The sequence below is a fragment of the Solanum dulcamara genome, chromosome 6 (genome assembly GCF_947179165.1).
Source record: "Solanum dulcamara chromosome 6, daSolDulc1.2, whole genome shotgun sequence".
Lineage (NCBI taxonomy): Eukaryota > Viridiplantae > Streptophyta > Magnoliopsida > Solanales > Solanaceae > Solanum > Solanum dulcamara.
In genome coordinates, this window is record NC_077242.1 from 59,982,641 (window position 1) to 60,054,729 (window position 72,089).

Here is a 72,089-nt window from a genome sequence, read left to right on the forward strand (position 1 = left end):
AGTTACTAAAATTCGAACTCTAGGCTAGTATACTTAAGTTAAAATTCAATAATTCAAAATTTATATCAATATCATAAAATTGAGTTTCAGTATTTCAAATTTTAGGCTACTAGTCTGAAATTGGAACTGTCATAACGAAACTCAAGCTATTGATCTGAAATTGAACTACAACAATTCAAATTTTATGACAGTACTCTTAAGTTTAAACTAGGTGGAGAGAGAGAGGGGAAATTTTTGGCAGCACAACCTTGTCATTGTTGATCTAAGTAAAGTGCATTTTTGAACACCTTATTTTTAAAAGTAGTCAAATTTCTTTGAGATAATTTAATAGAAGCAACTTCAAAATATTTTTGATATTCTACTATGTGTTGAAATTATTCTCTATGTAAACATCATCCTCAAATCGAAATGGAGCATGTTGTAGCTTTAAACATAATCTTTCTAAAAAAAGTCTAAATGGTCTTTGGTTCCACTATTGTTAACAACTATTCAACAATTCTCATTGTCATCCTCGAGTTAAAATTTAAATACCTTTAAAATACTTTTTTTTAATCACCAACTCTAAGAGTGGTTAATTGTGCCATTCCTAAAAGCACAATTTTTATATAACATATTGTAGTTAGAATATTGGGAAAAAATTATGAGTATTTTTTTATTTATTAGTTTTACTATTTGAAAAATTGATTTGAAAAAAAATAAATTCTTTCATAAGCATTCTAGAAATTACAAAGAATAAGCCTATTCTTCTTCTCAAGTTTTAAATAGATATTATAAGGTAATTTTTCAAGTTAAAATGAAATATAAAAATGTATTTTGTTACGACAATCTAAAATCTTTGAATCAGCAATGAGTAACATTTGTTACTTATGATTAATTTTTATTCTTACGATAAATTATAAATTAACAATCTACTGTGTATTACATTCATATTTGTATGTATTTTATCACATAATATATTTGTTTAACAGTATACATATAACTAAAATTTATTAGATATTTTCTTATTTGCGTCAAATTGAAAACTCCAAATACAATAATTATTATGTTTTACGCATTTAATTTACATATTTTACATTTTAACAATGGTTTAATATCAATCCAAATACATGTATTTAGTTAATTATTTTGATAATAACATCATAGATTGATTATCATAATGAAACAAAAATAGCGTTGAAACTTTTTATAAATTTCTTTTACAGAAGATGTCATGCCCTTTGAGCAAGCTTGCCTTGTATGTTGTTGTCGACTTAATATAATAGTAAGTATCTTTAATCAACCGAAAAAAATCATATGTTAAGATTAAGTCGAAAGCAACATTATGTTCAAAAACTTATTATTATCTAATACTCTAGAGGGAGTTAAGCAGGGAACAAGTCAATATGTTTACTTGGTCGTAAGGATACTTATTATTATTATCTAATACTCTAGAGGGAGTTAAGCAGGCAACAAGTCAATATGTTTACTTGGTCGTAAGGATACTTATTATTATCTAATACTCTAAAGGGAGTTAAGCAGGCAACAAGTCAATATGTCTGTTTGGTCCCGAGGATAATTTGATCATTTGAGATGATTTCATTTTCTTATTGGTCCTATAATATGCTATTGTTACAATTTCGTTTTTCTTTAATTGTAAAGACAATTTAACCCTTTCAAGCCCATATTACATACCCACAGTGAAATTCAATTATTTTTTATATGACATCACATGCCAGTCTTTCTTGCTATCAGAGAATACAACAATAACAACCCAGTGTAATCCCACATCGTGGGGTCTGGGGAGGGTAAAGTGTACGCAGACCTGACTCCTACCAATGTAGGACGGCTGTTTCCGAAAGACCCTCGGCTCAATAAAAACATAAGAAAAAAGGTCAGACAAGAATATTAAAAGTAGGAAAGTAGATAACGGAAGCGTTCCAAACAATAGTATAATCAAAGCACCAAAAAACAGTATATATCGTCAAATAATAGTATAAATACCATAAATAACATAAGATAACACAGCATACATAAATAAATAACATAAATCAGAGTACAAGAAATCACAGTGCGTTAATACGCCTATGTACTAGCCTTCTACCCTAATATGTGTCCTCCACACCCTCCTATCTAAGGTCATGTCCTCGGTAAGTCGTAAATGCGCCATGTCCTGTCTGATCACCTCTCCCCAATATTTCTTCGGTCTACCCCTACCTCTTCTGAAACCATCCATGGCCAACCTCTCACATCTTCGCACTGGTGCCTCTGGGACTCTCCTTTTCACATGCCCAAACCATCTCAGTCGCGTTTCACGCATCTTGTCTTCCACCGGGGCCACTCCTACCTTGTCTCGAATAGCCTCATTTGTAATTCTGTCGCTCCTGGTATGCCCACACATCCATCTCAACATTCTCATCTCGGCAACTTTCATCTTTTGCACGTGTGAGACCTTAACTGGCCAACACTCTGCCCCATATAACATAGCTGGTCTAACCACCACTTTGTAGAACTTGCCCTTAAGTCATGGTGGCACCTTCTTGTCACATAACACACCGGAGGCGAGCCTCCATTTCATCCATCCTGCCCCAATACGATGTGTGACATCCTCGTCGATCTCCCCGCTACCTTGCATGATAGAACCAAGGTACTTAAAACTACTTCTCTTTTGGATGGCTTGGTCCCCGAGCCTAACTTCCGCGCCAACCTCTTGAGGAGTCTCACTGAACTGGCACTTTAGGTACTCTGTCTTGGTCCTACTCAACTTAAACCCTTTAGATTCCAAGGTGAGTCTCCAATCTTCCAGCCTAGCATTAACTCCGCTATGAGTCTCATCGATGAGGACTATGTCGTCCGCAAAAAGCATACACCATGGCACCTCACCTTGAATTTGTCGCGTCAATACATCCATCACCAAGGCAAATAGAAACGGACTAAGAGATGATCCTTGATGCAACCCCATCACAACTGGAAAGTGTTCTGAATCCCCTCCTACTGTCCTTACCCTGGTTTTGGCACCCTCGTACATGTCCTTGATCACCCTTATGTACGCTACAGGTACACCTTTAGCCTCCAAACATCTCCAAAGTATCTCTCGTGGGACTTTATCGTAGGCCTTTTCTAAGTCGATGAATACCATATGTAAGTCTCTCTTTCTCTCCCTATATTGCTCCATTAGTCTCCTCATAAGATGGATGGCTTCCGTAGTTGAGCGTCCCGGCATAAATCCAAACTGATTCTCTGAAATAGACACGCCTCTCCTCACCCTCATCTCCACCACTCTTTCCCACACTTTCATAGTATGGCTTAGAAGCTTGATACCTCTATAGTTGTCGCAACTCTGGCTATCCCCCTTGTTTTTGTATAGAGGGATCATGATGCTCGACCTCCATTCTATGGGCATCGTTGCCGTCGTAAAGATGACATTAAATAACCTAGTCAGCCATTCCAAACCTACCGAGCCCGTACTCTTCCAAAATTCTCCAGGGATCTCGTCAGGTCCGGTCGCTCTTCCCCAGCGCATCCTACGAACGGCCTCTTTAACCTCATCGCCCGTAATACTCCTACAACCTCCAATATCGTGACTACTTCCTGTATGTTCTAGATCTCCCAACATAATTTCTCTGTCCCCTTTGTCATTCAAAAGTTTATGGAAGTATGACTGCCATCTTTGTCTGATAAGGGTCTCCTCTACCAACACTTTTCCGTGTTCGTCTTTAATGCACTTCACTTGATCCACATCTCGTTCCCTTCTCTCCCGGGCCCTGGCTAACTTGAATAATTTCCTATCCCCGCCTTTCTCTTCCAGTTCAGCATAAAGGCGTTCAAAAGCTGCCGTTTTTGCCGTTGCAACTGCCGACTTCGCCTCCTTCCTCGCTATCTTATACAGTTCCCCATTCGTCCACTTCTCCACCTCATTCTTGCTCTCCATCAACTTAGCATACACTACCTTCTTTGCTTCCACTTTCCCTTGTACTTCTCCATTCCACCACCAATCCCCGCGATGTCGACTACGACTACCTGTCGAGACTCCTAACACTTCCCTTGCTACAGCCCTAATACAACTAGCTGTCTTATCCCACATACCGTTCGCATCCCTACTACTATCCCAGGCCCCCATATCCTTCAATTTCTCTCCCATCTCTAGGGCACTAACCGTTGTCAAACTCCCCCATCTGATCCTAGATCGTTCTTCCTCGACCCTCCTCGTCCTCGTCATCTTGATCCCTAAATCCATCACTAAGAGCTTATGTCGGGTTGTAAGGTTGTCGATCGGGATGACCTTACAGTCTTTGCACAAACTTTTATCATCCTTCCTAAGGAGTAAAAAGTCTATCTGAGTTTTAGCCACTGAACTACGGAAGGTTATCAAGTGGTCCTCCTTCTTTGGGAAACTCGAGTTAGCTATCACCAACCCGAAAGCTCTTGCGAAATCCAAAAGTGAGATTCCTCCTCCATTTCTGTCCCCGAAGCCAAAGCCCCCATACACATCATCATACCCTCCTGGAATAGATCCGATGTGCCCATTGAAATCCCCTCCCACGAAAAGCTTCTCAGTAGGTGGTATGCCTCCCACTAACTCGTCCAAATCCTCCCAAAAGCGCCTCTTATCCTCCTCGCGTAAGCCCACTTGCGGCGCATAAGCACTAATAATGTTCAACGTGATCCCTTGAACGACCGTTTTAATCGACATCATCCTATCATTGACTCTTCTAACCTCTACCACCTGATCCCTTAAATCACTGTCTATTAAAATGCCTACCCCATTCCTATACTTCGATTTACCAGAGAACCAAAGTTTATACCCGTCTACCTCCTTAGTTTTAGAGCCTACCCATTTTGTCTCCTGGACACAGGCTATATTAATCTTCCTCTTCTTTAGAATCTTAACCAGTTCTATGGATTTACCCGTTAACGTTCCAATGTTCCAAGAACCTATTCTCAGTCTAGACGCTCCTTTAACCCACTTACCCCTCCTTACCCTCGTCTCCGTCCAAGAGCGAGAACATGACCTTAGTCTACCATTACTATCCAAAGCCACGGAAACGCGTATGAACTAATAGATTATTCGGAGGTCTAAAGTCGACAAAATATAACTACAAGTGTATGAACAAAGGATAGATATATAAAGATATAGAAACCGGAGGTACCAACTCCGGTAAAAATGAACCTGATTGCCGCCGGAAAATACTGCTGCCGAAATACTGTTCACGTCGGTGTTAGGAGTTGCGTTGCAGCGGGTGTTCGTCACAGGGAATACAAATTTGTACACCTGAAAAGAAAAAAAGAAAAAAACTTTGCCGAAAAAGTTGGAGTTTCGCCGGAATTTTATATTTAGATCTAGATCTATACAGATCTTGAGGATCTTAAGTGCAATCTCCTGCGAACTCTTCTTCCTTTAGACCAATTGAGCTTCCAGATTTCTCCAATTCTCGCTTCAGTTCATCAACTCGTCTCTTTCTTAGCTCTTCAAACCAAGCAGGTCGGTCACGGAGACTGGAAATGAACAGAAGCTGGTGCAAGCTCTAATTGTCTAGAGGCTTCGAAAATCTCCGTTTTCGAATTTCAAAGAATGCCAGAAATCCTCAAAACCGATAAGTCGCCGGAAAAATAAAGAACTTCAGCAGAAAAACCCCAAATAGTAGTAACAGTAGATATCAATCTCCACATATATAAAAAAAAAAAATTGTACAAAAAACGCAACAGAAAGAGATAGAAGAAAGTTGTTATACTGGAGGGAGAAAGCAATGAAAGATAATTATTCAAAAATTCAAGTCATGAAAATCATCAATCAACTAATAATATATAAAAATATGTTTTATATATTTTGTCACACCAAACGTACATCGTTTCTTAACGGCATCATTTTAGTACCACCCAAATTTAGTTCCTTTTAAGGTGAAAAAGACATGTAATTAAATTTGAGACAGTAAATTAGACTTGTAATGATTGGATTATTTTGGTATGGGCTGCATAAGAGAATATATAGTATAAATAATTGGTTAGTTTTTAGAAAATTGTATCTTTATGTTTGTTTTGTACATTTGGAAGAGTAAATTTAAAAATGTATCTAGTATTTATTCCCATGCTAAATAATACTTTTGAGGTAGTGCTCAAGAGTGACTAATACTTTGTTAGAATTTTAGGAGAGGATAAATAATTATTTTCATTATCAGGATGGGAATTAGTGTTTTCCTTATTATACTTCTATTTGCGTATCATTGATTTCAAATGAGTTTTGGGGGCGAGTCTCGAGACAAGTATCAGGGCAGGCATATAAAATACGTTTCAGGTCACAAACGAAAAGTGTAAATCTATAAGGCGTATGCCCTAGAATTTGGGGAGTAATCTGTGGGCAAAGTAAGTCCCAAGCGTAAAAGTGTATGCACGGAGCGTTAAATTTTATTTTCATTATTTTTAAAAATATTTTACTATAAATCATGATTTTTTTTATTATATTGGTGTAATAATATTTATACATTATGTTGTCATATTTTCATGTTGTAGTGATTCTTCCTACAATATATAGATAGAGAAAACAACTCTTATAGAAATTGACACTTTCATAAATAGTTTTTTTTGTTTAGATAATCATGCTTGAAATTGGTAGGATTGAGATTTCATAGCACTATGTTCTTGATATAATTTTATTTATTTATTGTCATTGCTCTTGCACTTTTTATCTTTCTCTTTCTTTGAAATATATAAACAGGAATTAGTGCAAATATAAGTTGAGGGTGAAAAAAACTAGTAGATGTAGAGATCGACAAAAAAAATGACTGATGATTTCATTTAAAAGATTGTCTTAACTATCATCATTTTATGTTTTTATCTTTCTCAAATAATAATTATGATGTTATTCTATATTAATAGTGATATTCGAATTTATTCCTTTGTTACATCTATTCAAGGATGGGCTTAATAACCATCCTTGAAGGAGTATGAGAATCTATTGTCATCACAAAAAAATACTAGTCAAACAAATAGTTGATGCATCAATGAACAAAGCGAAAGCAAATGCTCTTATAACCGATAAGAAAAACCTTAAAGGAAAAATAAAAAATAGGTGGCACTATCGATTCTCGATTGGTTCAAGCTAGGCAAGAAAAAAGAAAGAAACTTCTAACAATTATAATAAGAAGCCTCTTAGATGTTATTGATGTGGCAATATAGAATACATAAAAAGATATTGCGATACAAAAGAGAGTAATGTGGCTCAAACTAAGAAAGATGATGAAGAAGACGAGGAAGACTGGAGAAGTTACTCAGTAGCTGAGACTCGAGCAATAGATGCCATGATTCTATCAATTTGAAAAAGACTGGTGTCACAATTCGAATACGGGTGTGATGACACTTGTTTATTCCCACCGGACAAATCAGCCAAAAATCCAATAATTACATAAAATAATGCGAAAGCAATTTAACAGGATATTATATATCTATATAAGCGGAAGTCTTAGGCAACTACAATACCCCAAAGAATGATTGTCACATCTACAAGCCTCTAATACAACGAAAATAAAAATAAGTACAAGTCTCAATATCTTTGTCACTCGAATAGAATAAAGCATAATAAAAAGGGACAAGGGAGATCGTCGGCATCGAAAAACTACCTCTCAAGTCTCCTCTATAAAGCCTCGAAAGAAGAAATAAAAACTAAATCACTGTCTGAACTCAGAACCTACACAAGTGTAGATAGCAAGGAGTGAGTACCAAACAACACGGTGCACAGCAAGCTAACAAATAAGACTAAGCAAAGCTAAATAGAATACAAGTACTCTTGTCATTCCAACTGAACCCCTCAACTTGCATAAAAATGTCACAACCCAAAAACTGAGGTCATGATGCATATCCCAACACCTAACCTGATGTGTGATCCTAAGAATAAAACTCATATGAGACTCCCAAACGAAAAGTCATGCCACAAAATAAACAAAAATTGGACTCAAATAAAATATTCTAATCTGGTGTCATAAGTATAAGACATCTGATACAAGGTCTGAATCTGGAGTACATCACAAGTCTTTGAATAAAAATAAAGACTACAAAATAAAAGATAGAACTAGTAGTGATCCAGATCCCGGGATCTCACCACTAATCTGGAGATATGAAGCCCGCTAGAAACATCAACTGCCACGTTGAACACCCTAAGATCTGCATCAAAGAGGGACACAGAAGTAGGGATGAGACAGAAGTAGGGATGAGTACAATACATATGTACTCAGTAGGTTTAACCGACTGAGTATAAGAAATTAATCAAACCTACGAAATAGACTAAAGAACGCTTTCACCTACACACAGAAAAGTCTCATTCCTGCTACGTTGCTGCCAATTTATATAAAATGACACGATTAAAGTAAACACATAGGTATAGTTCAATATCACAGTAAATCAGATAAGGAAAATAATCAAAAATGTAATGGGATGCTATAATTATGTGGTGGTACGGTGGAATCAAGACTATCGCACATCATGTCGTATACACCTGCCGAGCTGTTCTACCAAGGAGGATCCATGAGGGTCTAGCAAACCATATACCTCATCACATTCTTAATGTATCAACTACCTCACCACCATGCTTGTGGCTAATGACTCATGATACTAATATCTCATCCGCTTGACACTTAACTCGTGGTTAAGGATATAAAAAGTTGTCACATTTTCTTTCTCAAAAAGAATTTCCACAGTTCTCAAACTTCCCAATGATCAATGATATGATGAATGAGGATGAATGTATTCACAACACATAAGGCATGGAGGCAATATTCAACTTGACATATAATACAAGACTCAAAGTTCTCAAAACTAAACCTAAACACAATATTCACCCTCAATAGACAGTAATGGAAAGGAAATAACTCAAATTAAGTGCTCACTCTTTTTCAAAAATGTCTTAGTACTCAGGTATGCTCAACCCCCCCTAACTCAACCCCTCAGACGGGCATTACAAGTCAAATAGTCTTTTCACACCTCTCTTACTGGCAAATCAGGAATCACATACTCTCAAAGCAGATAATATAGTACATAAGGCCCCACACGGGCTAACACAACACAAATAAGCCCCAACATGGACATCACAATATAAATAACCACAACACGGGCATGTCAAAATAATTAACAGACCCAAATTATACTATAACCCTCATCCCAAAGTCTACAACATAGAATCGACTAATTACCCCAACTCAGCCCCAAGAAGGATAGCCAAATCTACCTCGATTGCCAAAACTTCACATGAACGCTCCTACTGAACAAGCAATCCTCGAATTCAATGCCTAAAATGATAACCCGCTATCAAAAATGAAACATACACGTCACCAGGAGTCCAATGACACCCATATTGCAAGTATTCGGAATCGGAGGTAAAATGGTCTAAAAATTGCTTAAAATTTGTATAGGGCAAATCTGGAATTTTATTTGAAAATCATGTTCTACAAATCGAGGGGAGTTCATGGTAGAAAACCCATTAAAATCGAGCAAGAATTAAGTTTCAAATCATAAAAATACAATTTTTCCAACTTGGAGGAAAACCCCCAAAACCCACCATTGAGATCTGATTTAAAGATGTTTTGGAAGATAATAATTAAAAAAATTAATAAAGAATTGATAAAAGAACTTACCCACATGAGTTTTCTCAAGAAATTGCTATCAAATTCTCCCTCCCAAGCTCCAAATATGATAAAAATGGTGAAAGGTATTGGAATAGGAAGAAAGGGGCTTTTCCAGCCAAAAAAGTTGCATGTTGACCGCGGTCAACTTGCACTTTCACCCTTCAAAACATGTTTTTGACCCTTAAAACTTATTCGGAATCCTATAAACATTAACCAATAGTTCAAACTGACAAAAACGTTCTGGAGCCAATGGAATTGTGAGATTTTCAAAAAAAGTTGGTATGACCAAAATACCCTCCCGGACCCCTTATTGGCCTAAAACTCAACTTTTGGCCTAAAAATTCAAATCGACGATTAAGGTCCTGGGTCTCTAAATAAATGTTCAACTAGACCAAACTCGACGTTCTGGACGCAACAAAACCGACAAAATTCGACGCTAGGATCTCAAAATGTTGACCAAAGTCAAACCAACTCATTTTAAACCACACTTTTCAACTTAAGACCTCAAATTCACGTATTTACCCTAAATCTGATTCCGACGACTTCCCTAGACTAATTTCCATATTTCAAAGCTGATGGAATTATGTTCCAAGACTCGTAGCTCCGATTGATATCGAAAACCATTTTTTAACCTCTTAACTCTATAAAACTCAATAATTTACCCAATTCACAAACTATTAAGACTTTAACATATTCAACCACAAAAACTGATCAAATAACACTCGGAAGCACTAACGGGAGGGGTAAAATGATAATTTTACAAAAAAATTCAAAAATAACTCTCAAGATCATTACAAGAAATCAGCCCAGTCTAATAGTTCTAATAGCATAAGTATATATATCACCAACAATACAACTCACAAGGCTCAATCAAGTCATATCAATCAGTAGCATAAACCACAAGAATAACAAGGGATAAACGCAGTCCACAAATGGCAAAAAATGTGCAATGCAATAAAATGTCACGTATAGTGATGCATGTCAGTCCTAATGATACACATCCGCTGACTAACAGGACGGAACCCATAAGGGACTCACATGATTCATATATCTACTGGAACTATTTTTCTTCAACATAAATATCAATAGCCAGAATCATTTCCCTTCATCATCACCAGAACCATTTCTCTTTGGCATAAGCATCAATCACCGAAACCATTTTCATTTGAAATCGCCAAAACCATTTTCCTTCGGCATAATCATCATATCAATTAAGTCATAGCATATCATAACCAACACAAATAAGCAATATTCATATAAGTCACAATTATGGAATGATATCAACAATAATTCACAACTTATTTCAATATAATCGATTCATACGTTCACAATATATAAAATTATCTTCATATCAAGCACACCATTATAGTTCATCAAATTACCATTTTATTACCCCGATTCTTCGTTATCAAGTTCAATCACACAAGTCAAATAACCCGAGCCACTCTCCATTACTGTCCAACATATATAACAATAAATACGAGATCCTACAAGCTTAAACAGAGGTTTAGAAGTTCACTTGTCTCGAATTTAACCCTAACTACTCTGAAACTTGAGCCTTTCCCTTACATCAATGCTCCAAATCAATATAATCTAATCAAATATGAATTTCCAATAAGAATACGAGTTCAACAACACCCAAATCATAATTTTTTTGAAAATTGGGCCAAGATCAACTCAAAAATCCGATTACAAAAATAAAGGGTAAATTTGAAAATGTTTACACGTAAACATTCTTCAAAGCATTAGGAAACCATTGGTGAAAAGCATTTCAAAAAAAGGAGCTCAAATTAGTTCGTAATCACCATTTAATCAAAATTTCAATGTTGTTGAAAAACCTCAAATTCTTCAATTCAAAATCCCTAATGTCAAGTTAAAATCAATGAATAATCAATGGGTTATAAAGATTATGGGTTAAAATCACTTATCCAATAGTTTCCAGGAAAAATCCTCTTTGAAATCACCCTCTCCCAAGCTCCCAAGGTTAGTAATGGTGGAAATGGATGTTTTCCCATTTTTTGGGAATTAACCATTTAACTAAAAAGTGTTCTCCGTGATTGTGTCCCACTTGCTCCGTGAACGAAGAGGTCAAGTCTACTACTCTTCGTGATCGCATCCTGACCATGCGAATGCGAGGGTCTGTTCACTCGACCCTCCGTAAACGCAGTCAAGGACCCGCGAATGCGAAGGCACAACAAATGTGACCTTCACAAATGCGGCTAAGCCCACTTGAACGCCAAGAAGATCTCTTCATACAGATGACAACAACTTCACAAACATACTAAGTCTTTGAATAGGCTCTCGAGATTTATTTGGAATTTCGTGCGCATAAATCAACTATGCTACCCCGCACAAATCAACTATGCTACCCCATTAAATTCGATGTTTCAGACTCAATAAATACAAGTACTAAAAATAGACCACAGAAACAAAGACTTGTCTCAAAAAGCAAAAGCCTAATCACTATAGACAGAAGGACACATGTGAAGTCTAAAACACCTTGTGCTCACCCTTGTCTCCAAATCAGACTATTGCAGCTCAATCTCAATGTTGGTAGCTCGTGCTCGGATCTACATTATGAAAACAAATACAGAGTGTAGTATGAGTATAAAAATAACAAGCACTCAGTAGGCATCATAGGCCGACTGACCAAGAATAATAAAAGTAATATGAAATGCTAAATTAAACACGACTGAAATAAAAGATTCTTACCAAGGTTGAAGATATGCCAAGGAATCCAACCAAGTCTGAAGATATGCCAAGGACTCTAACTATGGTTGAAGATATGCTAAGAACTCCAACTGAGGCAAAATATATGCTAAGGACTTTAATCTAGGCAAATGATACACTAGAGACTCTAATCAAGGAAAAAGATATGCCTAGGAATCTAACCAAGGCAAAAAGTTGAGGCAGAGACTTTAATTGTAATCTGATTAAGTGAATTAGGGACTTTAACCGAGAATAGAGATGACTCAATGAGATTTAGTATCAACGGCCAGACGAGCGTCAAGGGGAGAATCCCAGATTGAGTGTCATCAATAAATTATTCCAAGCCCAAACCAAATCCAACCAAATCGAAGAATACACAAGAGCCAATGAAAGGAGGGAATTATGGATATAAAGTTTCAAGTGTTGGGTTACTGCCTAGCTAAGGCTAAAATTATCATACTCAAGTCTGTTATATCAGTCTACAGGGAGCTAAATCGTCTGAAGCGATGTTGGAGAGATTCTAAGGCCTAAGTGCTCCAGATCATGTAAGTCTATGACAAACACTAGTCTAAGCCTAGACTAAGGCCGAACATGCTCCAACATAAACAACAGTTAGCAACAAGTCACACCATAAGATATGGATGATCTAACAATAAGGAAGACAACATACCAACGATCCTGAAATAGGCCTAAAACATGGATTCTAGGAAGCTAACCATGCTCAACTAGATACCTACCTCAAACTGACACAAATCAGCATACATTTACATATTTAAGCTCAATCTAAAGTTAGGAAGTCGTAGCCTACCTTTAGGCTGAGGCAAAAATTGAAGTAGATTCGTTAAGGTAATTTTCCAATAGATTTAATGTGTGAATAAAGAAGATTAATATTTATGAAGTTATCTCAACATGATCACATTTAGATATTATTATATGCCTTAATACTATATATCTTGCAAACATAAGGAGAATGAGTGTTTTGGCCTTCTTTGAAACTCATCATTTTAAATATTTTTCTCATTCGATCAGTACGTGTATACTACAATCGATTACACATGGTATTTCACGTTATTTTTAATGACACATAAAATTTTAAAAAATAAATTAAATTAAATAAGTCTGTTATGCAATTTTTTAAAAAATCAATAATAATTATCCCTGTTTGGTCACAAAATGAGCACCATGTTCATTTATAATAACTGAAATTCTTGCCCACTTGACTTGAATTTTCAACTCTAAGTTCACAAATACAAACTCAACTGTAAGACTCTGAAAGTTGAATAGTCAAAACAGAAGGGAAAAAGTGTAGAAATAGTGTCTAGTGCTAGTTCTCGCAAGCCGACCTATGGGCCATAGGAAGTTTTACGGACCGTAGGAAGATCTCGTAGGAAAGGTACTGGAGTTTTGTCTAAGTATAAAATCACTTGACGAGAGGGACATATGGATAGTAGAAAGCTTGATGGGTCGTGGGATGAATCGTAGAGTAGAAATCAAATACTATATTTTTGGAGTTGTACAGGATGAGGGGGTCGATGACCTGTAGACTTAGGTCGTAGGATTTAAGACTATTTTCAGTAGCTACTATTTTGGTACACAATTTCTATGGATGTAGTTTTATGACTTTTAGGAAAGTCTTCGACCCGTAGACATGAATCGTAGGAATGATGGTGAAATCCAGTAGCCTCTGATTTTGGACATGGTTTCTATGGACGTTTTTGACGACTCGTGGAAGACCTTACGACCCATAGGACAAGGGTCGTAGGAGTGAATTGCAATTCCAGTAGCTCTAGAATTTTGACACAAGTTCTACGAGTGCTTTTGTTGGATCGTGGAGGGTTCTACGAACTGTAGGATCACTCTGACAGATTTTATTCGGGTTATTTTTTCAACTCCCAACCTACGTTGTTTTGGACTATTTTACGCATCTTATAACTACCCAAATCCTTCAAACTAACCCCATTCCCTCTCATTCTCCTAAAATCACCTAAGGCACCATGGTTTTTTCTCCAAAGGGTCTTCTTCTCCAATCAAGCTAGGGTTTCAAGCTCTAAGTCTCTTGTTCAGGTTTCAAGGGTAGAATTCGTTGAGGTATGTGGGAATTTCATCAATGGATCCCCAAGGATTTCTATCTCTTCCTATGAAATTTCAATCCAATTGTTCTAGGGTTTTGATGATTTGATAATGGGTTCATTCAATTATGTTTTTACCCATCTTCAATGATTTTATTATGCATGAATTGTGTTGATTACATGTTTTCAAGAAGTTTTACATGAACTCATACATCATGCCTGTTTTATGACTATGACCTATGAACTATGATTTGAGAATTGACATGCATCATGAATTTGTGAATTACACTAAAATCTCACTAAATTAATATAGGTGGACCATGAAATATTATTATTTTGTAGATGTATTATTTAATTGATAAATTAATATTTATTAATTTAAAGAGTGCTGAAATTCAATGAAGGTTAATTTTGATTACATCAAAATCATTGTATCTTACTAATTTATATATCATATTAATTGAATTCGCATAAAAAATAAAATCATTATACATAAAGTATAATGAATACATCAAAATTATTGTATCTTACTAAATTTGTATCATATTTATTAAATTCATATAAAAAATAAATTCATTATATATAAAGTACAATGTATGTGTACGATTCATTATATTATGTTTTTTTGTTAAATGATTCATTGTAAAATAAATTCAATAATTCAATGATTCGTTATAAAAATAAATTCATTTACATAATGTTCATTATTTTTTAATAATCAAATATTATTCATTGTATCTATACTAAAAATATTCATGTATGATGGTGCGAGAATAAACTATATAAGCAACATAAGAATTTTTTTGAAACCATATCCAAAAATGGCTTCTCATTTAAAAGGTGTCACAAACAACAATGACAGATCAAATACGTAAAACAATATGTGAGTACAAAAAAGATCATTCATATGCACTCAAAAGGATTTGCAGGCGTGGAAACACTAGAACTTTTGGATGTAATAAGAAAAGTTAGAGATGAGCTTCAACTAGATTTAAATTTTAACAAAAAACAAAACATAATAGAATCATATTTCACTAAATTGTCTTAGATATATTTGTACTTTTAAAGAATTATTAATTTATAATATTAATTGGACCATATATTTATATAAGGGTCTTCTGAAAATATATTATCTTATTATCTTATCAAAATGAGTGATTTTTTTCATGGCCCAAGTCGGGACCGAAGGAAAATATTATCTTAGAAAGATTATTAATTACCAAGTATTAGTTTAGTGAAGTTTTACTGTATGACCTCAAGGATGAATTTATATAAAGTACCAATATGATTTTATGAAACTAAGATTTACTTCAAAAGGGAAGTAATCTCATCATGAAGATTTTTCATGATTTAGTCACTTTAAGTTAAGTGTGATTTTATATGAAAAAGTTATCATGATCTAGATGCTTTTAACTAAGTATCTCTTATGGCTTGATTGGGTCGAAGTTCATGATATGGTTTAATGAGCCATTCTTACGATTTTCAAAGTATCTATGATGATTTTAGTCTTATAAGCTTATTACCATTTTCTATGACTATGTTATGATTTTGATTGATATTTTTGTTGAGAGTTTACTTCGCATCGAGTGGACAAGAGCAATCACCTAGATTCCATAACTATGTGCCATCATAGGATGTCCTAAATGGATAAATTTAAGCTTAAGTTAGTGGACCCATATATAGTTCATGTAAATGGTCCTTACCTTGGTGAGTGGGATAACCTCTTTTCGGTGTGGGAAAGACACTGTACTCCATGATATAGCTCTCATGGTTTATGTTGGTTAATGGTATCTCTCACAAAGCTTTATGACTGTTTTATGCTATGTTTACTTAATGATTTATTTCGAGTTTTGCATTAAACATGTTTTATGATTCGAATGATGCTTTTAAAGGTTTTAACTATGTTTATCTTGGTTATTGTATTATCATAATTTATGGAACACATTGAATACTCTCCATATTTAGTACATTCTATGTACTAACGACGCTCCTGTCCATCCTCGTGGCTAGTACGGATTCTTGTTGGAGTTGCTTACTTTGGTGAGTCCTCATGATTTGAGGGCGAAACCACCTATGTCGTTTTTTACTTTAGACTTTTTTGCACTATCTTATGTTTTGGGTGAGCTGGGACTTGTCCTACGCCCCCGTCTATGTTAATACAAGCATTGTCAAACTAGACTAGTATGCTCTTTGTTTCATTCCATATGTTATGTTTTGGAATTCTCTTTTATAGAGATTTTATGTTTTGAGACTTATTTTCCGTAGTTGAATTTTTCTATGATTATCATGATTATTCTATGCTAAGAGGCTTGGCTAGGGTCTCTTGAGATCCTATTCGTTGTGTCACGTCTAGGGTCTAATTTGGATCATGACACCAACAAATCTCAATCACAATTTTGAATTAATTTCACAAATTCATAAGATTGATTTATTGTTCTTCAAACTTACTTAAACTTATCAATGGAGTTTTTTAAATCTTTCAATACCCAATTTTATATTAAAAATATATTAATTTTTGGTTCAAATCTAAATTTAAAGAATTGGTAGGATATGTGGGGGTGGGGGTAGAGGAGTTTCGAAGAAAAAGAGAGTAGAATAGGGTGGGGGCTAAAGAAAAAGAGAGAGTGATGGGTGGATGGGTGAAGGGTTTCAAAGAAGAAGGGAGTGGCAATAAGGGAGGGCAGAGGGGAGGGGTGTTGAAGGAAAAGAGAGAATGGGTGGGGTGGGGGTGGGGGTGGGGCTCAAGAAGATGAAGAAGAGAGGATATGAGATTATTTTTTTTCAAATTTTTGTTTCTTTTTTTATAAAAAATTTATTACTCCCTTTGTTTCAATTTGTTTGATCTACTTTCCTTTTAGCCGGTTTAAAAGGAATGACCTTGAAGTTTTTCTTTTTAGCAACATTTTTGTTTCACTTTTCGCATGATATGTTTATCACTATAAGATTAAATGATATTTTGGTAGATCTTTAATTTTAGACCAGAAATTTAAAAGTCTTTTTTACTTTCTTAAACTTCATATTAAGTCAAAACAGGTCACTCAATTAAAAATATAATAATATTCTTTTCTCTTATAATTTTAATTTTCTTTTCAATATAGATATTATATTCACTCATTTCTAAACGCATGTAGTCACACACTTTGTTTAACTCAGTCATTTTAATATCAATAAGTTTGGTCAATGGTCAGGAGTGTTTAATAAGTTGAGTTTTATCGAGTTTAAATGTTTAATCGATAAGAGTCAAGTGTAAAGGTATGCGAGGTCATTATGCCAAAAAATATGGATGATTTAGAGCTATTTTTATTTTTCTGTCAAATTCTTCTTTTGACAAACAAAGTTTATGAAGTAAATTGTCTCCCTTGTACTCTATGACTCAAAGATCCTATTGAATATATAGTGTACTCCTTTCCCAACACTTCCTCCATCATTCCCTCTACCATCTCCAGGCAACTTCACTGTACCAAACAATCAGGTAGCTCTTCTCTCTCAGACCCACTTTTTCACCCTCCCTTGTTTTTTTTGGTGCGATATTCAAGCAAAAATTTGACCCATTTTCACTTGTTAGCCTTGCATTGTTTCAATTACTTTGCTAGCCGTTACGTTATTGATGATGAATTATAATGCACGTGCCTTTTTTGGGGAGGGTGAAACATCTTTGTAGTTACTGACACTACACTCTAGAAATAGTGTCCACCATATGTTCAATTAATTGTCATTGTGTTATTTAGACCGATTTGATGAAGTTTGAGTAAAGCAAAGGCTTATTTTCTTATTGATAGTTACTTAGGCGAAAGCATGGGTTACTTTTGCCATAAATATGTTCTTGTAATATGTCTAGGTATTTGTCACCGTAATACGCATTGCTTTTTTTGTGCATCATGATATATGGATGTAACTGATTGAGTTCAATAGTCGATCCGGGCGGATATACTTGTACTAGGAGTCTAGGACATCTTAGCAAAGTGGTTAAGTGCTTCATATCCCTTTTTCAGGTCGCAGGATCAAACCCACCGTCCACTATTTTTTGAAACTTTTAATCTCAGCTCAAAAATATTAAGGTAGAAGGTATCGAACTCATGACCTTTTCACAAAAATTACCAGTGAAACCTTTAAACCTAAACTTCTATAGGTGTCTTACGCCAAAAACAAGATCCTTAATGAGGTTAGTATGAAAACTCTTCAAAATATGAGGAGTTTTTGGGTAAGTTGTAGGAATGTATTTGAATTATGTTTTATTAATATAGTCTAAAGTTTGTTTTCTAATACGATATTATTTTTATTTGTCTGGTGTTAACCTTTAAATTTTTGACACCGCTTACAAAAAATCCTACATATATCCCTGTTAACAATAACACCAAGGGCCGCTCTATAGAATGGATAACCTAAAGCTAAAATTTAGAAAAAAGAGTTACTCTTATTTATTTTATAAAAAATATTTTTCTTTTTCAATTGACAGTATAACAGTTCTTTGTAAAATTTTGTAACACAAGAATAATTATATATAAATTATTGTACATTACATAACAACACAAATACTGAAATCTCTCTTATTGATTATAGTTTTGAAAACTTTTTAATATAATCATTTACGTGAACTATCAAAAGTATTCTAAAAGTGTTTAAAAATAAAATTAAGACTTCACTTCATTGAATATGTCAATTAGAGTATTTTTTTTCTTATATAATATTTCGTAACATTTTAAATTACAAAAATTAATATTATAGTGATTGTTACCTTTAGAAGACATTCAAAGTTAAGATATTTAAATTTAGTTTTTTGATAATCTATTTAGTTTGAGCTTGAAATATTTAATTAAACATCTCAAAGAATTGAAGACAATCTTACAAAGTAAATATTAAAACATGGTTGATTTAAATTGAAGCGAATTAGATAAATTAAGAGATAAAAAATAACTGTAACAATAAATAGATAATTTTTACGAAAAAAAAGTCATATTTGTCCCTGTACTCTCGGGTAATATTTACCCTTTGTCATACTTTTTTGATATATTTGCCCTTAACATCTAACTTTGGGTACATATTTATCCTTGGACAATTAACTCTCATGTCCTCCACACTTATTATCTTACGTGGCGCCTTAGTTGATATATTTTTATCCAACTAAAATTTTCTTTCAATATAATTCTTTTACACCAATAAGTATATACATATCCAACCCAATAAATATATTTTTAATATAACCTTTTCCTTGTCACTCTTTCATTCCTTTCTCGATCAACCTGTGACAGTATCAATAAAAATAGATGAAAGTCGTAGTTACAGGTGATATGCACAACTTTTGAGGTTTTTATTCCCAGTGAATAATGTTTTTCTTTTTTTTTTTAATATTTTGATTTTGCTTGTTCATTAATATACACACATGACACATGTACAAATTTGAAGGTTACGTCGATATATGTACTTAATTTAGTATTGGTGGGTCTTGAAACCTTGGTATTTGTATAGAGGATTGAAGGAATTTCCAATAAATAAACAGATTGGAAATAAATGGACACAAATGGCTTCCCTAGAGAAAAGATGTTGGGTTGATCTAAATAAAAAATTTGCAAACCACCTCTAACTTTAATTTTCATCAATTTGTATTGATACTATCACAAGTGATCTAGAGAGAATTGGAAGAGTGACGAGAAAAGGTTATTAAGAAATGATTTTATTGGGTTAATTGGTTGAATATATATATATATATATATATATATATATATATATATATATATATATATATATATATAATTGAGTGGGGTAAAAGAATTATATTGAAAGAAAATTTTAGTTGGGATGAAAATATATCCACTAAGGCACCACATAAGATAACAAGTGTGGAGGACATGGGAGTTAACTGTCCAAGGACAAATATGTGCTCAAAATTGAATGTTAAAGGCAAATATATCAAAAAAAAAGTATGACAAAGAGTAAATATAACACTTTTCTTGAGAGTAAGGGCAAATATGCCCCTTTTCCGATTTTTTATATTCTAAGTGAGCGTTTGACCCAGGTAGTTTTTGAAAAAAAATTAAAAAATATTTGAAAACTTGTGTCTGTCCATACAATTTGTCATTACTTGACAAATATATTTAGCAAAATCTCCAAGTTCCCAAGTTCTAAAAAAAACTAGAACCCGGAACTTGAGAAGTTTGAAAAATTTAAAAATAACCCAAATTTTATATTTTATAAAAACACCTATCATTTATTAATTTCAACTAAATATTTATCTACCAACTATGATCAGTCAATACCATTAATCCCTCTTAAATAAAATTTATCTATAAAAATGTCCACCAATTCTCTTTAATGAAACTTCTCTCAATGAACCAACAACCATATTTCTATTAAAGGAATGCTATATCATTTGCAAGACTATAATGAAAGTGAAAGAGAGCCTAAAAGTGGTAAAGAGCTATTTAACTATAGACATGCCTCTTGGTGTAATGTAATTGAAAGAACATTTGGTGCGTGAAAAAGTAAATTCAGAATACTACGACAAGTCATGAACAACTATGACTTACACATGCAGGTGAAAATAGTAGTTGTTTGTACCGTATTACATAATTTCTTTTTGTGTGAAAATCAAAAGAGTGATGGAATATTCATTGAATATGAAAGTGTTGATATGATCGTTGATAAAAATGATGAACAATAGACTCAGAGTAAGAATATTATTTCGTCTTCTCGATCATCTGATCTAGAAAGGAAAGCTTGTCAGGACAACATTATTCGTATAATGTGGGAAGATTTTATAAAAGAATTGTTTATTATTATCTCTTCCTGAAAAGAATAGTTTGAGTGACAATATTGGAAAAAAATAATTTTATTTTTAATTCGATTAATGTATTACTCCTACTTATATTGATATTTTTATTTTGTTAATTGTTATCAGTTATGTTATAAGATTTATTTAGGGAAAAGACATAAATTTCCCCCTGAAGTTGTACCGAAAAATCAGTTACAAATTTAAACTATCATGGTGGCCTATTACACACCTACACTACCTAAAAATAAATTTATTATCCCCTGAAATGTATAACACTACTCTCATAGTATGTAGTGTATTACACTCGCTACCACGTAGCGCCACGTCAGCGCCATGTCAGAAATTATAATATTTTATATTTTTTTTCTTTATTAATTAACTTTTCTTTTATTAACTATATTTTATACTAATTAACTTCTAATTAATTATTAACCACCCATCCGATTTTTTATATTTTTTTCTTTTCTTTTCTTTATTAATTAACTTTTTTTATTAACTATATTTTATACTAATTAACTTCTAATTAATTATTAACTACCCATTTGATTTTTTATATTTTTTTCTATTCTTTTCTTTATTAATCAACTTATCTTTTATTAACTATATTTTATACTAATTAACTCCTAATTAATTATTAACCACCCATCCGCCCTCTCCCCCTCCACCCCAATCGTCTTCTCCACCAAAATGGAGAGAAACATTCTTCTTCTTCTTAATGGGTTTTGAAAGAAAAAAAATTAAGATTCAAAATGAGTAAATAGAGGTGGATGTGAAGAAGAGAAGGGTAGGTGAGTGTGAAGAAAAAAGACGCGGGTTGGGGTGATTTTTTTTTTTTACTTTAATGGGTTTTGAAAGAGAAAAAATCAAGATTCAAAATGGGAAATAAATGGAGGTGGGTGTGAAGAAGAAGAATGTATGTGGGTGTGAAGAAGAAATGGTGTGAGGGTGGAGTGATTTTGTTTTTTAATTTTCTGACGCACTCTATTTTTTATTTTATTTTATTTTTTGCCACGTCAATTGTAGGGGGTAATAAATTTACTTTTAGATGTGTAATAGAATCGTCATAATAATTTAAGCGTGTAACTGATTTTTCGATACAACTTTAGAGGAAATTTATGCCTTTTTCCCTTTTTAATAAAATATATTTATTATAAAATGATAACACAAATTTATGAAAATTTTAAATAATTTTTCAAACTTGTAAATACAAAATAATATTTTTTAAAATTTAACTAAAATTTGAAAAAAATTATGGTCAACCGAAATTTGCCGAGAATAACTTGGCAAATATTTGCTGGAGGAGACCTAATTTCTACCAGGGTTTCTTCCAAGTGTGCTATTGCGTGCTTCTCTCAATTAATATCAACATTTTACATCGCCTTTCATCAGATTGTCTCTTTTATGTGTGTAGGTATGCATCTCCATCTATTGCGTGCTCAGTTCTTTTGGTTCTTCGTTTAATCGGTCGAATTTATTTCCTTCTTGTGCATCTTCTGTATGTTTTCGTATTTGAGCGAACTGAATTTGGGGGATTTTTGGTTCTTTGGAGGCCCTTATTTTTTGGAGCCTAAAGCCACTGCTTTAGTAGCTTTAGGGTTGAGCCGCCCTTGAGTAACACATGCAGGTTCACCTCACTGAACTGTATAGTATCAAATTCATAACCTTACTTTTACATTGTTGTCCTGAAGTCCCCATCAGATTTGACTTAGTTCCAAGTGTGGGATGGGCTAGGTCATACTTGCTAGCCTCAAAACTTGGTTGTGCTGAGTTACATGCATATGCACCGTCTTACAATCTGTGACTGTGAGTGCTCCTATTATGATTGTTCCAATTCTCTGTGATTAGCCATTTAATTTGAAGGTCATAGCACATGAACAATCTTGGATTATGAATCACATTTGGCCATTGCTAGAATGATAAGTACCTACTTTGTATTGCTAAATGGATAAAGGTTCACATAAGTTGTTCTGGAGAACTGAATGTTTAAGTGTAACTATTTGGAGTTTTGGGTAGACACCAAATGTGAGGTACTGCTATGTCTATACTGGAAAAGAATTTTGCTCGGAGTTGGGACAAGTATCTTTCCATGGCTTAAATTAGATTGTCTTAGATAATCTACTTATCCCGCCACACCCTTTGATGATTATCTCTTTTAATTTTTATTTCAAGAACTCAATTACTAAAACAATATCAACATTCCTATATTCGTGCTTGAAAAACGACCCCATCGGTCCGCTCGTTTTAATGGACATTCTTAGCCATCCTTTGAGGGTTAACACTTCATAGATCAGATGGTGAACTCTTTCAGAACCTTAGTTTCACTTGGTTGGGGTAGAGTTTCAGCCTGCCTTCTACCAAATATAAAAAACCTAGCGTTTCCTAACCTGCTGACATCCCCGTCGAAGAAATCACCACAATTGAAATAGGTAGTCCGTATTGTTATTAGATCTATTTCCATGTTTCGATCTTTCCATTTTTTTGACCATCTTCTCCTCCTTTATTTTGAAGTTCAATGTCGGAAATCATATTCTCAGCCTAACTAATCCTAGTAACACAGTAAACGTTGGAAGAACATAGGAATATGGATCCATATGCACCTGAAAGGGATGAAGTGACTCGTCTGAAAGGAGAGGGATGAAGAACTTGATCCGCCAAATCGCAGGTCTTAACTTTAAATGACTAACAATAACCTTTTATATATTTGTATATAATAGAATAAAGAAAAAGAGCAAGTGAAATTTATTGAAATAAAGCACCAAAAGGTGTGATTTAGTGATCAATGAAGTGGGTTGAAAACCACAAGGTCTCAGGTTCAAAACCCAGCAAAGACAAAAATACTAGGTGATTTTTTTCCATCTGTGCTAGCCTTGATGGACAGAGTTACCTCCTACCTGTTGTTGGTGGGCAGGTATCCCGTGGAATTAGTTGAGGTGCTTTCAAGCTAGCCCGGACACCATGGTTTTAAAGAAAAAGATAATTGAAATAAAGATGATGACAATAGCAAAAAGAAGTTCTAATACCAATATATTTGGTTCTTAAACTCTTAAACCAAACACCAAAATATATAGTTTTGAAATTAATATTTGTTCGGAACTTGGATCTAAAAGAAAAGGACTAACACGATAAGATTCTATCAGATGGAAACACTCTAGAGATGGAAGCCTTTCAGTTAACAAGCTATATATTAAGGAGGTGAAGGAGCATCCAGGCTGTAAGCTTGGCTCCTGGAAGCAGATTCAGGAGAACAAGGTGCCAGCCAAGATAAACTGTTTCTCTTGGTTGGTTGCCAAAAGAGCATGCTCCACATATGAGAGATTGAAAAGGAGAGGTTTCCATATTGCCTATTGGTGCTATCTCTGTAATGAGGCTGAGGAAACCAACAACCACCTGCCCTCCATTGCAGTGTGACAACACAATTGTTGAACCGTTTTCTAGGACTAACACATACAAAATGGATTATGCCTGAGCATACAACAAATCTACTTAGTTGCTAGATCAGTATAGGGAGGAGAAAATCTAAGAAAAAGTGGTGGAGTATGATACCATCATGTATTTGGTGGTCTATCTGGAAAGAAAGAAATAGCAGATGCTTTGGAAACAAGGCTAATTCAATTGAGAAAGTCAAATGGAACTGCTTGACTACTTATTTTTGGTGTAAAGAAGGAGGGACAGAAGAAGTTGCACAAATTTTAGATTTTCTAGGCACTTTGTAGTCTATTAGCCTTTTTGTTTTTTCTCTTGTTGGAACCAATTTTTGGAGGTCTCCAACATATCCTTAATGCTGAGGAATACAACATTACCTTTTCGAAAAAAAAAGGGACTAACACATATAAAGACTAAAAGCATGTTTGGATTGGCTTATTTCAAATGCTTTTAAGCCAAAATACTTTTAAGTACTTTGTAGTAATTGGGTAAGATAAAAAAGGTGTTTTTAAACACTTGTTTTTAAGCTAGAATGACAAAAATAAGTCAAAAGCCACAAGTTAGGATTTCTAACTTATGGCCTTTGGCTTATAAGCCTTAAGCCCATCCAAACGGGCTCTAGGATATCTAGTTATCCTAGATAAGGATGGACAGATTTTGAATATTTGTATGAAGTTATTGTAGATATAGTTTAGTACTCTTCACTTCCCTTAGGACTCTAAGTCCTCTCCTAGCTGCATATTTAAATATCGGATGTATCATTGATAGGGGAGGATTTAGAGTCCTAAGGGAAGTGAAGAGTACTAAACTATATCTACAATAACTGCATACAAATATTCAAAATCTGTCCATCCTTATCTAGGATTACTAGATATCCTAACAGGTTAGTTAAAAAAACTAGAGGGCCACAACATTCCCAGACGACCAAATGCCCAAATCAAATTTAAATATTATGTTATTCTAATATTATTGTTAAATAATACTTATTTAAATAAGAACAGACATCTAATTTGAGGTTCCTGCTTTTATAGAATATAGAATAGATAGATGTAGATTATTAAACAATACTTATTTAAAAGAAGGGTTACTCAGGTTATTTAGAATGATATTTAGGTCTTTCAACTTTTTAGATTTGAAGTTCCAACTTTTATAATAATAATATAGATAGATAGATATGGGTCTAGATTAAATTCTGAAAGTGTTAATTTGCATGAGCAGTTTGTTTAGTTTATTTCTTTGGTTGGCTGAGTAAAATCAGTAATGATGAGATAACCCTTACTTTTTCTTGTTTAGAATATCTATATATGGTTTTCAGTTGCTCTAATGGATTTTTTGGTTACTTAAATGCAGATGAGGATTGCAGTAGAAGGGTGTATGCATGGGGACTTGGATAATGTCTATGCCACCTTGTTGCATTTGCAAGAAGTTCAGAATATAAAGATTGATCTCCTTTTATGCTGCGGTGACTTTCAGGTAGATACACTTGTTCCTTGTTAGCTTTTGATGCATTTCTTATTTTTTGATTTTCCCGAACGAGTTAATAATAGATCAGGCTTTGGCTCATTTTTGTGTACATATACCACACAAGAATGATTACACTTGGATTTTGTTGTTCTGAATATCTATTTATAATTATTTTCGAAATTATGATCCATCCATTGGAAAATTAGGCTTTGGCTCATTCCTTTTAACAGATATTATTCTGATTAAGTGTGCTCTTCATTATTTTGAATTATTTTTCTTTGATACAACTCTTTAGTTTTTTTTTCTTTTCTGAAAATAGTAACAATACAACTCTTTAGTTTTGATCTTCTATGCTTCATGATGTTGGTAGTGAAATGCTTAATTTCACGGTTATATTGAAGACGAACATAACAAGAATAAAATTTGGGATAGCAGGGAGATTTCTCATATTAACTGATGAAACAAGTAACTAGACAAATTGTGTTTGGTCTTTGAATGTGTTGAGTTGGTCTGAAATATTGCAACAATTGAATTGCAAACACTTAAATCCTTGACTTGACTAGTACGAATTGAGATATTTTATTTGTGCAAACAGGCTGTTAGGAACAAGAAGGATCTGGAAAGCTTAAATGTGCCACCTAAATACCGGAGCATGAACTCTTTCTGGAAGTATTACTCAGGAGAGAAAGTAGCACCATTTCCAACTATATTTATTGGAGGAAACCACGAAGCATCCAATTACCTTTGGGAACTGTGAGTTGATGCCCATATATGATAACTGCAGTCAGTATTGCATGAGATTGTTACCCATGATTGATTATGCATTTCTGTACCTCATCTCTTAATCTGGAATGCCAAAGCATCTTTATCTGTGGTTTTTCTTTTATAGCTTTCTTGCGCTAGATCTTATTTGTGATGATATATAATCTTAATAAAAGCTGTTCAATCTTGAAATTAAAATGGCTGGTCAGCTGTCTTATATTCATCTGATGTAGTTGAAATTATCATGTTACCAGTGATAGATAACTGTCTTCTGCAATTAACTATTCAAATTTTGTTGTTCTTGTATTACTTGACATTCGAGTGTCTATTCACTGTCAAGTGCTTACAATAGTGACTTGGAGGAAATTTAAGAAAGATATCTTGAAAGAATTGTGAATGAGTTAACTGTCTTTGTATGAAGAGTTTGTGTTTGTGCTGTGGGGTGATTGTTTTAGGTGAACCAGTTTACTTGCTTACTCTTTAGTCTCTTGACTCGTGAATTGCTTTGATCTATTTATTTGCATATTTATCACTTTAAATTAAATGTAAATTAAGGACATGCAACTTACCGGTAGAATAGTTGAGGTGTGTGTTCATGTTGGTTGAGACACCACCGTTATGGATATACAACTTACTACAACAACAATTATGCTTTAATCCCAAACTAGTTTGGGTTGGCTATACATATCCTCAATATCCATTTTCCTCAATAATTTCATAGCACTAGAGGTTCTCCTTATTTTCTATTGACATACAAATTTCTAATTTAACTAGAAAGATATCTAGCAAACATTGGAACTAATGTAAATAAACTAATACAACTAAGCCTTAATCCCAAGTACCCCCTTTGTCCCAACTTATGTGATGCACTTTCCTTTTTGCTCTATCCTAATAAGAATGTTACCTTTCTATATTTAGAAACGATTAAACTTTAAACTTTCTATATATGCGTGAATGAGATGATTTATAGCCACATAAATATCTATGGCTTGTTTTAGACCACAAGTTTCGGAAGCCTTTCCACATTTCTTAAACTTTGTGCCCAGTTAAGTGCTTAACATAAAATGGGATGGAAGTACTAGTTGGTATCACCTATGAATCTTTTACCTCTATTGTGTTATTTTTTTCACTATGTTCTCCTGAATTCTAAGAAGTTTTGGATCTTTTTGGATAACTTTCCCACATGTTTTAGGTCTATCTTGTTCCATTTTAACACCTTCAATTACCATAGCATCACACCTTTCGACTGGTTCTTTTGGAGGTGTACGTAGAGCTAATCAAATCATCTTAGGCAATATTTTCTTGAATTATCCTCCATGTATGATCTTTGTTCCTTCTGTCGGATTTATTGTTTTTAAATGACCTCACGTCCATCTTAACTTCTGGCATTTCTACAACACTCTTAGGAATATGCAGGAATTTAGAAGTCCAGTGTTTACTCCCATATAACATTGCTACACCGACCTTATAAACTTTTTACTTTATTTATCAAAAGAACTTTTTTGTGAAACCAGCCTTTGAGGTGTTGCAACTTAGAAAAAAGAAAAAGAATATGAAGGATTTCATTTTCTCATAAGTTATTGTTTAGTTTACTTGAGGGACGAAGTGTTGAAGTCTGAAACCTGGTTTGATATGACCAGTCAAGTTGTATTTCTCCAATAGCATAATTCACCAGCCTTTGGATGCATGAGAAGGAGATTCTTTTACTGTCCATAGATGCTTTTTCAGTTATAGTTGATAAAGGTATGATAAGACGGAATGGTGAATGAGAAATAACATGAAACATAGGTACATCCCTTCTAATATGCTACTTTCCTCAACTTGCCTACCTAATACAATGATTTTTTGTGCTTCCAGGTACTATGGAGGATGGGCAGCACCTCAGATATACTTCCTTGGATTTGCTGGAGTAGTCAAGTTTGGCAACATTCGTATTGGTGGCCTTTCTGGAATTTATAAATCCCACCACTACAATATGGGTATGTTAGTCCTAGCAAATACTACCTGGATTTGGATATTGACATTTTGAATGTTGATGTGTTAGTGAAAGCAAACGTGTAGGTTTTGTCAAATACAAGTTGTATTGGTTGGCTAATTCACTGTACCTAGCTTCTCTAGATTTGTTACTGAATTTATGTTCTAAAAATGTGAAATTGGATTTACGTGACTGCTATATGTGATTATTGCCTGATATTGGGCAGGGCACTATGAGAAGCTGCCTTATAGTGAACGGGATATTCGATCGATATATCATGTTCGCGAGTATGATGTCCACAAGCTCTTGGAAATTGAGGAACCAGTTGATATCTTTCTTTCACATGACTGGCCTGTTGGCATCACCGACGGTGGGGACTTGAAAGCTCTTCTTCGTCAAAAACCTTTCTTTGAGCAAGAGGTAATATTGAGCAGGTTCACTTTTTCCATGGCTGATATACCTTGTTAGATAATGTCCTATATACAGATCTGCTTATCCTATTGGAAAATATCATACAACAAAACTACACCTCAGTCCCAAACAAGTTAGAGTCGGCTATATGAATCTTCATTTCTTCATTTAAGCTCATATTATATCATCATACTAAATAAAATAAAAGTGAAAATAAGTTAAAAATATATAGAACACTTAACTAGCATAGGTGTATGTTCAGAACCTATGCTTGTTAGATGTTCTACATCTGTTTAAGAAAATTTGACAGTCCATTTATGATGGATGATGACCCTATCTAGCCTCTTCCATATTCTATCTCCATGTCCCTTGCATTACACCGCGTAAAACTTGGTCGTGTGAAATCCAGCATCCCACATTCTCCTATACATGAAATTACGTCCCAGCTTTTCTCCCTTCTGTGTGGTCTGCGTCCTTTCTTTTCTTCAGCATCCACTATTGCATTAAAAACACCACTAATACACCAAGGGCCATCTACGTTCAAGTTTCAACCTCTCAAGGTATCCACAATGGTAGTCTCTGAATTTTTTTGTCTTGGAATATACCAGTCATCCAAAAAGGCTCATCAGTTCTCTTGAAACTCATTTTATGTGATGTCACTGGATCCTCCACTTCCTGCTCATTCCATGAGGTTTGTGGTGCAAAGGAATTTATAGGCTCCTCATCAGAGGAATTGCACTCTTCACCCTCCTTATCATAAATGTAAATCTCCTCGGCTGTCTTCTGAGTCATATTCACTAGAATCCTTTCTATTTGTTTGGGTTGTTTAGGGGTGTTCTGTGTAGGGCCTCCTTCAGTAGGCATGGCGATGGTGTGCTTGTTCTTCCTTCCATATTTTTTATGGTTAGATTCAGTCTTTTCGCCCTCTTGCATAATTATTTGTTGGCTCTGTGTCATTGAGATCCTTAAAGACAACCATCTGCTCCATAATCCATGCTGGGGCTCCAGAGATGAACCCTGAGGTCAATTTGGTGGACTTCCTTGCTCATGCTATTTTTTCAGTGCTTTGTGTTTTCCTTCTTGGTAATCTGGCGTTCCCTTAGCTGAGGTGTCATCTCTGTCAGATTCGTCGATCTGGCTCAACTGTTGGAAGGAGTTTTTAAAAGGAACTGGAGGTCCGATTTACCACAGGTATAGAGTGACCACCATGACAGAGTTGTTCTCCAGAATCTTTTGAATCTCCTCATTGCCCTTAGCCTATTTCTGCTGATCTAAGTTATTAGAGCTAGGCCTGACCACCCATTTCATCTTCTTTCTTTCCATGTTAGCTGTCAGCTCCTTTTGAATTCTCAATTTTTAATAGCAGGAGGATTCAATTGTACAAGTATAGAGTGACCACCATCACAGAGTTGTTCTCCAGAATCTTTTGAATCTCCTCATTGCCCTTAGCCTATTTCTGCTGATCTATGTTATTAGAGCTAGGCCTGACCACCCATTTCATCTTCTTTCTTTCCATGTTAGCTGTCAGCTCCTTTTGAATTCTCAATTTTTAATAGCAGGAGGATTCAATTGTACAAGAAAAGTATTCTTGTGGTGCGTTTTATCATGTGCAAGTATTTCAGCTCCCTACTGAAGTCTTGCGTAGAGCAGTACTATTTTGGTGTGTAGTTTGGCACTCCCTTGGTCGCTTGAACCGCCAACACCTTTAGTTGGTTGGAGTAGATTGCTTTACCACTGGAGCAACCTCAGTGTCTCACTTGTTTTCTTCCCTTTCTCATTTAAGTGGACAACTCCTTGGTCTAATATTTATTATCCTTTGACTTTCTGTTAATTTAGTTCTCTTCAGTAGGAATCTTCATATATGTTATGTTCACAGAAATTGTGTTTGTCATTTTTGTAGTTAGTATCTTTGAAACCATAAGTAACACTCATGTGTTTGTACATTTCTTTAATTTCTTTTCCCTCGTGTCATATTCGTCTTCTGAAGTGTAGAATTATATTCGTTTCATTTTTTCTGCCCTTTATATGTACTCTTTCAGATTCAGGAAGGAACTCTGGGAAGCAAACCTGCTGCAGAATTACTGGGAAAGTTGAGGCCTCCTTACTGGTTTTCTGCCCATCTACACTGCAAATTTGCTGCTTTAGTTCAGCATGAGAAGGATGGTCATTCCACAAAGTTTCTTGCCCTTGATAAATGCCTCCCTGGTAGAAAGTTTTTGCAGGTATTTCTCTGCACCTTGCTGTTTATTGAGTCAAGACCTTTTTATAGTTCGCACATAAAGTTAAGGCTGAATACATACACAACAACTTAAATTTGTCAGAATTTTTAATTTAGACACCTAAGCTAAGCATAAAACCTATTGAACACTACATCCAATCTCAAAGTGTGCCTATCAAACACTCATTGGTGACATGGAAAGTTGCGTGTTTATCACCTGAACTTGAGCGCATCTTTGCCGGGAAAAGTAGAGTTTTGTCAGAAAATTGACTTCTGGCCATTTTTTCCAACTTTTCTTCTTGTACGTTTCATGAGAAGAAGAAATACACCAGCAAATGATTTTTGTGAATTCTTCTTTGTTTTCTTACTTCTAATAAGTAGAGATCGGCTCTAGAACAATAGTACAAGTTTTTTAATTTCTTTCGTCTTCAGATTCAAGTGAAATCGCATCTTCCATAGTGCTGCCCATTAGACCCCTTACTCTTATACTATTCTTCTCTTCCTTTTACCCCAAAATCCTTCCCTCAAAGTCTTTGAAAACTGATTTTTATAACCCCATAAATCTGGAATCTATTGGACTTCACCGGAAAATATTGTCAAGTGAAATCCAAAATTATGTTTTTCCTCAACATCATTCTGCCAAATCTAGGAACGCCTTTGTGACCCGAGTCTGATTTTCTTTTCCTCTATTTCACGGGAACTTTTTTTGAGTCTCCAAATCTGAATTATTTCTTCTTCTCGGGAAAATGTCCTCATCGGAGAGGAGATTTACAGAAGTCTTTTCAGGTCAACTCAGTTTTTATTTGGCTTTTTGTTATCTTTGCTGACATGTCCTTTTATCATTGGTTTTACTTGCGAAGTCACATCAAGTGATTTTCACGCACTTTAAGTTGTTTAGACTTGTGAAATAAGTGATCAATAGACCCAATTTGACTTGAGTTAAAGTGTTCAATAGGTACAAATCTTAGTTCAAGTGTTTAAATTAAAAAAATCAGAAAAGTTTAAGGGGCCGCTATGTAACCGGCCTAAATTATTGTTGTGTGACTCACTGAGTTTTATAGGTTATTGAAATTGAGTCCGGACCAGGACATCATGAACTTCAACTTGATGAAGAATGGTTGGCTATCACAAGAAAGTATAATGCTGTCTTGCCCTTGACAATCAGGAATGCAAACTATAAGTACGTACATTTCATAGTTTTTTATTAGTATCATGTTTCGGAAAATCAGCTCGTAACTTCCTCCATTTTGATTGTAGTAATGTACATCTTGACATAGAACAGTGCCGCCAGTTTGTAAGAAATAAGCTGCGTACAAGAGGATCCAAGCCGTTTGAATTTGTTCAGACTGCACCATGCTACAATCCCTCTCAACCTGTCGCTGACGGTGTCTTCCATGGTGATGATCTATACACCAGGACATTATCTATGCACTTACTTTCTTATGTTTCATAAGCCGTGTTGTCAAAGGCGCACTTTAAGTGCGCTTAAGCCCTGAAGCGAGGCTCAAAACGTGTGTAGCACTTCGCCTCTCTTTATGTGCGCTTTAGTGTGGTCATCAAGGTTCTAAGGCAAACTTTTCCTTGCCAATGATCCTCTTTTGAAGAGGTGACACTAAACAATTGATATTTCACTTTATCATACCTTTTTTAAATTTCTTTGGTCATATATTTGTCATTCATTTTTATAATTATTGGTCTTGGACTAAACACATATATTTGTATCTTTTTCTCCCTTGTGCCTTTTTTCATAAAGCCCACACTTTATTTGCGCTCTGTACTTAAAGCCCCAATGGACCTTAGAGCTTTTTTGCGCTTTTCGCCTTTGATAACACTGGTCATAAGATGTTCTCTGGAGTCAATTGAGTCTGTTATAATCATCTAGAATAAAACTGAGTTTGTCCTGAACTATTCAACAAGTGAGATTGAAATTTGTCCAGTATAAGCTCACTGTTATCTTCATTTTGAAGTCTATGATACTGTTTAACGTAGTGCTAGTTCTTTTTCTTATCTAGTAGTATATTGCAAGATACTTTTTAGCAGTGTGGATGTTGATTCTCTCTCCTTTCTGTTTTGTTCACAGGTTTCTATAAAAACCCTCAGACAGAAGCTCTTCTACAGTTTCTGGAACTCGAGTATCTTCTCAATAAAATGCCAGAATCAAGGGAGCCTGCTGCAAGTCCAGCCTCATTAGTTTCAGGATGTAAATGTTCTTCCTCTGTTGTTCGTAAAATTATTTAGCCGAATGATTCATGATCCATTAGCTGTATTCACTCACACTTCTTGAAGTTTATGTACTACACTTTATTTATAAGACATAGAGAGAAGAAAACCAGAAGTTCTAACAATAGAAGTATGTAGTTGTCTACATTTTTCTTCTGGAAAAAATGATTCTCTGACATATAATATTGAACATTTCACTTTTCTTCCTGAAAAACATTTCTCTGATATAATAAAGAGCCACCTTAGATACAATTTAGTTTTGACCGTCGCAAAGGATTCAAATAGCTAGTGCAAGAATATACTGATGCTACAGCGTAAGCTCTGGTTAGTTTAGGAATATTCCATGTACATTAAGAATTGCCAAGCAGAATTCTTATATGTAATCCTTTTGAAGAGTAATAGGTTCTACCATGCGTTCCTTTACCTTTTACAACTTCTACGACTATTTAGGTGAGTCATAGTTTATTTCCTTTCATAAATTTCCTTTGTTGGTTGATTTTAAAATTGCATTACCTGCGGCCACCAGAGACCTGCAATTACATATTCTGCTGTGAAAACTGTGTATGTTACCGTTCATTCACTCGCATTTTCTTTTGTCAGCAATGCCGTTGTATACTCTATAAACGGGTATGCTATGCAATATAATTAAGTATAGTTGACATGTTTCTAGTATAGAGATATCTTGTTTAATAGAGTCATAACTTTTCAGTCTCCTATTTTTCGTTTTAATGTATATTTATATTCTAGAAGAGCTGCATGCTTTTTCTAAATAACAGTAATCTTCAATAAATTGGCTTGACTTTTACCTACTTTTGATGCATTTTCAGGTTCCTTTGATCATGATAGTGAAGATATACCCATAGATGATATAGATGATGTGGATGATACAGAAGATTTCAAAGAGGTTGACCCGGAAGATGCTTAAGAAGGATTAATCTTAAGCTCAGATCTTGGTACTTATTTTTGTTGGTTCCTTATAACAGTCGTGATTAATTTCTGTCTGTCAATAAATTTATGTAAAAGGTCGTTCCCAAAGAATTTCCACTATAAAGGTCTAAATGAAAGCTGCAGTTTTAGCAGTTTTAATGGGCAGCTTAACTTCACAGAATTGTTTGACATTTGAAACGCCGCCCCTTTTCCATTATTTTTGGCCATTTTTAGACCTTAGCTTCTTCTACTTTTGCTTTCACCTTGCTATGCTGAACCTTTGAGACAATGGGTTGGTGGTAGTTAAACCTTGAAGAGTTGATAACTAAATTCATCACCTTTGTCTGGATCACCAAACCCTTACTGGTATTTGAAGTAGTGCTGGTTTAATACCAATAGTGGAATGTTATGATTTTCTTACATTGGGCATAGCTGAATTGCATGCTCTCTTATGGTTTTCCTAGGCTGTGCACAATATCTTAGGCAAGATGGAAGTTGTAGGTAACATCATCACATGAGATGACATTCTGATAAATGTGCCCTATGATTTTGCCAGTATGAGCTGATGACTGTATTATAGTCAACCCTAAAAACCATCCCAATTCTTTTCGTGGAGAAAAGGTATGATCGAAAGAACTCATATTACTGCACAGATCCACTTACAGAGATTGCTCGACTTTAAAGATCATTGACTGTACCCAGCAAAAGGGATCAAAATCTATTTTCGCTGGCAGTGCTTCTGGGTCATCCAATTAACTCCAACAAGGTATATTAATACATGAGTATTTTCAGTTTTGTGATTGCTTATAGTCATCCATTTAGTTTTACATGACTGAAGCATAATTGAGTTGGTATTCACCAATTACTGAAATCAGTTTTCCTGTCCTGCTGAAAACCTGTGTTATGATTGGCTCTGATTGCTGTTACAGTATTATTGTACGGCATGAGTTGTGATATTAATTGGGGGAAAGTAAAAATTGTTTGTATTTTAGCGAGGCATGTGGTAGAGGCCTGGTATGTTTTTAAGTTCAGGACAATTCTGGTCTTGGTATGTTTTTAAGTTCAGGACAATTCTGGTCTTTGTAAAAATCAGACTACTAATTCCCCGTCTTTAGAAGTATGTGTGTCATGAATCTGATGTTCAATTAGTCTTAAACTTTTGCTAATATAACACAGTGTTATCAAAGGCGCGCTTAAGCCATGAAGCGAGGCTCAAAACGTGTTGAGCACTTCGTCTCTCTTAATGTGTGCTTCAGTGTCGTCATCAAGGTTCTAAGGCATATTTTTCCTTGCCAATGAACCTCTTCAGAAGAAATGATACCAAACAATTGATATTTTCACTTTATCATAATTATTTTTCGTTTTCTTTGTTCATATATTTATCATTCATGCTTATACATTATTAGTTTTGGACTAAACATATATATTTGTATTTTGTTTCTCTTTGCACTTTTTTTCATTAAAGCCCATGCTTTATTTGCACTTTGCGCTTAAAGCCCCATTGGACCTTAGAGATTTTTCGTGCTTTTTGCTTTTGATAACACTGATATAACATCATGTCAAGTAGAAAAGTATTCTCCCCTCTCCCCTCTCCCCTCTCCCCTCCTCCCCTCTGAAGCATGACTACTGATGCTAAGCTATTAGAGCCAATTATGCTGCGATACAGATAATTTTGGGCCTGCCTATGCCTGATGGTAAGTGATCAAAATAGTTAATGACAAGCTTTGCATTGACCCTTAATCTATCGCAACTTTCTGTTGAGTGTTCCACATCTGTCGAGGAAATATTATGTTCTCTCTGAACATGGTCTTAGATAATTCTCACATCATGAATTTAGGTTTTGAGATTGAGTTTTAGGTACAAGCTCCTTGTTACTTTCTTCTTTTATTAAACTTAGAAGCCGCAAAATGCAGCCAATGTAAAAACCGAGTTTATACTATGTTCGAAAAGTAGTATATTTAATAGAATGGGTAATCCTTGTCCTCGTGCAAGAATTGGAAATGGCTTTGGAGATCAATGTAGATTCAGAAGAGAGTTGTATGTTTAATACTGAAAATGCTAAATATTCACCTATTTTATTTGATTGCAGATTCCTCATTATTTGCCTAACTAGGGGAGGGTAACTGATTAGCTAAAATGGGCAACAGAATAGAGACTTGGTGAAACTGAAGACTTTTTGCTTTTTGCTTTTTGCTTCCCCTTGTCTATCTGTATTAGACTAACTAAAGGGACAATTTTTTTCCATGGTTGTAATTTGTAGCATGACGCATTAACATTTACAGGTTTATCTAGCAACAAAAGAAAAAAGTAGCAGTAAAAAATTCAGACTTCAGGTTGTACTAATTATCAGATCTTTGGCGTTGTTCTGCCATGCTTTTCATTCATTTACAATTGACGAAAAAGGCTGATGTTCAGTTATAACTCTAGCTTTTCATAAAGACTAGAAAAGTGAAGTCCGTGCTCTGGGGCTCAATCACCCTTATTTGAAATTAGTAGTTTCAGTTGCAACCATCGAAGGATATTGTGGAATGGAGAGGGCTGTTCCTCCCTTAACCAGAGGTCGTAGGCGCCTTGGGTATGCAAGAACCATTGGTAGGGAGCAATTCCCCCGAATGGAGTTCTATGCAGTGCTAATCCGGATATAATTAGGTTCCAATGTGAGTACCAGATGCTGGGTGGAAAATAAAAAATAATTAGTTTCAATTGCAGCGTTTTTAATTTTTAGAATGTGGCGTTATTTACATATTGTTTTCTTCTCTACTAATTATATTAAATGTCTAATATTAGAAATCAAATGTCATTTATAAATATAAAGACTGAGACATAATATAATCAAAAATGGATTAGTACTTAGTAACTATAAAATATGGTAGAATTTTGAATAATAAAACATAAGGTTTTAATTTACATATCTCTTTACTTCCTCAGTTCCTCTGATTCATATTTTCTATAACGTTGTTTTCTTATACTCGCCAGGTAAGAAATTTACTTATTCCTAAAAGTTATTATGATATTTTGATTATGTCAAAATTTACTTATCTAAGTAAGGGTATTTTTTTTTGGGGGGATAATGGTTGTAAACAAACATAAACTGTTGCATAGGCCAACTTGGAAGGTTGTATATTTCACTCCCTCCAAACCTCTCTACCCTCAACTTACTTTTAATGTATTATTGTGGGTGTTAGTAGCTTCGCTGGACCAGCAAGTAAACAAACACACCTACAAGAGCCGCATAAGGATGGAATTAAAGTTATACATGCCTATCTCTATTTGCCATGTAGCAGTTTACATAATTTATTTTAATTGTTTTTGTTAAATACTCTAAATATAGCTATTTATTATTGTTCATCATATACCTCCATTGAAGATTTTTGAGTAAGCTTAAATATTATCCATTGTTGCTGATTTGAAGAGGTAAGCTTTGATATTATTATTATTATTATTATTTTTAAAATTTCTTCTTCATTCTTTTAATTTCTTCTCCAAATTATTTGTATAAAAATTAGGGTTAGATATGAAAGAGGTAAAATTGAATTTGAATAAGATTTGTATAGATAATGAAGATTCAATGTTTATTACGGATCATGATTTCTTGCTCCCTTTAAAGACTTCTTGATCCGACAATAATTTTGAAAGAAGATTTTGGCTTTGGCCATATTATGGTGCAAAAAACTGAACAATATTTTTTGATGAAGGGATGATAAGATTGATGAAAGATCTAAGTCATTATTTTAAAGTTGGTGAAGAAAATGAAGGACATGAATGAATAATTAGTTTTCAAGGTGAAGAAAATAAAGGAGATGAAAGAAATGGTTACTTACAATGATAGTAAAATTGTCGAGACGATGAAGAATTTAATTGTGATGGAGATGAAAACGAATCTACATTTACTGTTAAGGAAATTGAAGAGCAATCTGCCTCAAGTATGAAGAAAAAGAAGCAGAATGGAAGGAGAGTTTGATTTTCATGATTATGAAAAGATTAAGCCGATGAGAAATGCGAAAAAAAGTGAATATGAAATTGGTTAATGCAAGTTGAAAACTTGAGGAATTGTCATGACCAATTGCCATAATAGTTGTTGTATGTTTCAAGTTGAAATCTTTTGTGCTGTGTTTCAAGACAAATTCTTGTTGTTTTTCAAGTTCAAGTTCAAATTCTTGTATAATTTTTGTATGTATCTCTTGATGTATGTTGGAAGTTGAAGAATTTGATTTTGTTCGAGTGAAACCTTTTGTGTTTGTGGTAAAGTTATTTCAATTCAAAATTTGTTGGAATGGACACAGGAGTACAAAATTATTGAAATGGCTCACATGTTATTGATATGAAACACAAATTGATAAAAGAAAAACATTCCTTCATATAAAACAAATGCAACAACATAAGTTCATTTAAAAATAGTGCACTCACTTCATAATGTTGTAATGTTCGGGTGCAACATCATAACTTCATAAAAAAACAACAATGTTAAACTACATTAGCTTGTTTGTCGAAAACTACAACATCTTAACAACACTATATCAATTTGTTTTTTAAATTATCAATATCTTAGCACTATTTTCATGGTTCCTTGAATTAAGAAAAAGGCATTTTTTCCTTTGATATCATTCAAACTACACTCTTTTATAGGATTAAAGCGATCGATGCAAAATACAGTAATCCAACTAGGTTGAGGTCGAATCCCACAAAGAGCGTATTAGAGTTCTTTTATAATTTGATGTTGAGATTCAAAGCAATAACTATTATTGAAAAATGGGATGGGGGGTGGGGGGGTATTATAATCTGCTAACTACTTTAACAATTTAGATTTTATTAATAAAAGAGAAAAACTAGGGTTATACTTCTTAGATATTAGAATTCAAACAAATACTTTGCTATCAATTCATTCAGGTGTGTTCGTTGTGAAAAATTGGCGAATCAATAATTCTTCTAAAGTGTAACACCTCAAAAATTTTCGAGTTAATACCCGAATCATTCTTCATATGCGTATAGTGTCAAGACCCAAGCTTAGGCCTAGGCGCGACACGACGATTAGAATCCTGGAGGACCCTAACCAAGCCTCTTAGCATATTATTCAAGAGTATACATAAGGTAAATAAGCAATATAAGTTAAAAAATAAGCACAGAAACATAGTTTCAAAATAGAGCATAAATCTCAAAAAACGGAATAAAAGACAACATAGAATCGAAACATCCAACATGCCTCTACTACTAGATGGGAGAACAAGACAAATTTCCAGCTCAACCATGACAACATAAGAGAAGTGAGATAGTCATATGACGCGATGAAAATAAAGTGTCTTGTCCTCGAAGCATAAGGACTCACCAACAATGAAAGTACACAAGCTCAGCTCTACTCACGAATAAGGGGTGCACGATGATGCATTAGTACATGGAATGCACTAAGTATGTGAGAAGTATGCATGAACAATAAAGACAGGACATAATCAATATGAAACATGGGATGCAAGTGTGACACCCCGGAATTTTTTTCGCAAAGACTCGAATATTTCTTCACGTGTGGGTAGACTCGGACCGGAGGACTTGTAATTCTACACATGAGTTAGGATTAATTACTAAGTAATTGAAGTGTGTTAGATGTGTTTAGGGGTCATAAGGGATCTCTAACACCAAGTCGAGTCCAAAGAACTCCAATCAATTAAGTTTTCGGACGAGTTAGTATAAGGGTCAACTTCAAACGACCATATCTCCTAGGATATAAAGAACTGGGTGGCCCACAACCTACCATATTAAAGGTATTTGAGTCTTCTTTCCAACGCCACCAAGAATATAATTTTTGGAGTTTGGAGTCAAACGTTATGGCCATTTTACTACAGACTAGTACTGCAGGAATTTCAGGCCTGGGCGAAATTTAGGCTTGGCGCTCCAGTGGCGCCCCACGCCACTATAGCGCCAGAAAACAGCCTCAGTAGTTTGGGGCTTGGAGCGACGCGCCACTATTAGATGTGCAGGGTTTTAATCCTATTTTGGCTTGTCGCTGCAGTGGCGCGATGCGCCACTATAGCGCCAACAAGGTTTTTGCCCAATTTTTTAGATTTTTGAAGAGGGGCAACTTGGACTTTTTCCCTAATTATATATATCTATCCTTGGACGTTTTGGGACCATATTTTTCAGTCCCTCTCTCTCTAAAAGCCCTAATATTTTCTCTCTTCCTCTTCTTCTTCTTCAAATCCTTCTCCAACAAAGATTGCCTTTAAGATGCTTCAAGAATTCAAGCCTTCCATTGAAGACCTAACATCAAGGTTTCTTCAAAGTCTTCAAACAAGGTATGTAAGGCTAACCTAAAATATGGATTGAGTTCTTCCATATGCCCATAGATGTGTTGGATAGGAGTTGTGAAAGAGTTGAACCTTCTAAGAAGGTTTTCTTGAAAGTTTTCCTAAACTATAAAATGTTTTTAGATACTATTGGTTGATTGATGTTTTTAATGATTTGAGTTACTAAATAGTTATCTTTCATATTATTGATTATAAATGTATCTTTGTATATAGATGTTGACGATATTCTTGAGTTGAGTTTTGTTGAGAGTATGGATTCATATTTCATTCACATGAACCCAAGATGAGATTTCTTTGATCATAATTTGTCTTGAGTTGAGGTGGATGGTTTTGTGTATATATGTATTGATTGGAATGAAAAGAATGAATTGGATAGTTAAAAATGTTCCTTTATTTCTATAATTTGAACATAGGACTAAAATGAAGATTTGCGGAGTAGATGTTTGATAATGATGTGATGATAATAGTTGCCAATGATGTGATGATAATATTTGATGGTGACGTGAATGATGATGTTTTGATGATGGTGTGAGTGATGATGTGAATAGTGATTATTTAATATGTGTAGAATGATTGATGAAGAAGTATGTTGATGAGGATGTTATATGATGAAGTGGATTGGAGTCTAATGTGATTATGTGATATGTGAATTGCATAAATTGAGTTGATTGAAGTCTTATGAATATTTTGGAAAAACAAATGATCTTTTGAGGAGGAGTTTTAAATAAATTATTTGTGAACCTTTTTGCATAAACCATTTACACGCTATTTTGAGTCTAAGGAATTATTAGTTTCATCTTTGATTTAGAAAGGAGTTTAAGTATGAGTTGAGTATGAGGAGCCTTTAAATGAGTTGAGTATTTTTACATTAAAGTATCTATTTTGAGTTTGAGTTGAGGAGTTGAAATTATATTTTAATGTACATAATATTTTTTGCATTCATTGAGTTGAGATTGTATAAATTTTTAAAGAGAAGAGTTTGATGATTTGAGATGAGTTGATTTGAAAGAAGGTCCAATGAGGCTTGATTGAGTTGATTTGAGGATGGAATTGACGAGTGGACAAGGTCCTAAATGAGACTTGCCATTATGAGTTAATTGAGTTGAAATGAGAACAAAGTTGATGAGGTGGCAATGTTCCACATGAAACTAGCCGTGAGGGCTTGTTTGAGATGATTAGAGGAGTTTTATGAGCATGGAGTCATGAGAGGAGTATCGAGCACCGAATTGGGCAAGAGTATAGTCCATACTCGAACCCAATACCTGTGTTGCCAAACGTAGAAGGGATTGAACCGTTAAAGTCGGATGCTTCCCCGAGAGTTTTGTCTTGACATTATAGGACTTGGTTGGATTGGATCCATGAGTTGTTGATTCGTTCATACCCTGACAAAGTATGAACGGGCGCGGCAACAATGTCAGTTTGTTGTACCTTCATTGGCTCATAAGTGATGGTTGTCGAATAAGAGAAACTCCCATTTAGATCTTGATAGTGCTATGAGTCAGTTGAGTTGAGTGAGTTGCTATATACTTATGAGTTAGTCCTGTCTAAACTATTTCTTGTTAGACTTAGGACACTTGAGTGAGTTGTTACATATTTACTGAGTTGAGTCCCTTGAGCTGATTGTTGAGTTGAATGTTGAGTAGATTGTATATGGTTGGATTGGAATAGATGAATTGTGATTGGATTGAATAGAATGGTATGTGACTAAATTGGATTTGATTATTGAGTTGATTGTTGAGTTGAGTGTATACAATCGGATTGTACATGATTGAAAGGGATCGAATTGTAAATGATTTGATTGAACTGTATTATACATAATTGGATTGGATTGTGTGATGTGTGATTGGTCCTTATCTAAAAATGTATTCTTACTTCAGACTTATGACGCCTTATTTGAGTTTCTCTTATCTTCCTGAGTTGAGATATTTGAACCAGCGTTACTCTTACTTGAGGTATGTTTCATTCTGCCATATTACATACCAGTACATTCCACGTACTGACGCCATTTGGCCTGCATCGTTTCATGATGCAGAGACAGGTACTAGAGATCATCAACCGACGCTTCATTGAAGATCCACACCCACTCTCAGCGTATTGGTGAGTCCTCCCCTACATTCGAAGGACACCATTTGTGTATTCTTGCTTCGAGTTAGCCCTTTTTCATTTTGAGTTGAGGTATCCATGAACATGTCATTGGCAACAATTAGATAGTAGTGATAGAGACTTCATAGAATAGATAGTGATGCGTCGATTGAGTATTTCTTTCCTTAAAATTATTCTTGTCAAACTATTTATAATGACAAATATTAGAGTTGATTTGTCTGCCCATGGCCTTTATTCTTTGAGTTAGATTGATATTTGAGTTGCCCACCGAATATTCTTTTTATTTTCTTGTCTTCCGCTGATTGAATGAATGAACGGATATGTGATCAGGCTATGTGGTTCGCTTGGGAGCCAGAATTGGTTTCTGAGTGCCGTTTACGTCTAGGGTACCCTCCCGGGGCGTGACAGCAAGACCAATATCTTAAAACATGATTGAAACCATGAAAATATTAAAATATTTAAACTTACTGGTCAATACATCAAAACATCATCATCATGAGAACTTTATAACTTTTCTTTAACTGGTGTAGGATAGGACCTTTAACTGACATATAAGACCATGTGAGTTATTACATGGAATCCGATGATCCCCACATCGAGCAGGGGGAAGCTACCTTGCCAGGGCATACTTTGTCATGGTACTCTCTTTAACTGGGCTATATGTGGATCCATTAGCTTCATCATATTGGCATCATTAAACCTAACAGGCAATGTAGTTAAGGACTAAAGGTTTCTACTAGGATTCCCTTGGGTAACTACAATGGCTATCGGACCGAACCCCTCCTTAGAGTCCTCTCGGTGCTAAGTCATTATCCCAACTAAATTTTTATGAAAACATAGTCATTAACATCACTAGGAGAGATGATAATAAATATCAATCCATCTTTATAAAGATAATATAAGAATAACTTATCTATCAACTTCATCATAGAAAATCATACGAATAACTCATAACTTGCTTGATTCATAAAGAATCCATGAATTGGTGAGAGTTGTCCTTATCACCTCTTTTAACATGATTGTGCAAAAATTGTCCTTATTGCACCATAACTTTGCTTATAGCATCATTGAAACATCATTCATAACTTATTTGCATAAAACGTCTTTAAACATCATTCATAAAGATTTCATTGAAATAACTTAAAAATCATGATCATAACTCATAAGTCATGTCTGAAATTAACATATATCATAGGTCTTTGAAATTCATCTTGAAAATATGCAATGTCATGTGATTTATGAAATTAGGGCTTAGTAGAAGAATTTATGAAAGAGATTGGAAGAAAATCTTGGGACTCCATGGATGAATTACCATTTACTTTGACCTTTAGAAACCCTAAATTTCAGAGAATTGAAACCTTGATCTTGAAGAAACCCTTAGAATTAACTTGAAGAAGAAGGAGACTTGAAGATCATACTTTTAGAGAGAAGATTTTTTAGCTGGAAAGTTAGGGTGAGAATGAGAGGGTTAGGAGGGCCTAGGGTAGTTAATAGGTTAGGATATAGTCCCAAAAAATTTCCATATTCATTAATGAAAATATAGAGAATGACCAAAATACCCCCAACTTAAAACTGAACTGCACCTGCATGGGGGACCCACCATAATCTATGACCCTCACTACGAGCCGTGGTGGTGATCGTGGTCCTTGACTTAAACTTTGGAAAGTTAAGTTTCTGAGGGGTGACCTCATGGAAGTCACCATGGCACGTGGTGTCCACCACTGCTTATTGTGCCTTCCCATGGTAGGCACCCCGAGGAGGGTCAAGGGGAGTTGGGCTTTTAAATCACACCATGGCTCGTAGTTCGTACTGCGGGCCGTGAAGCCATATGTGGTACCTCCTCAACTTTTCCCCTTTGAACTGGTGACCTTCACGAACCCTCTCCAAGGTTCGTGGTGAGCACCATGGGTTGAGAAGGGCCTATTGAAAAGTCATCTCTGATGCCAAAAGCTAAGATTTTCTAGGAAAACTTATTTCAAACTTCATTTTCTGACTTTCAACTTTTGGGGTATTACTTATAGGCAGGGCTGAACCAGATGATTCCTAAATGTAAATTGATGCTTAGGTCAATTCTTTAGTGTGGGAAGAGTTTTAGAGATGAATTAAGGCCAAGAATCTTCTAGCACAAAGTTGAGTTGAAAGCTCCTTTACCGATTGAGTTTCGTTATAAGTTTTCACTTGGGCCAGCTTCAAATAAGCATATGAAGAGTTATATGTCCCATTACCTATCAAATTAATTTTTTTTGATTCTTCTTTCCAACTCCACCAACCCTTCATAAATCTGAGTACAGAGTAAAACATTATGATCATTTTACCAAAGATGCTCTAGTCTGCCAAAAGTGATGGTCCATCATTTGAGGCAGTCACTCAAACCTTTGAGCGTGAAATTCTATCGATTTTATTTTAAATGAGGATATTTTTGTCCTAAATCCTTTTGGGGTATCTAAATGACCTTAAAACATTTTAGGAGGGTTCGACAATCAGTTTTCATCATTAAAACTCTTCTCATTTGTTAGTGCTAGATGATATCCGTGCAGGAAATTTTGATAGAACGAACAACAAAAAGAAAAAAATCAATCAATGATCCATCAAAGGATCCTAGATGAACTCACATAAGGAAGATTGAAAATATAGCTGATTTTAAGGACATCAATTAAGGAAGATATCAATCCAAATTGATATCAACCTTAAAAGAAGCATAAGAGAAGATAATGTCAAATTAGCAACAATCTTAAAGTAAGCAAGAAGATATTGAAAGAGAAGATCTTGAAAGAAGATGCTCCGTCAAGATGGAAAGCATATCACGTCGAAAGATTTCAATGTACTCAAGACTTTGCAATGCCGTCTAGAAAATCACACTTGAAGATTCCTTTCAAATCAAAATCCTCAAGCAACTTTGCCTTATTTTTGGAAATAAGATCTCCTTTTCCTTTTTCAAGGATAAAATCTCTTGGGTTGCAACTTCCTTTGTTGAAGCCTTCTGAGTCTACTTAAGAGAAAGAAAGCTTCAAAGATGAAATATATGAGTTTTAGAAACTTCTTATAATTTTTCTGTTCTACTTTTAGCAAACAATATATTCTGAGAGAATAACTGTGTAACAATAAAAAGAGAAGAGAGAAAAGTTATTTGTGAGATCTTGTATCAAAAGATTCGAAAGAGAGACAAAAGAAAAATACTGAGCGTAGAACTAGGATCTCCTGTAACACCTTCAATTTACCAAAAGTTAGAAGAAAACTCTCTTGCAATCCAAGGGGACTAGAGTAAGATCAATTCTGGATTCTAACCAGTATAAAACATCAGATGTTGAATTTCCTTTATGCACTTTACTTATTGCTTTAATGTTTAAATATGCCCAGTTGACTACTTAATCATTTAAGTTAACTAAGAAAATTAAAAATGATCAATTCACCACCCTTCCTGCACTTTCAATTGGTATCAGAGTTGGTCTCACAAATTGTCTGCGTTATAGTAGATGAGTAAATATCATGGAACAACAAATCATTGGTGCACTTTTTCAAGAAGAAACCTCACAAAATAGACTTCCCTACTTCAATGATAAGCATTTTCTCATTGAAAAATAAGAATGAAAATATTCATCAAGTCATATGATGTGAAGGTTTGAAAAGTGGGGATATTCCTATCCCAATGTCAAAGAAGACTGATGATACTCAAACCTCTACTATTTCAAGTCTAGATCACTACACTGATGAGCAAATGAAAGTCATTCAGATCAATTTCAGAGCAAAAAATATATTGTACAATACTATTAGTGGTCAGGAATATGAAAAGATCTCATGCTGCGAAGCAACAAAAGAATTGTGGGATAAGCTGAAAGTCACTTATGAAGGAATTGACAAAGTTAAAAAACTTATTGTTAGTTTGCTTGTGTACAAATATCAACTATTCTACATGAAAGAAGGAGAAAGAATTAGAAGCACGTTTGCTTATTTGAGCAAGATCATTGGTGAACTTAAAGTTTCAGGTAAAATTTACCTGTTTATTAAGCACATAATATGAATTCTCAGAAGTTTTCCCCCTCAATGACACGCCAAAGTAGTTGACTTGAAAGCATGAATCTCAACAAACTTATATATGACAAAGTAAGAGGAGATCTCATCGCATTTGAGAAAACTCATCTAAGCAAGCGAGGATAGGATGAAAGTAAAAAGAAGTTAGTTCTTTCAATGCCATAGAAGAAAACAAGGAAGAAGAAGAAAAATTTGGAGAAAGTAAAATTGTTTTAATCACAAAGTTAGTGATGAAAATTTTCAAAAGATTCAAAAATCAAAGAAGAGGTAAGCAAAATTATTCAAGAGGAAAATAAATTACTGACTCAAACAGGAATGAAGGAAAATGCTACAACTGTGGAAAGTATGATCACATCGCTAGTGAATGTCTTGAACTAAGAAGAAGATATACACAAGGACAACCAAAGAACAAAGCTCTCAACAATTGGAGTGATGAAGATAATTTAGAACTAGAGCATGATGATTCAGGAAATGTATGTTTCATAGCAATTAGAGTAACAAGTCAGGTACATTCTAAATTCTGTAAAAAAATATTTTGATTTAAAGTAATTATTAGATCATTCTATATAATTGATCTTAACGAAATTTTGAAAATTTTTGATCTATTGAAAAAGAAAAGAAGGATCTCAAAATAAATTCAAAGTCTATTCGGTGGAAAGAGATCATTTTCAAGGAAAACAATCATGACTGAAGTTTCAAATAAATAAATTACAAAACTCTTTAAAATGCCGTCTTATTAGATCATACCCCTTGAATAACAGGAAGTCAATTGGATCTCACAGTGATTATTTTAGTTTTGAAAATTCTAATAATGAGGAAACTAGTTCTAATTCATATCACTATTGTGGAAACAACAACAACAATAATTTAGTAAAATCCCACAACGTGGGGTCTGGGGAGGGTAAAGTGTACGCAGACCTGACTCCTACCAAGGTAGGACGACTTTTTCCGAAAGACCCTCGGCTCAATAAAAGTATAACAAATGGTCAGATAAGGCTAATATGTTCAAAGCGATATGTGAAAGCAATTAACGAAAGCGACACAAGTAAAATAGAGTAAAGAAAGTACAGAAAGTAATAAATACTTACAGAAATCCGAGCACAAGAAATTATAGTGCGCTAAGGTGCCTACTAATACGGAAAAATAACGAGACTATGTACTAGCTTTCTACCCTAATGTGGGTCCTCCACACCCTACTATCTAAGGTCATGTCCTCGGTAAGCTGTAACTGTGCCATGTCTTGTCTAATCACCTCTCCCCAATATTTCTTCGGTCTACCCCTACCTCTTCTGAAACCATTAATGGACAACCTCTCGCACCTCCGCACTGGGGCATCTGTGTCTCTCCTCTTTACATGTCCAAACTATCTCAGTTGCATTTCCTGCATCTTATCTTCCACCGAGGCTACTCCTACCTTGTTCTGGATATCCTTATTTCTAATCCTATCGCTCCTGGTATGCCCACACATCCATCTCAACATTCTCATTTCGACAACTTTTATCTTTTGAACGTGAGAGACTTTAACTGGCCAACACTCTGTCCCATATAATATAGTCGGTCTAACCACCACTTTGTAGAACTTGCCCTTAAGTTGTGGTATCACCTTCTTGTCACATAGCACACTAGAAGCGAGCCTCCATTTCATCCACCCTTCCCTAATATGTTGTGTGACATCATCGTCAATTTCCCCGCTGCCTTGCATGATAGACCCAAGATACTTGAAACTATTCTTTTTGGATGGCCTGGTCACCAAGCCTAACTTCAACGCTATCCTCTTGAGGTATCTCACTGAACTTGCACTCTAGGTACTCTGTCTTGGTCCTACTCAGCTTAAACCCTTTAGACTCCAAGGTATATCTCCAATCCTCCAGCGTAGCGTTAACTCCGCTATGAGTCTCATCGATCAGGACTATATCATCCTCGAAAAACATACACCATGGAACACTACCTTGAATTTGTCACGTCAACCTATCCATCACCAAGGCGAATAGAAATGGACTAAGAGCTGAACCCTGATGCAACCCCATTACCACTGGGAAGTGCTCTGAGTCCCCTCCTACTATCCTTACCTTGGTTTTGGCACCCTCATATAGATCCTTGATCACCCTAATGTACGTCAGAGGTACTCCTTTATCCTCCAAGCATTTCCATAGTATCTCTCTTGGGACTTTATCGTAAGCCTTTTCTAGGTCGTTGAATACTATATGCAAGTCCTTCATCCTCTCCCTATACTGCTCTATTAGTCTCCTCATAAGATGAATGGCTTCTGTAGTTGAGCATTCCGGCATAAATCCAAACTGGTTCTCTGAAATAGACACACCTTTCTTCACCCTCATCTCTACCACTCTTTCCCACACTTTCATAGTATGGCTTAGAAGCTTGATACCTCTATAGTTGTTGCAGCTCTAGATATCCCCCTTGTTTTTATATAGAGGAATCATTACGCTCGACCTCCATTCTTCGGGCATCTTTGCTGTCTTAAAGATGACATTAAATAACCTAGTCAGCCATTCCAAACCTACCAAGCTCGCGCTCTTCCAAAATTCTCCTAGAATCTTGTCAGGTTCGGTAGCTCTTCCCTAGCGCATCCTACGCGCAACACCCTTAACCTTTTCGATCGTAATGCTTCTGTAACACCTAAAATCATGATGCCTTCCTATATGTTCCAAATCTCCCAGCACAATCTCTCTGTCCCTTTTTTCATTCAAGAGTTTATGGAAGTATGACTGCCATCTCTATTTAATGAGGGTTTCCATTACCAATACTTTTCCATGTTCGTCTTTAATGCACTTCACTTGATCCACATCACATGCTCTTCTCTCTCATACCCTAGCTAGCCTAAACCATTTGCTATCCCCACCTTTTGCTTGTAATTCTGCATAAAGGCGTTCAAAAGCTGCTGTTTTTGCCATCGAAACCACCGACTTTGCCTTCTTCCTTGCTATCTTATAAGTTCCCTATTCATCCACTTCTCCACTTCATCCTTGATTTCTACCAACTTCGCATACACCATCTTATTTTCTTCCACCTTCCCTTACACTTCTCCATTCCACCACCAGTCCCCTCGGTGCTGACCATGGCTACCTATCGCGACTCCTAACATTTCCTTTGCTACAACCCTAATACAACTATCCATTCTATCCTACATACTGTTCACATCCCCACTACTACCCCAGACTTCCATATTCTTTAATTTCTCTCCCATCTCCAGGGCACTAGTCGGGGTCAAACTCCCCCATCTGATCCTAGGTCGGTCATCCCTAACCCTCTTCTTTCTCGTTATCTTGTTCCCTAAATTTATCACCAAGAGCTTATGTTGGGTCGTAAGGTTGTCGATCGAAATGACCTTTTAGTCTTTGCATAGACATTTATCATCCTCCTAAGAAGTAAAAAATCTATCTGAGTCTTAACCACCGAACTATGGAAGGTTACCAAGTGGTTCTCCTTCTTTGGGAAACTCGAATTGGCTATCACCAACCTAAAAGCTTTTGCGAAATCTAATAGTGCAACTCTTCCACCATTTCTATCCTCGAAGCCAAAGCCTCCATACACATCATCATATCCTCCCAAAATAGATCCGATGTTCCCATTGAAGTCTCCCCCATGAAAAGCTTCTCGGTAGGCGGTATGCCTCCCACTAACTCATCCAAATCCTCCCAAAAGCGCCTCTTATCTTCCTCGGCTAAACCCATTTGCGGTGCATAAGCACTAATAATGTTTAACGTGATCCCTTCAATGACCAACTTAATCGATATCATCCTATTAGTAACTCTGCTAACCTCCACCACCTGATCCCTTAAATCTCTGTCTACTAAAATTCCTACCCCATTCCTATGCTTCGATCTACTAGAGAATCAAAGCTTATACCCATCTATCTCCTTAGCTTTGGAACCTACCCATTTAGTCTCTTGGACACAAGCTATATTAATCTTCCTCCTCTTTAGAATCTTAACAAGCTCCATTGATTTTCCCGTTAATGTTCTAATATTCCAAGAACCTACTCTCAGTCTAGATGCTCCTTTAACCCACTTGCCCCTCCTTACCCCCATCCCCATCCCCATCCCCGCCCCCATCCCCGAGCAAGAATATGACCCTAGTCTACTATCAGTATCCAAAGCCATGAAAATACATATGAACTAATAAATTATTCGAAGGTCTAAGGTCAGTAAAATATAACTACAACTGTGTGAGCAAAGAATAGATATGGAAAGATATGAAAAGATATAAAAACCGGAGGTACCAATTCCAGTTGAAACAAACCTGAATGCCGTTAAAAAATACTGTTCACACCTTTCTCTGGAGCAGCTTCGAATCCCATGCTTGAGGAAGAGGATAACCAGAGCTGATGGATTGCTGGAAACAATGGCTGTACTAGGCGAGATTTCCTCGAATCCTTTACCAATTTTGCCCATGTCGAGCTAATACTTAAAAGAGACAATCAGATCTGATGAAACGTGCACTATTTTGTAACCTGCGAAAGATGAAAGCAAAAGAGAAGCAACAACAACAACAACAATGACACCTCTACAGAAAATGCAAAATTCCTTCATAGGTAAATGGTGCTGCTTTTGGCATTGACACTTAGCAGCGCTGCCACAGCAAACCGCAAAGCTTCGGATAGTACAAGTCAAGAAGAAGTCAATCAAAGCTTATGGTTGTCTAAAAAGTTTGTATCTTACCCTTTTTGGGTTTTACTTAGTGTGTTGGTTTTCTGATTTTTCTCTGAAATTTGGCAAGAAACAAACAGAAATCAGCAAAGCAAAAATTGGCTTATTTTTTCTTCGGTGCCGGCGAAAGGAGCCAAAACCTGCTAAAGATAAAAGTAATAGTGTTGAAGATTTTCACCGGTGTAGTGAAGCAAAAAACCTATGTAAATAACTAAATGGAATTCAACATACTAAATATTGAAAGGTGTAAATTTAATTTTTTTTGAAAGAAGACTAAAAAAAGGAGTGTCATGGAGAATGGAATAAGATGTAGTTAAAATTTTAGTTGGTTAGAATGGAACAAGATGTATTATTCTCCTCATATCACTATTGTGGAAAACCTGGTCATAAACATTTTAGATGTACTCAAAATGGGTTTGGATTCCTAAAAATGTCTTTAACCCTAAAGGACCCAAGAATTCATGGGTACGTGAAAGAAAGTAATCCCTTTTTGCAGAAACACCACTCAAAATCAAAAGAAAAATGGTATCCAGATAGTGCGTGTTCAAATTATATGAGAGGCAATAAGAACGTGTTTAAATCAATTGTTGATTTTAATGGTGGAAATGCTCGTTTCAGAGATAACTTAATATGAGCAGTTATTGGTATAGGAACTATATTCTTTAATGAATCTTGTGACATTACTAATCTGTATCTCATGAAAGGATTAAAGTATAACCTGTTAAGCATAAGTTAACTATCTCACTCATAGCTAAAGGTAAGATTCAGGAAAATAGGTTGTGTGATAGAAGATAAATCTGGAAAAATAATACTTCCTGAAAGTAGAGAAAAAATATTTACATACTGGACTCTGTGAGAGGTACCACTGAACACATATACTTAGCATTAATATCAAAATATCCATGCATTTGATTTGAGCAAAGAATTTTGAGCACATTATATCACTTGAGTTATAGCACTTTATATTTATGAGCTTACACATGATTCTTATCAAGTCTAAAGGAGTCAAGAGTAATTATACATTTATTTATCTTGAGACTGAGTTGAGAAATAAAAACTATATTTTAATGCATTTACTGAGATTGAGAAGAGTTGAGTTAAACTGAGTAAAGTCCAATGAGACTAAATGAGATATTATTTTAAGTATTTTACCCACTTGAGTATATGAGAATTATTGTACATTATTTTGGGAGTAGTATTGAGCACCTATTTGGGTAAAATTTTAGATAACTCGAACCTCATAAATTATGTAGACAACATAGGATAGGATCACCCTGTTGGTTCAGGCGACTTCTCACTTCATTCCCTGATATGGACTTTATATGGACCCATGAGTTGAGTTTGCGTCCCTTATTCTGACAAGGTATTGGACGACTCTGGTAAAGAGAGCATTTCATTGTATCATCACGAATCTCACAGTGATGGTTATCGGTTAGAGTAACACACTAAAGAGTAAACATTATTTTTATCTTGAGTTGCATTCACTTACTTATATTTTACAAAGCATTGACGTATTTCTTATTTGCATGCTTTATATGAGTTGAGTTACTTTAGTATTCATTCTAGTTCAATATATGTTTTCTTTCAACTATTTTACATACCGTATATATATTTCATGTATTGACATTTTTCGATTCTGCATCATTTTATGATGCATATACAGGTATTAGAGATCCTCAATAGGCATATCGTTAAGATCCCATTCATCTAGTTTGTTAGTGAGACCTTCTTGATTTCGGAGGAGCTTCTTTAGTTTCTTTGTTTCATCAATTCCTTATTCATTAGTTATTTTGAGGTAGACGTGGATTGATCCCGGTACTTATCTTATTAGTTTTAGAGGCTTCATAGATATAGATAGAATTTAATCGGTTAAACCTTACAAAGTCTGTTTTATTTCATTATATATTTGTAGACTTAATTTTGATATGTATGAAATTTTAATGTATTTTAAATGCTCACCCTTATGATTCTGTTTCTATTATGTTGAGTCTTCCACTGATTAATTAGCCAGGTCAAGGGTTCGCTTGGGACCATCAATAGTTTTTGAGTTCTGACCACTCATAGGGTGTAGACTCAGGGTATCACAAACTTGGTATCAAAGTACATAGTTCAAAAGTCTTAGGATGTCTATGAAACTGATTCTAGTAGAGTCCTACTTATAGGTGTGAAGTGCACTATATCAATAATGAGGAGGCTACATGAATTTAGAAATTGTCTCATTTTTTTATACTCCAGTTTGTTCTATAGAGTTGTACTCTATAAAATCTTTCTAATTCGTGCATTTTCAAATTTTTAGATCGTGCCTTCAAACCAACATCGCCAACCCTGAAATTTCACCCACTACCTTCACCATCTAGAATACAGAAAAGGAATAAAGCCTAAGCAGCTGAGCTTGAGAATGATAGTGGGACTCAAGAGGTTCCCCATACACATACTGCTTAGCCTTCCATTACTTCTAAGGCAGAGTTTAGATGAGATATCACCATGCTTACCCAGTTGATGGCTGCCCAAAAAAGCCATCAAAGCACTCCATTCCCTAGCTCTAGTTCTCAACAACATTCAACTACTACAAGGATTAGGGACATTTTGAGGATGATACCACCGGTATTTACTGGGTCCAAGGTTAAGGATTATCCCTGGAACTTTATCGACGAGATATGGAAGATTTTAAAAGCGATGCATGTGACTGAGGTTGAGAGAGTTAAGCTTGTTTCCTATCAGCTCAAAGATGTGGCTAATGTTTGGTATAACCAGTAGGAGGAGAGTTGTGGAAAGAATATTGAGCCTACTATTTGGGTTGATTTTGAGAATGTATTCCAAGACCATTTTTTTGCGATAGCTGTGGGAAGCAAAGGTTGAAGAGTTTATGAATCTAAAAAAAAAGGGTTGACAGTAAATAAGTACAATCTTAAGATCATCCAACTGTCCAAGTATTCTCCAGAGATGGTTCATGATATGAGATCGAAGATGAGAAAGTTTGTCTCTAGCCTAGGCAAACATGTGAAAAAAGAGTACAAGACCGCCTTGTTGATTTTTGGCATGGAAACCTCCAAACTTATGGTATATGCACAACATTTTTAGGATGACAAGAAGAAAGATATGGAAGAGAACCAACATAAGAAAACAAGGTATGCAGGTAATGAGACTAACCACCAGAAAAATGGTAATGGAAACTAGACATTCTTTCAGAGGAGATCTTTGGGCTATGCACCATTATCAGCAAGTGCACCGACAGTGAATAATAGGAATGACCAAAGGTCTCAGAGTAACGTGAACTTTAGAGCCCAAGGTTCTTAGTCTCAAGGAAGTGTGGCCGAATGTTCTTCACGTAATATGGTAGACTGCACTTGGGGAAGTGTCGTGATAGAACTAGTGGCTGCTACAAGTGTGTTCAGATGAGTCACTACATGAGTGACTGCCCTTGTAAGACCTCATAAGATGAAAAGTCAAATAAAAGAAAAATCTCAAGGAAAAGTCGATTGACCCCAAGTCTATGGGTTGATCTATGACTCGTAGGGACTTTTACAAGTCATAGAGATGAGTCATGGATATGAGTTCAGGGATGGAAAATAGACTAAGGAAAAAGAAGGGTTGACGAGTCACTTGACGACTCATAGGAACGAAGATAACTTATAAAAATGAGTTGTGGTGAAACTTCAGAGACCTTCGACTTGCAGGTTTCTCAAGCCTGCAAGATGAGTCCAATCGATGACTCATAGAAGTGACGATGGGTCATCTATGTGACTTGTATAGAAAGTTCAGAGACTTGTTTTTCAAGTCTTTTCTAGGGCCTGCAGGATGAGTCATTCCTATGACTCGTCACTGCTTCTACAATTTGTAGAACCTTGTCATAGGGTTGCCCGACTCAAAATTTAAAGAGGGGCAGTTTGGTATTTTCCCTATATTCTACTAATTTATGTGGATGTTTTTAAGGACAAGATTCAGTAAGTATTAAGTTCTAAATATTCCTAAACCCTTTTATTGTCTCATTATTTCCCCAAACAAATTTTAGACTTCGCTCCCAAGGTTCCTCAAGAGTTCATCAAGCTTTGGTTAGGTTTTCTTTAGGATCAAGCCTTCTTTCTCAAATTCAAGTCAAATTTCAATCAAGGTATATGTGTTTTGATTCATGAATCCCTTTCACTCATGGAGTACAAGATTTACTTTAAAAATCTCATGAAATCTCATTACTTTTAAACTTCAATTTTGATGAATTGTGTTGGGCTATTTCAATTATATTTTTAATCATTACTAATGATCATTATAAGTATATTTATACGTAAATCACATGATTTTAAGTTGAATTATGAATGCCAATGCATGAAGCTATTTTCTATAATGAATTACGTGAAGTATGAGTATGAAGTTCAATGATTTCAAGGTATTCTATGGTTTTCAATCAAATTGATTAAGTATTCAAGTTTTCTTCTAAATCTAAGTATGAATCATGACTACAAATTTCAAATATGATCAAATTATGATATTCATGCAAGTTATGAAGAATGGAGACTTAGGGCCCTATATGGTGACCTAGGAATCTCATGATAAGAATTATGCAAGTATGATTTGCAATGATGAAATACCAGTTCTCACATTGCAATATATTATGAAATGAGCTACTCTATGAATTTCAAATCTTTGATTATGTTTATAGTATATGTTCATTATGATTTTTATACTATGTATGTTTTCTATGGGATTTGACTTAGCACCGAGCGGACTTGAGGTGGGGGCTCTACCATAACCCTTAGTAGCAGCCTTTTGTCCCTTAAACTATGTTCCACTATAGGTTGTCTTCATGGCTTAGCTAGTGGATCCACATATAGCTTATGTACGACCAACCTAGTGGGGTAGAGTATACCTTGACAAGTAGATTCTCCTTTTCTTCGTTATATGGGGAGACAACGGGATTCCATATTATAGCTCACATGGTCTTATTTTCGGTTATGTTCCTATCCCAAATATGTATATGCTCATCAGATTATTTTATGATTTCCAAATAAGTCCTTTAAATGCTTTGATCATCATATTGTCCTCATAACTTTACCGATATTCTTTATTATGTACATCCTTGATCATTGCATTTTAATATTTATTTTGCATGTCATGCCCACATACTTAGTACATTCAAATGTACTAATGTATATTTATTGCCTACATCTTTTCATAGTGTAGGGGTTGAGGATCATACTCATTTATGTGGCTAGTAGATTTTCTAATTGTTGGAGTTGTTGGTGAGTCCTCATCTTATCGAGGACGAGTTATGACTTTGTTCTATTCTAAAGACTTGTTTTGTTTTGATTTTTAGGTCAGCTAGAGATATGTCTTAAACCCCTCCCCTTCGTTTAGTAGAGGCATTAGTTGGACAAATGTTAATGAGTCTATGTCGTCAAGTTACATTCTTCTTTTATGATTCCTGTTTAGACTCTTTGTATGCTATTTATGCAATTTATTTTATCTTATATATGCTTAATAATATGTCAAAAGGCTTGATTGGATCCCTTCGGGATTTTGATGGCCATGTTACGACTAGTCCTTAGGTTGAGTGGTGACTAACTTGGTATCAGAGTACAAGGTTTAGGATATCCTAGGGTGTCTAACATGCTGCGTTAAGTAGAGTCTTATTCATGGTTGTGAAGTGCGCCACATCTATAAATTAGAGGCTATAAGACATTTTAGTAATCCTTACTTCTTTCATGATCTATGTCGTATGATAAAGTGTGTTCTAAGACTTTCTTTCCCATGTGTTTTTCCTTTGCAATATTTAGAAAAATGCCTCCAAGAAGACCATCGTTGCCAAGGGGGAACTATGCTAATGAAGCCTAAGATTCCCCATCTCCTCAAGGCAATGGCCTTTTTCCCCTGCAAGTGACACATGCGGAGTTACAGATCACTTTTACCATGCTAGCCCAAGTGGTGGCCAACCAAGGGGTTATGGCTCCTCCTAATGTTCCTACTCCAGCCTTAAGACTGAGGGATTTTTCATGAATAAATCCTCTTGAGTTTCGTGGTTCAAGATAAAGACCCTTAAGAGTTCATTAATGAGGTCTATAAAATAGTGAGTATCATGGGGGTGACTTCGGAGGAGAAAGTGGAGTTGGCAGCCTATTAACTCAAGGGTGTTGGTCAAGTTTGGTACACTCAATAAAAATTGTAGAGGGTTAACAAAGGTCCGATTAAATGGAAAGCCTTCAAGCTTGCCTTCTTTGACCGCCTTTTCCCTCTTGAGCTAAGAGAGGCTAAAGTGTTGGAGTTCATTAATCTTTGATAAGGTATTATGAGAATGAGGGAATATTCCCTCAGGTTTACTAAGCTATCCAAGTATGTTCCTTCATTGATTGTCGATCTATGTGCCCAAATGAGTCAATTCATATCAGGGGTGTGTGACTTGGTTGTTAAGAAATTTCGTACTACTATGCTTGTTAAGGAGATGGACATATCCTGGCTCATGAATTTTTCCAAATAAATTGAAGAGAAAAGCTCAAAGAGATGAGAATGATGAATTCTAAGAGCGCTCAGTATGAAGGTGAGTTGTCCAATGCTAGGACTGGTGGTAGTGGGAGTGACCAATTTCAATAAGGCCAAGATTTGAGGAAGAAGTTTGCTAAAAATAGAGTACCATACGCTAAAGTTTAAGGAGGAAAAGGTGTGAATGCTAGTATCCCTTCTTTTCCTAAGTGTGTAAAGAATCATTGAGGGAAATGCTTGATGGAAACAAGTGCTTATTATGGATGTGACAAGATACGACACTAAGAAATCTGAGTGCCTTCATGTTTCCAACAAAGGTGGAGAAGGTCATCCATAAAGAGGCAAAGTACAATAAGGTGCTCAAGCTCAACCTAAGGGTGACCAATGCAACAACCAATTCTATGCCCTTCATGCTAGACAAGATGTGGATGAGACTCCTGATATGGCCACGGGTATATTATAGGTCTTTAACTTTGATGTTTATTCATTGCCTAATCCGGGTTCCAACTTTTCTTTTGTTACTTTTTACCTCTCTATGAAATTTGATATGTGTCTCGAAGTGTTATTAGAACTTTTTTCGATTTATACTCTCGCTGGTGATTCGTTATTAGGCAAGAGAGTTTATAGAAATTGTCCCGTGTCGATCTTGCACAAATTTATTCCATGTGATCTTTTTGAACTAGACATGACTGATTTTGACATCATTCTTGGTATGAATTGGTTACATGCTGCTTATACATCTATTGATTGTAGAACCCATAGGGTCAAGTTTCAATTTCGTAATGAGCCTATTCTTGAATGGAAGGGTAAGGATTCGGTGGTTAAGGGTCGATTCGTCTTATGTATTAAGGCCCGAAAGATGATTTCCAAAGGGTGAATTTATCATATTGTGCAAGTTAGGGATGTTGATTCTGAAACTCCTACTCTTGAGTTGGTCCCTATAGTTAATGAGTTCCCCATGTATTTTTTGATAATTTGCCCGGTGTTCCTTCCGAAAGAAAAATTGACTTTGGCATAGATTTCCTTCTCGATACTCAACCTATTTCTATTCCTCCTTACCATATGGCTCCAGCGAAACTTTAGGAGTTGAAAGAGAAATTGAAGGATTTGTTGGATAAAATCTTTATAAGGCCTAGTATATCACCATAGGGTGCTCCCATGTTATTTGTTAGAAAGAAGGATGGGTTGCTCCGAATGTGTATAGATTACCGACAATTGAATAAGATCACCATAAAGAACAAGTATCTAATTCCAAGGATAGATGATTTGTTTGACCAATTACTTCTCTAAGATTGATCTCCATTCATGTTATCATAAACTAAGGGTAAGGGAGTGTGATATTCCCAAGTCAGCATTTTGAATAAGGATGGTCATTTTGAATTTATATTTATGTCATTTGGGTTGACTAATGCTCCCGCTATTTTTATGGATTGGATGAATTATATTTTCAAGCCATATTTGGACATGTTTGTGGTGGTGTTTATTGATGACATTTTGATTTATTCTTGGAATGAGGAGGATCATAGGGTCACTTGAGAATTGTGTTGCAAACATTGAGGGATAAGCAACTATTTTCCAAGTTTAGTATGTGCAAATTTTGGATAAGGAAAGTTGCATTTCTTGGCCATGTGATGTCCGGTGATGGGATTAAGGTTGATTCAAAAAAAAAGGAAAAAGTAAAGAATTGGCCTAGACCATTATCTTTTTCTAACATTAGAAGCTTTTTGGGCTTAGTCGGATAATATAGGAGGTTTGTTGAAGGTCTTCGTCTATTGCTTCACCTTTGACTAAGTTAACTCAAAAGAAGGTAAAATTTCAATGGTCGGAATAATGTGAGAAGAGTTTCCAAATATTGAAGGACCTTCTTACGTTGGTTCCTATTTTGACATTGCTCGAAGGATTAGATTGGTTTGTTGTTTATGCCTTATGTATTGGTTTGAGTTGTGTTTTTATTCAACATGGTAAGGTTATAGCCTATGCTTCTAGGCAACTTAAGGTACATGAAAGAAACTACCCAACGTCATGATCTTTATGGGGTACATGTTGATGTGTTTACCAACTTTAAAACCTTGCAGTATGTGTTTAGTCAAAGGAAATTGAGCCTTAGGCAAATGAGATGGCTTGAACTACTAAAGGATTATGACATGAGTATGTTTTACCATCCGGCTAAGATAAATGTTGTAGCCGATGCTCTTAGTCAGTTTTCCATGGATAGTGTTGCTTATGTTGAGGAGGGAAAGAGGGAGTTGGTTAAAGATATCCATATATTAGCACATGTAGGAGTGCATTTAATTGACTCCAATGATTGAGGTGTTCTTGTACGTAATGGGTCAAAATCATCTCTTGTGGCAGATGTTAAAGAAAAACAAGTCCACGATTCGATATTGGTTGAATTGAAGAAGTCGGTTGCCAAAAAAGCCATTTAGGCTTTCTGCCAAGGGAGATACGGAGTACTACGTTACTAAGGTCGTTCGTGTGTGACTTATGTGGATGGACTAAGGGAATTGTTATTAAGTGAGGCCCATAATTCTTGGTGTTCAATTTATGTAGGATCTACTATGATATATCGTGACTTAAGGGAAGTGTATTGGTGGAATGACATGAAGAAGGATATAACGGAGTTTGTGGCTACGTGTCCTAATTGTCAACAAGTTAAAGTTGAACATAAAAAATTGGGAGGTTTGGCTCAAACTATTGAAATTCCTACTTGGAAGTGGGAAGATGTGAATATGGACTTCCTGATGGGTTTGCCCTGTACTTGAAGGCAATATGATTCTATTTGGGTCGTTGTGGATCGAATGACTAAATTTACACATTTTCTACTGGTTAAGACTTCTTATGGTGCCAAAGACTACGCCAGGGTGTACGTTCATGAACTTGTGAAGCTTTATGGTGGTCCATTGTCAATTATATCAAATATAGGTACTCAATTTACTTCATATTTTTGGAAGTTATTTCAAAGGGGTCTTGGTACAAATGTTAATCTAAATACCACTTTTCATCCTTAAACCAATTGACAAACCAAATGAATAATCCAAATTTTGGAGTATTCGTTAAGGGCATGTGTGATTGATTTGAAAAGAAATTGGAATGAACATTTGCCATTGATTGAGTTTGCCTACAATAACAGTTATCACTCTAGCATCCAAATGGCTCCTTTTAAAGCCTTATATAGAAGAAGATGTAAATCCCCAGTGGGATGGTTTGAAGTGGGTGAGATGGCATTGATTGGTCCTGATTTAATAGTTTATATAATGGAGAAAGTAAGGCTTATAAGAGAAAAATTAAATCAAAGTCGTCAAAATTCCTATTCAGACATTAGAAAGAGAGAGATTGAATTTGATGTGGACGATTAGGTGTACTTGAATATTTTACCTATGAAGGGTGTAATGCATATTGGTAAGAAGGAGAAATTGAGCCTTAGATATGTAGGACCGTAGAGAATATTGAAGCGTATTGGTAAAGTAGCATATGAGTTAGACTTGCCATTTGAATTAGCTATGGTTCACCCAGTATTCCATGTGTCAATGTTGAGGAAGTTTGTGTGTGATCCAAACTTTATTGTGCCATTGAAAACTATGAATTTTGAAGAGAATTTGACTTATGAGGAGGTTTCGGTGGAGATCTTAGACCGACAAGTGAACAGGCTAAGGAACAAAGATGTTGCGTCCGTCAAAGTGTTGTGGAGAAATCAACAAGTAGAGAGTGCTACATAGGAAGTGGAGACGGATATGATAAAGCGTTATCCGTATCTCTTTCCTTCCACTCAAGCCTAAATGTACTAAGTTGTTTGTGATTGAATCGATTAAACTCCTATGTTTCAGTTTCACATGTCATTCATATGCATGCATGTTTATGAAAGTTGATTTAAAAGTCATGATTTATTGTTAAGACTGAAAATATCATAGTTTATGCTTTTCTATGAGTCATCATATTCATGTTGGATTGCTAGTCCTCACTTTATGTCTTTATATGCTAAGTTAATCTCATTCGAGGATAAATTTTTCCAAGGGGTAGATATTGTAAGACCCCATAACATTAAAAGAAGAACGAAAGGAAAATATCAAGGAAAAGTCAACTGACTCTAAGTCTACGGGTTAGTCTATGACTCGTGGGGACATTTATGGGTCATAGAGATGAGTCATGGACATGAGTTCAGGGATGGAAAACTGATTAAGGATAAAAAAGGCTGACGAGTCACTTGACGACTCGTAGGAATGGAGATGACTTATTAAAAATAGTTGTATGGAACTTTAGAGACCTTTAACTTGCAGGTTTATCGCGCATGCAAGACGAGTCCAATCGACAACTCGTAGAAGTGATGAACGAATCATAGAGAATCATATATAAAGTTTAGAGACTTGTTTTTCAAGTCTTTCTCAAGGCCTGTAGGACGATTCATTCATACAACTCGTCACTACTTCTATGATTCATAGAACCTTGTTGTATGGTTCCGACTCAAACTTTAATGAGGGGTAGTTTGGTATTTTTCCTATATTCTACCAATGTATGTGGACGTTTTTAAGGACTAGATTCTGTAAGTATTATGTCCTAAATACTCATAAAATCTTTTATTCTCTCATTATTTCCATACTAATTCTAGACTTCTCTCCTAAGGTTATTCAAGAGTTCATCAAGATTTAGGTAGGGTTTCTTCAAGATCAAGCCTTCTTTCTCAAATTAAAGTCAACTTTTAATCAGGATACCTGTGGATTGATTCATGAGTTCCTTCCACTCATGGAGTCCAAGGTTTACTTTAAAAATCTCATGAAATCTCATTACTTTTAAACTTCAATTTTGATGAATTATATTGGGCTGTTTCAATCATGTTTTTAATGATTACTAATGATTATTATAAGTATGTTTCTACATAAATTACATAATTTTAAGTTGAATTATTAAAGCCCATACATGAAGCTATTTTCTATAACGAATTCCATGAAGTATGAGTATGAAGTTCAATGATTTCAAGGTATTCTATGGTTTTCAATCAAATTGATTATGTATTCAAGTTTTCTTCTAAATTCAAGTATGAATCATGACTACAGATTTCAAATATGATCAAATTATGATATTCATGCAATTTATGAAGAATGGTGATTTAGGGCCATATGTGGTGACCTAGGAGTCTCATAATAGGAATTATGCAAGCATGATTTGTAATGATGAAAGTACAATTCTCACATTTCAATATGTTATGAAATGAGATACTCTATAAATTTCAAACCTATAATCATGTCTATGGTATATGTTCATTATGATTTCTATGCTATGTACGTATTCCGTGGGATTTGACTTAGCACCGAGCAAACTTGAGGTGACTCTTTCAAAACCCTTAGTAGCAGCCTCTTGTCCCTTAAACTACATGCCACCAAAGATTGCCTTCATGTTTTAGGTAGTGGATCCATATATAGCGTATGTACATGACCCACCTAGCGGGAATAGAGTTTACCTTGGCAAGTAGATTCCCCTTTTGTTCGTTGTATGGGGAGATAATGGGATTCTATGTTATAGCTAGAAATGGTGTTATTGTAAGTTATGGTTCCTATCCCAAATATGTATATGCTCATCAGATTATTTTATGAATTTCCAATAAGTCCTTTAAATGCTTTGATCATCATGTTGTCCTCATAACTTTACCGATATTCTCTATTATGTACATTCTTGATCATTGCATTTTATGATATATTTTGCATATCATGCCCACATACTTAGTACATTCAAATGTACTAATGCATATTCGTTGCCTACATTATTTCATAATGTAGGGTTTGACGATCACACTCATTTATGTGGCTAGTAGAGTTTCCAATCGTCAAAGTTGTTGGTGAGTCCTCATCTTATCGGGGACAAGTTATGACTTTGTTCTTTTCTAAAAACTTGTTATATTTTGATTTGAGGATGTGCTAGGGATATGTATTAGCCCCCTCCCTTTCATTTAGTAGAGGCATTAGTTGGACAAATATTAATGAGTCTATGTCGTCAAGTTACATTCTTTTTTATGATTCCTGTTTAGAATCTTTCTATGTAATTTCCATAATTCATATTATCTTATGGATGCTTAATGATATGTAAATAGGATTGGTTGGATCTCTTTGGGGTTTTAATCTCTGTATTACGACTAGGCCCTAGGTCGGGTCATGACATCCAGTCAGACAAACAAGGTAATGGGTTCAATATGGTTCCATGTTCTTCAACAACACTATCTGGTAGGTTGGCCAAAGAGGTACTACTTCAGGGGCAGGCGAAGGTTCAGACCGTCTGTACGTTAGGGCTAGTAGTCAAGATCAAGAGAACTCGCCAGACGTCATTACTGGTATGCTTAAAGTCCTTTGTTATGATGTTTATGCATTTCTTGATCTGGGTGAAACTTTCTCTTTTGTGATTCCATATATAGTTGTGAAGTTTGGAATCTGTCCTGAACATATTTTAGAGCCCTTCAGTCTTTCTACTCTTGTTGGTTAGTTTATTCTAGTGAAAAGAGTCTATAGAGATTGTACATTTTCTATCTATCATAAAGAGACCTCAGCCGACTTAGTTGAGTTGGATATGGTGGATTTTGATGTCATTTAAGTTATGGAATGGCTTTGTGCTTGTTATGCCTCAGTCGATTATAAAATCCGAGTTGTCAAATTTCAGTTTCCAAATAAACCAATTATTTAGTGGAAGGGTAGTCCAGCAATGCCTAAGGGACGTTTCATTTCATATCTAAAGGCCAGAAAGTTAGTTTCTAAGGGGTGTATCAACCATATTTTTTGAGTTAGAGATGATAGTGTGGAGACACCATCCCTTCAGTCAGTTTTGGTCGTTAGTGAGTTTGCTGAAATCTTTTATGATGATTTACCTGGATCCCTCCCGATAGGAAAATAGACTCTGGAATAGATGTTTTTTATGATACTCAACCTATCTTTATTCTACCATATAGAATGTCTCTAGTAGAGTTAAAAGAGCTAAAAGAGCATTGAAGATCTTCTTGATAAGGGTTTCATTAGGCCGATGTGTCTCACCTTGGGGAGCTCCTATCCTATTCGTGCGAAAGAAAGATGCTACCCTTAGAATGTTCATTGACTATCATCAGTTGACCAAGGTTACCATAAAGAATAAGAATACTTTTTATAGAATCGATGACCTGTTTGACCAACTTTAGGGTGTCACTATTTTTCTAAGATAGAACTCAGATCAGGGTATCAATAGTTGAAAGTGAGAGAAAGTGACATTCCAAAGACAACTTTCTGAACCTGTTATGGCCATCATGAGTTTCTTGTCATGTCCTTTGGTTTGACTGACATTCCTTCAGCATTCATGGACCTCTTGAATAGACTGTTCAAGCAGTATCTATTTATATTTGTTATTGTGTTCATCGACGACATTCTGATCTTCTAGAAACAAGGAATAGCAAGCCAACCATCTTAGAATTGTTCTCCAAACTCTCAAGGATAGGGGGTTGTCTACTATATTTTGTAAGGGTGAGTTTTGGCTTGCATCTATGGCATTCCTAGGCCACATCATTTCTGGTGAAAGTTTCCAAGTAGATTCACAGAAAATAGAGGCAGTAAAGAATTAGTCGAGGCCTACATTCCTGGTTGACATAAGAAGTTTATGTGGTTTGGCTGGTTATTACAAAAGATTTATCGAGGGTTTCCCATCCATATCATTACCATTGACTATGTTGACTCAAAAGAAGACTAAGTTCTAATAGTCCTATGCTTGTGAAAATACTTTTGAAGAGTTGAAATCAGGCTGACTACTTCTCCAGTGTTGTCCCTACCTGAGCGAACATATGGTTTTGTTATTTATTGCGATGCATCCAGCGTTGGACTAGGTTTTGTATTGATGTATAGAGGTAAAGCCATAGCTTATGCTTCTAGATAGCTTTAAGATTCACGAGAGGATTTATTCAACTCATGGTCTAGAGTTGGACTTCCCCTAACTGTTGGAGGTGCTTTTTAAGACCCTGGAAAGTTAGAAAATTGAGTTCAAGATGGAAATCAAAAAAAAGTTGCACTAGGTGAGGTTCACGAGGCCCTTCACGGGCTATAGTGGGCACTATGATATGTGGAAAAAAGCCATGAAAGGACCAAAAAATAGGGGAAAACTCAAGTGAACTCCACGATCAGGTCTACATTCCGCGTTCATGTTCACGGACCATTAAGTGGTCAGTGAAGTTCAATCCTTTCAATCATGGATTGATCCATCTTCATGAAGGCCATCGTGACCCTTCATGACCACCACAGAAAATGGCCCCTCCCATCAAAAGACCTTCATGCTAGACTTGACCAAGTCTGTTCCCATGGACCACTCCACGACTGGTGGATCTCTTCATGGACCGTGAATATGGTTCGTCTAGGCGACTGAATTCAGTTTTAAGTTAGGGTGTTTTGGTACTTTCCCTATGGTCTCATTAATGAATGTGGATGTTTTTTAGGGATTTATTCTAACCTATTAATTACCCTAAACCCTCTTAACCCTCTCATTCTCACCCTAACTCTCAAAATACAAAATCCTCTCTCTAAAGTGTTTTCCCAAGAGTCTTGTTCTTTCTCTAGCAATTTAAAGGGAAATTCAAGACAAGTCTCCAATCAAGAGCAAAATTAGGGCTTCCAAGATCAAATATATGTGGGAATTCATCCATGGAGTCCCAAGTTTTCTCCTAATAATCTCTTATGAATTCTTCTATTAAAATCCCTAATTTCATGATTTTGCATTAGGTCCTACTTATGACATTCTTATGATTATTGATTAAATTATGCATAAATCTCATCATATTGCATGATTTCAAGTTGAATTTTAAAGACCCATTCTATATGATTGTTTCAAGGATGTTTTTAATGAATTGTGATCATGAATCTCAAAGGATTTTAATGAAGAAGAGTAACTAGGACCAATTTAGTCACCTTTGAATGTTCCAATTGAGCAGAAATGATCCATTCCATTCGGGGCTTCGGGGAACTAAAAAAATGATTGAATACCTAGCTTTTTGATGAAGATCGGCGTAGGCGAGCCAAATACAGAATCACTAAAAGTTTTATGAATTCTTATCAAATCTTATGAATGACTCATGAAATATTATGAATAATGTTTCAAGCAAGAAGTAATGGTTTGATAAGGTAGTTCTCACACAATCATGTTAATGCGGTGATAAGGTAGTTCTCACTAACTCATGGATTCTTATGAATCAATCAAGTTAATGAGCTATTTCTATGATTTTCTTATGATAAAGATTGATATCTATTATTTTCTTTCCTAAATTATGTTAATGAATATGTTTTCATGATGGTCTATTAGGATAATGACTAAGCACCGAAAGAACTTTAAGGTAGGGTTCTATCCGGTAGCCATTGTAGCTACCCAATGGAATTCTAGTAGAAACATTTAGTCCCTAACTACGTTGCTTGCGTACATTTAAAATGCCAATATGGCATAGAAATTTGATCCACATCTAGCATAAAATTTAGAGAAAGTACCATCACAGAGTCTACCGTGGAAAAGTAGCAACCCTCTTCTCAATGTAGGGCATATCGAATTCTATGTTATAGCTCGCATGGTCTTATATGTCAGTTAAAGGTCCTATCCCACTTCAAGGTATATAAAAGGTATAAAGTTCTCATGATGATGTTTGATACATTGACCATATGATTATGATGTTTAAAGGTTTTCATGGTTTTACTCAGGTTTTAAGACATTGGTTATGCATCCCATGTTCATATTGATTATGTCCTATATTCATTGTTCATGTATTATTCTCACATAATAGTTTATTTCATGTACTAACATATACTTTTTACCTATATTGTATCATAATGTAGGATCAGACGATCAACGCGCACCTCCCACTCATGGCTAGAGTTGAGCTTTACTTTTTTGTAGGTGGTGAGTCCTCATACTTTGAGGAAAAAAATTTCATCTTTATGTTATTATGACTTTATTAAATTTTCATGTGTGAGCTAGGAGCTTGTCTTATTCCCCCATCTAGGTAGTAGAGGCATGTTGGATGTTATAAAGTCTATGTAGTCTTTCATTCGAGTTTGAACTTATTCTCCTTTATTGAGATTTTCATGTTGAGGCTTTATTTCCACGTTTATGCATTGCTTTATTTCTTTACTTACCTTATGTATGCTCATGAATGATATGCTAAGAGGCTTGGTTGGGGTCCCTCGGGATTCAATCATCGTGTCGCACCTAGGGTGTTGCTTGGGTGTTACGTCCTTCAACATTAGTTGTTGCCTTTATTGGCCTTCCCCTAATTCATATTTTGTAATCTTACACTCTTTTGTTATGAAACACAAAAATTATGAAGCTTTTTTAATAATGTTGTCAGTCATTAACGTTAGGAATTAGTCTTTGCTTACTTATTCACCTTGTTATTTAATTTTCATTACTCGGTTCTTAAATCATAGCATCTTTATATTATTGTGTTGCATTTCACCCAATCATGTTGGCTTATTGCAATTTTGTTATTTGATCATCTCAAGTTACATGTCCATAAATCATAAATATTTTTCCTAAATATATTAGTTTATTGCAATTTTATTATGTGGTCATGTCAAATTGCATGTGTATAAATTACATATATAAATTCAATTGTACCATTTTAGAGGTAAACAACCAATTTTATTATATAAAGAGTAAGATTTTATTTCTTTTCACTTAATGGAGGTGTGGATATAAATGGTTCAGTCTTTAGGACATTAAACATTTATTTACATTAAGGTTTAAACATTTTGTTTGTTTGAATAGGTCTTAATTATTAAGATCTTGAACAAAGTTTTAATATCATTAAGAGATATTTTGTGTGGATAACATTCACCAACGCTCTATCTGCACTCACGAACCACCATTACCCTCATCAACACCAGTCACCATCACATCCACCTATGCTATCACAACTATCATTGGTAGCCACTACCACTATCAATCATAACGATGGAAAACAGAGTAAAGCGGAGTGGGAGAAGACACGTTTAGGCTATGCGGGGTGCATTGAAATATGTTTTTTAAAAATTAGTGTAGAGTGGGATTAATTGCATATCTATGTGGATTATAGGATCATAGTGCAAGGTAGAAGTATTTTCAATTCTCATTTGTTGCGACTATTGGTGTCATGTTGTAATAACTCAATTTTTGTATCCCCTATTTTCTTCTTTCAATTAGTTTATCTATTGTGTCTTTAAAAGTCATCATATACACCTAATTCTTACAAGTTAATTATAGTTAATAATATATAATTTTAAGCACAAAATGGTTATGTCATGCCTTGAGAGGGCACCCTAGGCGTGGCCGGCACTCAAAGACTATTGCTAGTTCCCAAGCGAACCACTTGACCTGATCACACATCTGTTTGTTCATTTAATCAGCGAAAGACTTAAAATAAAATGACAATTAGGTGGGCAATTCCAATCAACAATCTATCTCAAGGAAGAAAGGCCATAAGCCAACAAATCAAACTCCAATCTATGTCATGAGAATAGTCTGACAAGAACAATTCAAGGAATAAAAATACTCAATCAAACCATCTCTATCTAGTCTATGAAGCCTCTATCACTATTATCTAAATGGTGCCTATGGCAGGTTTATGATTACCTCAAATCAGAATGAAAAGACTAAACTCAAAGCAAGAATAACATAAGTGGTATCCTCCGAATGTAGGGAAAGACTCACCAATAAGCTGAGTGTGAATAGATCCTCAACGGAACGCCTGTTGATGATCTCTAAAACCTGTTTCTGCATCATTAAATGATGCAGACCCAAATGAACGTCAGTACGTGGAATGTACGAATATGTAAAATGACAGAATGAAACATACATAAGGTAGAATAACATCAACCCAAGTAACTCAATCAAGAGTAAGGTTTAGACAGACACCAATCATATACAATCCAATTCAATCCAATCCAAATCAGAGTACTATCAAAACCTGTATAGGAGTTTATCTTATTCAACAACAATCACTTATGAGCCAGTGATCATACAACAAGCTCATTTCTATTGCCACAACCGTCCAATACTTTGCTAGGGTAATGGACAAATCATCCAATCATGGATCCAGTCAATTGATCAAGTCCTATCTTTTTAGGATGATAAAGAAAAGAGAAAACATCCAACTTTAACATTCAATCCTCTCCTATGCTGGCTACGTAGTTATTGGATTTGAGTTATTACTTTATCTTACCCAATTCGGTGTTCGATACTCCTTTCAAGGCTCAATGCTCATAAGACAATTAATTCCAATCAACAAGTCTCGTATAAACTCTTACCAGTTCATAAGTTCTATCCAATCAATCCTTTCAACCAATTAATCCTTTCAACCAATCAATCTTCCAATCATTCCCAATCATTCATTTAAGAGTACCTAGGACAATTATTTACGATAATATTTAGTTGAGACCATTCGATTGGATTCAATAATGAAGATACAAATACTATCAAATTTTATCAAGACCATCATTATACTCACATCTCAATCACAATCATGCATTCACAAGTTCAAGTCTCTAGACTCAATCGTTAGGCATATACATTTAATATTAGTCAAAATATTATGAGGGTTTATGAAGTAAATTGTTTAAACTCATTTGTTCAAGAAACAAGTTCATAGAAAAACATCAATTACGCAATATTATGTAAAATATGTAAATTTAAGGAAATTCTCTTGAAACACAATCATGGGGATTCAAATTATTCACAAATCAACCTATCAAAATTATGGGCACATAAAAGAATAAAGTCCATGCTTTAGTTTAGCCTTACATAACTGGGATGAGAACACAACAATCAATCTGGCAAGAACTTTCTTGAATATTTTGAACCCTAGCCTTTTATCCACTCCTTAGCCCTAGCTCTTAAGTTAATTTAGCATAAAAAGAATTAGGAATGCATTTAGAAACTCTTTTAAGGTCCCAAATAACCTATATTAGTCGTGGGTAAAGTATAGGAGGGGTGAGGAAAAGATCGGAATGCCCCTCTTTAAGAATAACCTTGAGCAGGAAAAATTGACCTGCAGGGGAACACGTGCGCGACTCAGACTTATTCTCTCATAGTTTATTTTCTCCCAAAAATCTTTTGTTGTGATTTTTGAACCAAGATTGACCAGGTCCATGACGTAGACTGACCATCAGTTTGAGGGCGAAATGTTGTACTATGATCCACCTGAGTACCCAACTCTTTCTGCATAGACTGCCAGAAATGAGATATAAATTGCGTGCCATGATCTGAAATGATAGAAATAGGCATCCCACACAAGCAAACTATCTCCCGAATGTATATCTTAGCTAACTTCTCTAAATTATAGGTAGTTTGAACTGGTACAAAGTACGTAGACTTGGTCAATCAATCTACAATGACCCACATAGCATTAAACTTACTCAAGGTACACGACAATCCTACCACAAAGTCCATAGAAATACACTCCCACTTCTACTCAGGTATGGGCTGTTACACCCCACACTCTCGAGCTCAAAATATCTCTTAAGTTCTTTAGACATTATCCTGTGAGCCGGATAAGCTACAACACTATCAAACGACTCCAAGTAAAGGAGAATGTGATACCCTATAGTAGAAAAGATTGGAAATAGAGTCATAAGAATCCGAAAGGAATTGGAGGCCAAGTAATGAGTCGTAGGACTCGATTTACCTACGTAAGGTACTAATTTAGAAGTCGTATACACTTAAGTTGCTTAAGGACATACCAAGATTATGTAGCATGGATTACATAGGCTCCTAAAATAAGACGAGATTACGAACCCGCGAGGAAGGGAAAAAGATGACACATGGCAGCCAATGGGGGAGAGACACGTGGCATCACCTCAAGCAAGCAGATGATGCACCTACTTAGGGTCAAGTAGGTGATGCAGCTGCTTGGGGGGGGGTGGACCCCACTACCACGTGGCAGCCCCTAGTTGGCAGCATGATACGGTGGCCAATCATGGTTTGACATATGTCACCCTAAGGGGATGACACGTGTCACCTCCAAGGCAGCCCATGTATTTATGTTTT

General features: G+C 35.3%; 1 protein-coding gene across 6 annotated transcripts; it reads left to right on the forward strand.

Moving 5' to 3' along the window:
- Positions 1-22,436: 22,436 nt before the first annotated feature.
- Positions 22,437-36,955, forward strand: LOC129891210 (lariat debranching enzyme). 6 transcript variants are annotated; one of them, XM_055966500.1, is made up of 12 exons: positions 22,437-22,545; positions 25,908-26,030; positions 26,617-26,774; positions 28,641-28,762; positions 28,985-29,178; positions 31,209-31,391; positions 32,449-32,567; positions 32,645-32,784; positions 33,468-33,587; positions 34,435-34,560; positions 34,999-35,300; positions 36,624-36,955. In XM_055966500.1, the coding sequence occupies exons 2-10, from the start codon at positions 25,908-25,910 to the stop codon at positions 34,530-34,532; spliced, it is 1,257 nt and encodes a 418-aa protein (XP_055822475.1). In that variant the 5' UTR covers positions 22,437-22,545; the 3' UTR covers positions 34,533-34,560; positions 34,999-35,300; positions 36,624-36,955. The 6 variants fall into 6 exon arrangements, with proteins under 6 accessions (XP_055822475.1, XP_055822476.1, XP_055822474.1 ...); XM_055966501.1 differs by having other exon boundaries at positions 35,091-35,300; XM_055966499.1 differs by having other exon boundaries at positions 35,188-35,300.
- Positions 36,956-72,089: the final 35,134 nt, after the last annotated feature.

Bases quoted from the DNA above. Each gene is read 5' to 3' on its own strand.
- LOC129891210 (XM_055966500.1), top strand. From the start codon at position 25,908: ATGAGGATTGCAGTAGAAGGGTGTATGCATGGGGACTTGGATAATGTC. The intron at 26,031-26,616 runs GTAGATACACTT...TTGTGCAAACAG, and splicing joins TATGCTGCGGTGACTTTCAG to GCTGTTAGGAACAAGAAGGA. The intron at 32,568-32,644 runs GTACGTACATTT...TTTTGATTGTAG, and splicing joins ATCAGGAATGCAAACTATAA to TAATGTACATCTTGACATAG.